This window comes from Nicotiana tabacum, chromosome 5 (genome assembly GCF_000715075.1).
Source record: "Nicotiana tabacum cultivar K326 chromosome 5, ASM71507v2, whole genome shotgun sequence".
Lineage (NCBI taxonomy): Eukaryota > Viridiplantae > Streptophyta > Magnoliopsida > Solanales > Solanaceae > Nicotiana > Nicotiana tabacum.
In genome coordinates, this window is record NC_134084.1 from 36,146,314 (window position 1) to 36,218,402 (window position 72,089).

At 38.7% G+C, this 72,089-nt stretch overlaps 1 protein-coding gene across 4 annotated transcripts; it reads left to right on the forward strand.

The window, feature by feature from the left end:
• The first annotated feature begins 24,844 nt into the window (after positions 1 to 24,844).
• On the forward strand, positions 24,845 to 38,760 carry LOC107782929 (protein LONG AFTER FAR-RED 3). Of its 4 annotated transcripts, none has more exons than XM_016603875.2 (15): positions 24,849 to 25,045; positions 25,142 to 25,287; positions 26,645 to 26,746; positions 27,564 to 27,636; positions 28,899 to 29,005; positions 29,090 to 29,213; positions 32,894 to 33,088; positions 34,499 to 34,584; positions 35,440 to 35,547; positions 35,670 to 35,765; positions 35,852 to 35,950; positions 36,081 to 36,155; positions 37,158 to 37,289; positions 37,386 to 37,501; positions 38,361 to 38,760. In XM_016603875.2, the coding sequence occupies exons 1-15, from the start codon at positions 24,946 to 24,948 to the stop codon at positions 38,557 to 38,559; spliced, it is 1,758 nt and encodes a 585-aa protein (XP_016459361.1). In that variant the 5' UTR covers positions 24,849 to 24,945; the 3' UTR covers positions 38,560 to 38,760. The 4 variants fall into 4 exon arrangements, with proteins under 4 accessions (XP_075109582.1, XP_075109581.1, XP_016459361.1 ...); XM_016603874.2 differs by having other exon boundaries at positions 24,851 to 25,045; positions 25,136 to 25,287; XM_075253481.1 differs by having other exon boundaries at positions 24,845 to 25,045; positions 37,158 to 37,501.
• The last annotated feature ends 33,329 nt before the right edge of the window (positions 38,761 to 72,089 follow it).

Here is a 72,089-nt window from a genome sequence, read left to right on the forward strand (position 1 = left end):
GCATCTAAAACAAGCTAAAAATCTAAGCAATTTGTATCAAATGTGCCGAAATTCTCCGGCACATCAACACCCCCAACTTAAACTCTTGCTTGTCCTCAAGCAACTAAGACAACACTATCATATTCTAGACTCCATATAAAAGATATGAAATAATAGTGACCATGGACAGTGTTTGTTGTTAGTACTACAAGCATGCATTTCTTATTGTCTTGCTCTTCCTGAACCATCAATATATACAAGGAAACTAATCGACTTGTGAAACTTTGAGCCTCAAATAATGTGACAAAATGTTACCTTCAGCTGAGTGCACTTGCATTTGACTTAAAAAAAACTTAACTTTTGTCCAACCTCACAATTCATATGCCCTCACTAGAAAGAAAGTCCCAAAATCACAATATTTACAATGACAACAAAAGGGACGAATTCACAAATACACTCACCCTCAAAAAGAAAGTTTCAAGTGTTACAACATATCATACCATAGGCTTGCCCTTATTTTAATTCATTTCCTATTCAAGAATGTTCGGTTGGAGGTCCCATAAGGACTTTTTAAGCTTGTAATGTAGGTTTAGGGAAGGGTCGGATACGCATTTGGATACAAGTGACTTCATCCTCCTTGAACACTACTCACATTTGTCTTTCTTCTTGCACTTTGTTTCTTTTCAAACCACATAGCCTCATTGGCATCTAGTTACCAACATAGAACCATCTTACATACCTCTCTAATTTTCTTCAAGGCTCCATATTTATATACATACACATATTTCTCTCTTTTTTTTATACACATTTTTCTTTTGGAGCTTGAATAATTTAATATGAACACTTTGAGGTGCATGTTCCTACACTCAATGTACAACCTTACCAATTTCCACTTTGACGCTACACCCCCAACTTAGGTTTTTAGCCTCATTCTCAATGTTCAAGGAGGGACGGGTTCAAAAGAGGGAATTATTTTACAAAAGGGGGAAAGGTTTGTAATGAGGTGGCCAAAGAAAAGGTTAAAGGCTCAAATAGGGTACTAGTGATATCATTTATGCAATGGTAGGCTTGAAAGGCTAAAGAGGTTTTGCAAATAACACAAAGAATGCCTAAGATCATCCCTCCAACCAAACATACTATCATTAGTTTTGAAAGACCAACCGGGCAAGTTCTAGATGATAGAAGTAAACATAAGATTTATTTGTACAAACACTAACACTCATGGCACATGAACTGTTTGGCTTACATAGTTTGAAGCCCTCGAGTCAACACTTGGCAACTCAAAGCTTTCATCATATATACATGTATAACTCTAGGTAGACATAGAGTCACAGAGCGAGCCTCAAGTTCACACAGTTGATATCTTTTTTTAATGGAGGGGTATATGCTATATACAGTCACACATGCTTGAACCTACACAAGTACACCAAACCAGTCAACATGCTTCATTCTACTATCCTGGTTCTACTATTACACCCTTGGAAACGAAACCGGCGAAGAAAAACCAAGGGGAATTCATTGCTAATTACTAAAGATGGACAACTTGTTGTTATACACAAAGATAACAACACTTATGTACGGGGATCACAAAACACCAATATATATAGAATTACGAAACACAAATGAGTACATAAGTTTGCTTGCAGCACAAAAGCATAAACATGTACAACAGTTTCCAATGTCACAAAATATATACCAAGGCTACCACCCCCAACTAAAAAGCAAGCATTGTCCCCAATGCATAAGAACATAGAATAGAGTTCAGGGGCTCCATGAGGCACACTAAGCGCTATGGGAGTGATCATAGGCTAAAACCTCATGTTTTAGTCGTTGTAACAATACTTTAATTATTGCATTTTACAAAGGTATGAGCTTAAATGATAATGAATTGTACAAAATTCATGTTTTATGCCTTGTAGGAAGCCAATCCGACTTAAGAAATAAATTTGGGATGAATTTGATTGATTTGGGGCTTTGAAGTCTAAGTAAAAGCTAAATAAATCAAGTCAGGATCGTGTTCGGGGGTCGCAAAGCAAGCCCGGATCGCAAAACAAATGAAAAAACGAAGCAGCACAGAAATTTGCACTGTTGTGCCACGGGGGGCGCCGCGGCAGTGCAATTCCAGTGAAAAATTGTTTTGTTCCGTTAAAATGTATTCTGCCTCTGTCCAATCCATGTACGCGGCACATGGGGCATCGCGCGGGGCGACGTGGATGTGTAAAAATCGTAGAACTACCCTATTTCGGTCTAAAAAGGGCATAATTATCAAAACCCCTTCCTATACGATTAAAAAGGGTAAAGCATCCATTATTGACGGGCAGACTGGTTTTGAGAGAGAAAAAGAAGAGGAGATCCATCTTGGACGATCAAAATCAAGAGAAGACAACACTTTGGAGCAAGGATTAAAAGAGTTTATCTAAACCTTCTTCTAGTATCTATTTATTTTATGTTTAAGACTTATATTGTTGATGTTTGTATGATTATGAGTGGCTAAAAACCCAAATATTCTAGGGTTATGGGTGTTAGATGATTATGTTGTTTGAAGCTTAAATTGATGATCTTGAATTTATCGTTAAGGGTTGTTTATTTGATTCTGATGTTAATTATTTTACTGCGTAGCTAATAGTGAAATACTATTTACGAATCTTGAGTTAAACTTGAAAAAGGAAATTCTTGATTGCATATAGAATCAAATAGAGCAAGATCTGGATCCTGGGCATCGGGTGAATGATTCGCGATTAAGATAGAACTATACTTAATTGCCTTGTTTGGTTGAGAAATAGGATTTGTAAATGCATTTAAGTTAATATTAATACCATAGGAATATAGGTATTAATTTAACTTGAATAGGTGCATAAAAAATCGACAGATTCTTATGGGTATTATTAACCCTATAATCAATAACCTAGATAATTCAATAAATTATTTTTAAGCTAAAAACGTAGCATGATATCTAGCAAGCCCATGACCCCAGAATATCTCTTTTATTAATTGTTAAAAGAAAAATTCATAAGTGGCGTAGTAACTTTGTGTTGTATTATTGTTTGTCTACTAGTTAAATTGTAAATTGGTTATTTATGTATTTTGTGATGAATTAGCTTGAACCGATAATTGTTTGAGTTTGCATCAGTCTATAAGTTGATCACAAGTCCTCGTGGAAATGATACTTTACTTATTACTATATTACTTGAAGATCGCGTACACTTGCGTGAGTGTTTTGGTCGCAACAAGTTTTTGGTGCCACCGCCGGGGACTTAGAAATTAATTGTTTTTCTAGATCAAACTTTTATTCTTATCTTTACAAGTTGTTTTTTTTTTGTAAATATTTTATTTTAATTTTATAACTATTTTATTTTTCTCTTAGTATGTTTCTAGTTCTCTCAGGATGACATATGGGGATGAAATATACGGAGGTAAGGTTAATGATGAAGATGCTTGGTTGACGGAAGATTTTTATGGCCCGTATTTTTGGGCTAGTCATGGCCTCACCTCTTGGAGATTTGAATTTGAATATGGGAGTAAGGGTTGGTATTGGGACGGATATTCTCGATTAGGGGAATCTGCGGAACGATGTTGTTTACAAACAACGTTGATGAAAGATTGGTCTAAGGAGAGAGATGAGCTTGCACAAAAAATTGATAATTTTAGCTTGGTTGTGCATAACTTGGATTCAGATTTGAGTGCAAAGGTTGATGCGTGTAACGCCCAACAATTTAATGATAAAGTTGTATGAAGCTGGAAAAAATCTTCTAGACCAAATTGAAGAGCTAAAACAAGAATACCAATCATTAGATCATGTTTTTCTTGAGGATGCCAATGTTGAGAAGAGTGCTCTAGAGTCATGTGAGGGAGTAGATAACATTACTTTAGGAAAATTGAGTGTGTGTATAAATGGGGATGTAAATTGTAGTAAAATTCATGAGTTTGGGAGCATTAAACCTCATTCCAATCATTTTTCCACATTGTGTTTAGATAGTAAGATAGTAATCGAGCCATCTGATCCTATGGGGGAGTCAAAGAGTGAGGGTGAAAGTGCCTATATTCTTGAATTTGTTGTGCCAAAAAGCAAAAATTACATTCCTCATCTAAAGGCCGAGAACTGCCGAGTGAAAAATTTATTACTTGGCCTGGTTATCTTTGTAGCCCCACCAAATGAGCATAGCCACCGACTGGATATCCTGTTAGGGGTACAATTCATAAGTTCAAGGTGGAAGCAAAAAGTGGTTCACGTCGTGCCGCGACATTAGATCAAGAGCTTGTTGGGAGGCAACCCAATGACTAACATCACTAACTTTTAATTGTAGTTTAGAAATATTATATTTTAGAAGTTATGATGTCTTTAGTCAGGTACAAGCATAAATTTGCGCATTGAATATTATTGTGAAGATGTGGTGATGTTATAGTTGTGATGTGAGACATATTTGTATTATTGATATGGTGATTATGCCTCTTCTGAAGTTGAAATTTTAAGAATACAAGACATGCTTACAATGTGTTTGTTAAAATGTCTAAGTGACATGAAATTGAGTAATGTTGCAAATTGAGAAACAAATTGCATTGTAAGATGTTATTAGTGGTAACGACTATAACATTAGGCTAAACCATGATGTTTCGCTTGCTTTATGTAAAAATAAGATGTAAGATTCATGCTAATGTGCCTATGTAGTATATTTTGTATAATAATTTTGAATTTTGTAAAATAGACTAATTTCTTTTTATGTTTATGTTTAATATTAATCTAGCTTGTAAAATCTAGCTTAGTTTTTGGTTTTTATTTTTATTTTTAATTGTTGCAAGTCTCTTTAATGATTGGGTAGGCCGATAAACATTATATCATTCTAATTGAAGAACAGGGTAGTCTGAATCCCTGTTATACATGCTAAGTGTCAACATGATAATAACATAAGTGTGGGGGATTTACTCCACTTGCATTTAAAATGACTTTTGTGTGTTTTTAGCTAATATATCATGTTGTGTAGGTATAATGTCTCGGCGCCCAAGCAAAAGATCAAACACTGGCCTATCCGAGGTTGCATCTACTAGCCGACGGGGAGGCAGAAGGGCACCCCCTCCAGCACCTTTGAGGATGACGATGCTTAGGCCAATGGCCTCAGGGAGTCTTTTCTGATCTATTTTTGATTTTTTTTGCATTAGGGACACTGCAACAATTTTTAGTGTGGGGTTATTTGCCCCTATTGTAATGTACTTACTTTAGTATTTTTCGTATTTTTGGTTGTTTGATTTTGTATAGGCTGTTAAACTTTTTGGTTTGGTAGACTATAACGTTTGTAGGTAGTAGTGGTACTAATTTCGATTTTTTTCCCTACGATGGATTTTCTTGAGGGAAATAAAGTTGAAACTCGAAAAAAAAGTGTTTGTTTTTTTCCAGTTTAATGTATGCTAGTTTTGGTTTAATTTAAAAAAAATCCTTAGTTTTTCTTTATGCCATGGTTCTTTTCAAAGGGTGTATTTGAACCGGGTATAGTGTAATTTTTTTATTTCAATTGAATAAAAAGTTCCTAACTTACAGAGTTAATCTCCTCAAATGCACATGCTTTAGAAGTGGTATGCACCTTATTTGTGATGCTCAATCTCAGTTCTTGATTCTAAAGTAAGTGCCTTAAATTGTGTATTTATAACTATGCTTAACTACTTTGACTAGAGAGTCGAGAAAGATCCAAGCTTGAATGAGTCGTGTGCCAATGTGTGAGTGATATTGTTGAAATATTCTGTGCATAACAGTTGATATCTAGAACTTACCCTCAAGTGTTTGCAAAGTGAAATAATAGCATTATTCAGTTTAGGAGATGATATAGGCATTTCTTTATTAAACCAGTTTTATAATTGTTCCCACCTAGTTGTATATATCTTAGTCAAATCTTTTGAGTCGTTAATCCTATTTCTTTGGCATCCGCATTATAAACCTTACCAATTTATGTAAATATTTCAGTTATTTGAACCTCTATCTCTCATGAGCATTTAGTATTTTTTTAATGTTGTTAAAGTTGAGAAGAGATTTGTTGGTTTATTAAAAAAAATACATATATATAGGGGATGGATTTTCATTAGTAACATTCCCTAGCTTATGGTGCTTAAAGAGAATGGGATTTGTTGTTAATATGTAAAACCTCAAAAAGGTTGGAGATGGTTTAACATAAGAGTAATGCTGAAAAATTATGAAATGAAATGGTGTATGTATGAAGTGCTCAAAGAGATGTAGCTACTACATTCTATATTTATCACACCCTTCCTCATCCTGCATTACAACCAATTAAAGTCCTATTTGATCTTTGATTGAATAAGCTCAATTAGTAGAGTATTACACTAGGAGAAAGCATATGGTATGTCATCTATTGCACATGAATTTCAATTCTGAGAGTGAGTCAATTCTTCTTATTTTGAGTTCCTAAATATTCGTGAATACTATATTGAGAGGAACTAGTCTATATTAGTTGTGGGAGGGCACATGATTTATAAAAGCAAGGAAACGTTTTGACCTTTGTGTTAGAGTAGGTGAGCAAGTTATGAAAATGGGTGGTACTTGTGAGTCATGTTTTGAGGTTGAACTATTATGAATTGGTATTTAAGTGTCGGCATGTGTTGTTAGAGAAACTGTTTGATAAAAAGGTCGTCCTTATGTGAAATGTATGTCAATTGCTCGAGGACGAGCAATGGTTTAAGTGTGGGGTGTTGATCATAGGCTAAAAACTCGTGTTTTAGTCGTTGTAACAACACTTTAATTATTGCATTTTACAAAGGTTTGAGCTTAAATGATAATGAATTATACTAAATTCATGCTTTATGCCTTGCAGGAAGCTAATCCGACTTAAGAAATAAATTTGGGATGAATTGGATTGATTTGGGGCTTTGAAGTTGTCACGACCCAAAATCCCAACCCGGTCGTGATGGCGCCTCTCGTGAGGACAAGGCCAGCCAACAACAAAACAATACATCTCTTTATAATTACTTAGCAGGAATAAGTCTAATTCGCAGATAATATAATCACAAGTGCGAAGTAAACATGATAGAATAATGGAAACCATCAAGACTCAGCCCGAAATCGGGGTGTCACAAGCCACGAGCATCTAAAGATCTAAATACTAATACAAGACCAGCAATATACAGAATGGAATTTAGAATCAATGAAGAAATACGGTGCCGTGAACGCTGACGGTCACCTTGCTCAGCTACAATAGTATACCTTCAGTCCGCTAATAACTCGCTACCGGGTGAACAGTACCTGCAACTGCACGCGAGGTGCAGGGAGTAAAGTGAGTACTTCCAACTCAGTGGTAATAAGAGTAAATAATAACTGAGCGATAAGAAATCACGTAAGAACACTTCATCATGCTATCTAAGACGGTACAACCCTTTTTGAAAACAGTAATTCCATGAAAATCCTTTATAAAATATCTGACTCAGTTTTAAACCTCTTTTGAAAATAATCTTTTTAACAGTTGCAAAATAATTCCAGCCATCGGTGTCACTATGCACAGAAACCCGCCCCTCGGGCAATATCTTCGTTCCTGGTCAGCCACTCGGGCCCCAACACTCAAGGATCAGATAGCACCAGCAAAAGCAGATAAATATCTCCAGAAATATCACAACGACAATTAATGAACAAATGCATGAATGCAATGCAATGCATATGATGGTACATTCCAGTACCCACTGCGGCGTGCAGCCCGAGCCATCCATATAAATTTATCGTCGACGGCGCTCACTGGGAGTGTGTACAGACTCCGGAGGGGCTCCTACAGCCCAAGCGCAATATCTTGGTCAGTCATTGTTACCTGACCGGTCAGCCATTGTTACCTGACCAATTTATGTCATACAGTGCCATTGTTACCACTGTTCAAGTATATCATCCAGTGTCATTGTTACCACTATTTCAAGTATATCACACAGTGTCATTGTTACCACTATTTCAAGTATATCACACAGTGTCATTGTTACCACTGTTTCAAGTATATCACACAGGGTCATTGTTACCACTGTTTCAAATATATCACACAGTGTCATTGTTACCACTGTTTCAAGTATATCACACAGTGTCATTATTACCACTGTTTCAAGTCACTTTATAATCAGTCCAGAAAATAATATAATAAGCCCCTTGGGCATTTACAAAACAGAAGTTCCCAGCCCGGAATACATTTAAAAATATCATTTAAGTTTTCAACACTTAGAATTATGGCTGAGTTTGCAAGACAACATTTAAAACCTTGGACTGAAATTAAATGATATGCAAATCATGCTAAGCAGTAATATCAATCCTCTAAGGATTTTACAAATCGGCACAAGGCCCTAAACATGGCATCAAGCCCAGTAATATCAATGAAGTATGTGTATCAATCACCAGTATAGTATAAACATCACACGGGATGGATCAAGTCACAATCCCCAATAGTATCCGACCCCGCACTCGCCATGGAGTGCGTGTCACGCCTCAATATAGCGTTACGATCTGAAAGTTCGGGGTTTCAAACCCTCAGAACAGCATTTACATCTATTACTCACCTCTAACCGGCCGTAGACTAGTCCGCAATGTCCTTTCCTCTTGAATCGACCTCTTCGCGCGTCGAATCTAGTCAAAACCACAACAAATATGTTACAATAGGCTAAGGGAATATAACCCAATCGAAAAGACTCGGAAAATGTCGAAAATCCCAAAATTAGCAAAACCCGAGCCCCGGGCCCACGTCTCAAAATTCAGAAATTTTTACATCAATACGACCCTTATCTCGCCACGAGTCTATACATACCAAATTCACAAAAATCGGAGTTCATTTGACCCCTCAAATTACCATTTAATTCTCTTAAGTTTCAAGCCCTAAACCACCATTTTTGTCCATAATTTACTTGAGTTTTCAGCTCTAATCCATGTATTTAACTTGGAAATAAGTATAAACAACTCACCTTTGATGCTTGATGAAATCCCCCTTGAAATTCTCTCCAAAATAACCCAACCCAAATGAAAGAAATGAAAGAAATAAGCCAAATCCGTGTTTAAAAGAATCTGTCCATGCTTCGTCGAGTTGTACCTTGCACTTGTGCTACACAAGTTGTACATCCTATTAAAAAATTTCCTTGTCGGACACCTTCTGTTTAAACACCCATAACGTCTTGTATAAGTATCCAAATGACAAACGGATTGAAGATATAGAAACTAGACGCGAAGATCTTTAATTTGATAGGTTGTACACCATATAACTCTTTATATATCCCGAGATATGAGCTTCTAAAGTAGGCTCCCCGAATCAAAAAATTGCAGCAGAAATTTCTGCAGTTTTTTCTTTTCTTTTTGGTCCGAATTTCATTCCGTTAACCTTCCGAAATCCACCCGAGGCCCTCGGGACCTTAACCAATTATATCAACATGTCCCACAATATCATTCAAACTTGTCCCAACCTTCGAAACACCCAAAATAACATCAAAACATCAAATCATCATCGAATTCAAGCCTAAGTTTCCAAAAACTTCCGAAAATACACTTTCGATCAAAAACCCGACCAAACGATGTCCGAATGACCTGAAATTTTGCACACACATCACAAATGACATAACAAAGCTACAGCAATTCTCATAATTCCATTCCGACTTCCGGATCAAAATCTCACCTATCAACCGGAAGTCACCAAAATACTAACTTCGCCAATTCAAGCTTAATTCTACACCGGTCATCACAAAAATATTCCGGACACACTCCTAAGTCCCAAATCACCTAATAAAGCTATCCGAACCATAAAATTCACATTTCGAGCCCTCTAACACATAAGTCAATATCCGGTTGACTTTTCCAACTTAAGCTTCCTTAAAAGAGACTAAGTGTCTCAAACCTTACCAAAACTAGTCCGAATGACTTCAAATTTTGCACACAAGTCATATTCGACATTACAGACTTGCACCAACTTTCGGAATCGCATTCCGACCCCGATATCAAAATTTCCACTTCCGGTCGAATTTTCTCAAAAACCTTCAAATTTCTATATTTAGCCAAATGACACCGAATTCACTTCTGATCGCGCTCCCAACTCCAGAATCACCATACGGAGCTATTCCCAGACTCGGAATCCCAAACACACATCTATAACTTTGAAATGCCTTCCAACCCAAATTTATGAAATTCTTCTAAAATACTAACTTCCACAATATACGCCGAAATGCTCACGGGTTATCCAAAACCAAATCCGGACAAACGCCCAAGTCCGAAATCATCATACGAACATGCTGGAACTTTCAGATCTCAATTCTGAGGTCGTTTACTCAAAATTCTAATCCTAGTTCATTTCTTCAATTTTAAGCTTTCAAAATGAGAATTTCCATTTAGATTTGACTCCAAACTTCCTGAATTTTAATTCTGATCGTACACACAAGTCAATATACCTGAGATGAAGCCACTCATGGCCTCAAACTACTGAATGACGCGTCGGAGCTCAAAACGACCGGTGGGTCGTTACAATCTCCCCCACTTAAACATACGATCGTCCTCGAACGTGCTGAGAACTACACTGAAGTAGTCCAAAATCACTTGTTTAACACATCATGCACCTTCCCATGCTACCACTACTCCGTTGAGCACATTAGCTCGATAATTCTGTAGATATACTTATTTATTCAAGCAAATAAGTCATTAGGCCCAATTCCAACATCCTGAATTTCCCTGCCAAGCCTGTTTCCATCATACGACCACCATATCAATCTCCACACGTTGTACCCAAACATGACTGCATAACTTTGCTGAATTCACACTTTGCATCACTTACTCATAGAACCACAATAACATTCTTTAAACATAATGGTCGAAATTCCACGAATCTGATGCTCTCATTGCATCTCATGATCTACACAGGTCTTGCTCTAGTTTTTTTTTCAACACCGATTTATATTTTTTTTAACACCGATACGACTGAAGAGATGTGCCGAAATTCACAACCAACTGCTGAATCAACAATTCATTGGATCTACACTCCTGACAAGTTCAATTACCTTGTCGCAAACCAAAGAATGATCTTTGCTCTATAATATACTTCATATAATCAGTTTGCACTGACCCCAAATCTAGTAACCTCGTCTCACCCAGTACGAACTGCTCAGGCAATAAGCCACCTCAGACATAATAAAAAATCCCACAAGACGCCACAATGTGCCAGTATGCTATCAATTCGAACGCGATACAAAAGGAAGGCGAACTCTAGAAGGAACTACTCAACTCGCACACTAACATAGACTTCCTCAGAAAACAGGGAAACAGAACACACAAAAGCAAATATGGGCACTGAACTGAACATCACACTGTTGCGGCGTGCAACCCGATCCAAACAACATACCCATGGCGGTGTGTCACCCGATCCACATATAGAACTCACATAAGGAGATATATGTCGAGTTGAATAGCTCATCACATCAAAATACCGAATATCGGTCATAAACACACTAAGGTGCATAATATCATTCCCAAGGAAACATATAGCGCTATAGGCTACAAACTCAAGCACAACTGAGGTGCGATACATGATCTAAGTCTCATCCTGCTCATATAACATCACCGTTGAGCGGAACCTCAACACATAAGGAATTTACCAAGCCGTCTCACAACTCATATGGTGCAATATATCTTTACATGAATTAACTAACCACGAAATAAGACCGCGACTATCCTTCCATAAAGAGCGCATTGCTGAAATAAACACAACTGGCCTGACGTAAGGCTCACTTCCACATTTAAACCTATCAACCGACCTCAAGTCGATCCTGATCGTGCCAATAATCTTTCACAGGTCCATAACCCAATAAACAAAGTGCCCTCCAGGCATAAATTCTCAAATGGATGATATTACCAAAATCCTCATACTTGGTTTAAATTTCTAATTAATCAAGTGACTACATGTCACACTTATACAATATTCCTGTGGGACAAGCTCCCACCATCTTCCGAAATAATTAACGGGTCTGCACATCCAAACCACCAGCTGCACTAACGCTGAAAAGCGATCAAGAATCCCTAACCAGGATGCAAAGCCTTTCTCACAGAACACCGACCTCAGGTGATACTGACGTCAATACCCATCTTACTCAAAACACTGAAACTCATATACTGCTCATCTGAGATCGTGACATCACAGTCATTGACCAAACTGCAACCTTGGTCCTTACTTCAAATTCCATACCACTCATTGCACCTCACGTGCCAATATACAATAGACGCGATTTCCATCACAACTATGGAACCGCCGATAGGCTAATACTTCATCACATAAGACTTTCCATTTAACTCACTTCAGGAGAACTATAGCAGCATACAGGCGAATCCTCATAATCGTCGAATATGCCAATCTCTAAGTAGTTATCCAAGCCACCATAACACTTTCTGGGATCCGCCTACTCATAATAGGCCCTAACAAAAGAATGCTTCAGAATATCATCAATCACTGCGGCCGACAAGCCTCACATTCATAACTCGATTACGCTAAACGAACCGATCACTGACACTAGTATACCAACTCAACTATGGCTAATCAATCTACTTCCTTCCAATTTATCCTTGATTGCCTTAGAAATAATAATATCTCCCTTTAACACCTAACTTATTTCAACCAAACTCACCCCGAGTGACCTTAAATCACGAGACCATCCTGTCTCAAATACCATGACCATTCCATGTCTCTCAAATGCTACATCGCAAGTCAAAACATCTTAGAACATTCTGTGCCTTTCTTCATAAGCTGCTTCAAAATCTTGACTCTTAACTGTACTTATAGACTCAAAATCATTAGGCACCACACTTTACCTCTTGAATTAACTAGGACCGCTATTGAGAGCCACCCAACTTTGACTTGGCCCCGAATGCAACCAACTCTACTAAATTTTATAACATATGAATACCCTCTCGATAAAGCACCTAGAGGGATCACTTCCCTCGAAGCCTGCACCTATACGAGGCATAAATCATGAATCTTCCCTCAAGTCTGAACATGAGCCAATAAGGCTAACCATAGCATGCATCCAACAATTCATTTACTCAAATTACCACTCATGGTCATTTTCCGTAGCTGCAATAACCCACCAATACGCCAATAACCAGAATTCACGCAGGTATTAAACCGTGCAATCAGCTAATCAACAGCAAGCTCCCCAACTTGGCTCGAAGCCATAGATCACAACACATATACTCTATTGCTGTCGTAATATCATGGTGAGATTAAACTCACTCCATCATAAGCTCGTGGAAACACGAATCATCTAGAATTTTAACTCTTCTGCAATTCTTGCATTTACTCACACAACAGTTAAGCCCACTCTCTAGGCGACCAATTTTTTTTTTTAAGTCATAAATTTTTCAAAAATTTCGACAGAGCCTCCTTTGTAATTGGTCCTATCCACCTGCCAGAGAATCACCAAAATCATCCTAACAACACATCCACAACTTGACAAAGTATCACAATGCATATCAATTACATAAATCTAAATTGATACATGGACATGCGTTGCACCTATTTGAATCATAACACATAGAAAATACCCTTCAACCCTCCATTATTGGGCTATTCAACCAAGTAGGAACATATTCTTCCTTTAATATTTTCGACCTTCAAGGTGGTCTCCTTGACTCAACGATTTCGTCATAATACATTTACGAAAGCGATCTCAGCTCCCAGACTTATCTAACTAGGAGACACGAAAAATATTCTTCACGCGCCCATAACTCGGGCTACTCAACAAATCACAATAAGAAACGAATCACTTAACAGTTCATCTACTATCCAGTAGGCTTCTTCGCCACTACCAAGTCGTACAAATACACCTCGCAACACTAACATACTCATCACGTGGATATCCAACCTCCATTTTGGCTAACAAGAACAATAATGAACATATGAGTTCAAAACACTTGCTCACAAAATCAGCACCTCGGTGCTCAAGCCATTGGCAAAGATTTGGCCTCAAGTCTTCCTGACTGGTCTAACTTCAAACTCACAGAGATTACACCTCGCCCCTCGATCGGGGAATCAAAAGCCATCGAGACACATCTGATACTGAGCGCCCGTTGGTGCATACGATCACGCGGAAGGAATTTCAAAAGTTTCTTTTCAAGCTGAATCGAGGACGCACGATAAGAATTCAAGAATGTGAAGTTTTCCTAAAGGTCCTGCAGCCTCCCGAGGATAAGTACAGGCGTCTCCATACCGATCCGCGAGACTCTACTAAACCGGATCATGACTCGTGAGACCAAGTAACCTAGGCTCTGATACCAACTTGTCACGACCCAAAATCCCAACCCGGTCATGATGGCGCCTCTCGTGGGGACAATGCCAGCCAACAACAAAATAATACATCTCTTTATAATTACTTAGCAGGAATAAGTCTAATTCGCAGATAATATAATCACAAGTGCGAAGTAAACATGATAGAATAATGGAAACCATCCCGACTCAGCCCGAAATTGGGGTGTCACAAGCCACGAGCATCTAAAGATCTAAATACTAATACAAGACCAGCAATATACAAAATGGAATTTAGAATCAATGAAGAAATACGATGCCGTGAACGCTGACGGTCACCTTGCTCGGCTACAATAGTATACCTTCAGTCCGCTAATAACCCGCTACTGGGTGAACAGTACCTGCAACTACACGCGAGGTGCAGGGAGTAAAGTGAGTACTTCCAACTCAGTGGTAATAAGAGTAAATAATAACTGAGTGATAAGAAATCACGTAAGAACACTTCATCATGCTATCTAAGACGGTACAACCCTTTTTGAAAATAGTAATTCCATAAAAATCCTTTATAAAATATCTGACTCAGTTTTAAACCTCTTTTGAAAATAATCTTTTTAACAGTTGCAAAATAATTCCAGCCATCGGTGTCACTATGCACAGAAACCCGCCCCTCGGGCAATATCTTCGTTCCTGGTCAGCCACTCGGGCCCCAACACTCAAGGATCAGATAGCACCAGCAAAAGCAGATAAATATCTCTAGAAATATCACAACGACAATTAATGAACAAATGCATGAATGCAATACAATGCATATGATGGTACATTCCAGTACCCACTGCGGCGTGCAGCCCGAGCCATCCATATTTATTTATCGTCGACGGCGCTCAATGGGGTTGTATACAGACTCCGGAGGGGCTCCTACAGCCCAAGCGCAATATCTTGGTCAGTCATTGTTACCTGACCGGTCAGCCATTGTTACCTGACCAATTTAGATCATACAGTGCCATTGTTACCACTGTTCAAGTATATCATCCAGTGTCATTGTTACCACTATTTCAAGTATATCACACAGTGTCACTGTTACCACTGTTTCAAATATATCACACAGTGTCATTGTTACCACTGTTTCAAGTATATCACACAGTGTCATTGTTACCACTGTTTCAAGTCACTTTATATTCAGTCCAGAAAATAATATAATAAGCCCCTTGGGCATTTACAAAATAGAAGTTCCCAGCCCGGAATACATTTAAAAATATCATTTAAGTTTTCAACACTTAGAATTATGGCTGAGTTTGCAAGACAACATTTAAAACCTTGGACTGAAATTAAATGATATGCAAATCATGCTAAGCAGTAATATCAATCCTCTAAGGATTTTACAAATCGGCACAAGGCCCTAAACATGGCATCAAGCCCAGTAATATCAATGAAGTATGTGTATCAATCACCAGTATAGTATAAACATCACACGGGATGGACCAAGTCACAATACCCAATAGTATCCGACCCCGCACTCGCCATGGAGTGCGTGTCACGCCTCAATATAGCATTACGATATGAAAGTTCGGGGTTTCAAACCCTCAGAACAGCATTTACATCTATTACTCACCTCTAACCGGCCGTAGACTAGTCCGCAATGTCCTTTCCTCTTGAATCGACCTCTTCGCGCGTCGAATCTAGTCAAAACCACAACAAATATGTTACAATAGGCTAAGGGAATATAACCCAATCGAAAAGACTCGAAAAATGTCGAAAATCCCGAAATTAGCAAAACCTTAGCCCCGGGCCCACGTCTCAAAATTCAAAATTTTTTACATCAATACAACCCTTATCTCGCCACGAGTCTATACATACCAAATTCACAAAAATTGGAGTTCATTTGACCCCTCAAATCACCATTTAATTCTCTTAAGTTTCAAGCTCTAGACCACCATTTTTGTCCATAATTTACTTGAGTTTTCGGCTCTAATCCATGTATTTAACTAGGAAATAAGTATAAACAACTCACCTTTGATGCTTGATGAAATCCCCCTTGAAATTCTCTCCAAAATAACCCAACCCAAATGAAAGAAATGAAAGAAATAAGCCAAATCCGTGTTTAAAAGATTCTGCCCGTGCTTCGTCGAGTTGTACCTTGCACTTGTGCTATACATGTTGTACATCCTATTAAAAAATTTCCTTGTCGGACACCTTCTGTTTAAACACCCATAACGTCTTGTATAAGTATCCAAATGACAAACGGATTGAAGATATAGAAACTAGACTCGAAAATCTTTAATTTGATAGGTTGTACACCATATAACTATTTATATATCCCGAGATATGAGCTTCTAAAGTAGGCTCCCCGAATCAAAAAATTGCAGCAGAAATTTCTGCAGTTTTTTCTTTTCTTTTTGGTCCGAATTTCATTCCGTTAACCTTCCGAAATCCACCCGAGGCCCTCGGGACCTTAACCAATTATATCAACATGTCCCACAATATCATTCAAACTTGTCCCTATCTTCGAAACACCCAAAATAACATCAAAACATCAAATCATCATTGAATTCAAGCCTAAGTTTCCAAAAACTTCCGAAAATACACTTTCGATCAAAAACCCGACCAAACGATGTCCGAATGACCTGAAATTTTGCACACACATCACAAATGACATAACAAAGCTACAGCAATTCTCGGAATTCCATTCCGACTCCCGGATCAAAATCTCACCTATCAACCGGAAGTCACCAAAATACTAACTTCGCCAATTCAAGCTTAATTCTACACCGGTCATCACAAAAATATTCCGGACACACTCCTAAGTCCCAAATAACCTAACGAAGCTATCCGAACCATAAAATTCACATTTCGAGCCCTCTAACACATAAGTCAATATCCGGTTGACTTTTCCAACTTAAGCTTCCTTAAAAGAGACTAAGTGTCTCAAACCTTACCAAAACTAGTCCGAATGACTTCAAATTTTGCACACAAGTCATATTCGACATTACGGACTTGCACCAACTTTCGGAATTGCAATCCGACCCCAATATCAAAATTTCCACTTCCGGTCGAATTTTCTCAAAAACCTTCAAATTTCTATATTTAGCCAAATGACTTCAAAATGACCTCCGGACATCCGAATTCACTTCCGATCGCGCTCCCAACTCCAGAATCACCATACGGAGCTATTCCCAGACTCGGAATCCCAAACACACATCTATAACTCTGAAATGCCTTCCAACCCAAATTTATGAAATTCTTCTAAAATACTAACTTCCACAATATACGCCGAAATGCTCATGGGTTATCCAAAACCAAATCCGGACACACGCCCAAGTCTGAAATCATCATACGAACATGCTGGAACTTTCAGATCTCAATTCCGAGGTCGTTTACTCAAAATTCTAATCCTAGTTCATTTCTTCAATTTTAAGCTTTCAAAATGAGAATTTCCATTTAGATTTGACTCCAAACTTCCTGAATTTTAATTCTGACCGTTCACACAAGTCAATATACCTGAGATGAAGCCGCTCATGGCCTCAAACTACTGAATGACGCATCGGAGCTCAAAACGACCGGTCGGGTCGTTACAGAAGTCTGAGTAAAAGCTAAATAAATCAAGTCGGGATCGTGTTCGGGGGTCGCAAAGCAAGCCCCGATAGCAAAACAAATGAAAAAACGAAGCAGCACAGAAATTTGCACTGCCGCGCCGCGAGAAGAGGGGGGAGGGCGTGGGGCACCGCGATAGTGCAATTCCAGTGAAAAATTATTCTGCTCCGTTAAAATGTATTCTGCCTCTGTCCAATCCATGTACGCGGTGCACAGGGCATCGCGCGGGACGTCACAGACGTGTAAAAATCACAGAACTACTCTATTTCGGTCTAAAAAGGGCATAATTGTCAAAACACCTTCCTACACAATTAAAAAGGGTAAAGCATCCATTATTGACGGGCAGACTGGTTTTGAGAGAGAAAAAGAAGAGGAGATCCATCTTGGATGATTAAAATCAAGAGGAGACAACACTTTGGAGCAAGGATTAAAAGAGTTAATCTAAACTTTCTTCTAGTATCTATTTATTTTATGTTTAAGACTTATATTATTGATGTTTGTATGATTATGAGTGGCTAAAAACCCAAATATTCTAGGGTTATGGGTGTTAGATGATTATGTTGTTTGAAGCTTAAATAGATGATCTTGAATTTATCGTTAAGGGTTGTTTATTTGATTCTGCTGTTAATTATTTTACTGCGTAGCTAACAGTGAAATACTATTTACGAATCTTGAGTTAAACTTGAAAAAGGAAATTCTTGATTGCATATAGAATCAAATAGAGCAAGATCTGGATCCTGGGCATCGGGTGAAAGATTCGCGATTAAGATAGAACTATACTTAATAGCCTTGTTTGGTTGAGAAATAGGATTTGTAAATGCATTTGAGTTAATATTAATACCATAGAAATATAGGTATTAATTTAACTTGAATAGGTGCATAAGAAATCGACAGATTCTTATGGGTATTATTAACCCTGTAATCAATAACCCGGATAATTCAATAAATCATTTTTAAGCTAAAAAACGTAGCATGATCTCTAGCAAGCCCATGACCCCGGAATATGTCTTTTATTAATTGTTAAAAGAAAAATTCATAACTGGCGTAGTAACTTTGCGTTGTATTATTGTTTGTCTACTAGTTAAATTGTAAATTGGTTATTTATGTATTTTGTGATGAATTAGTTTGAATCGATAATTGTTTGAGTTTGCATCAGTCTATAAGTTGATCACAAGTCCTCGCGGAAATGATACTTTACTTATTACTATATTACTTGAAGGTCACGTACACTTGCGTGAGTATTTTGGTCGCAACAGGGAGTCAGAAGCCGGCTGAGTGATGGTAGGGTCACCCTCTGATGCTGAAGTTGGGACCGATGAGATCTCGGCATGAGGAGTGACCTCCACTGATGGAGGATGGATCTCTGGTTGGCCCAATACTGGAGCTGGGGCCTGTGAGCTGCTAGCCTCGCCCACTGATGGTTGAGTGGTCGATGGATCTGCAGGGGCAGCCATATCTGCTAGAGAATGTTCGATCGCCATCTTAATTTCTGTTTGCTCCTCGTCCTCAACTGTAGGAGCAACAATCTACTTGCCCTTCTCCTGAGGGCCATGATCCTCCATGGACCATGAGTCCTCCTCACCCTCTCCCTCTCCCTCGTCTGCCTCCGCACCCTCGGACTCTAAAGAATTTCCGGAATCCTCCTCAAAATGAATCTCAATATGTGTAGGGGGAGCTGGGGGCTGGGAAGCCCCGACAGTCGGAGGTGCAATGTCCGTCATCAGAGTAGAGAAGTCAAGGTCCAAGCCTGGTGTTGCTGTGTCTGTACCCTGCTCACCTCCCTTGGGTAGGAAGGATGATAGATCGAACTCCAAAGTCTGCATCTTGTGGAGCTCGGTCTTCATAGTGGCAACTTCCTCCCAGAGCCTAGGCAGGTCACTAACCTCACCTCGCTCTATCTTCTCAACCCTCAACTCAAGCTGTTGCAGGTGATCCCCATAAGTTGTTTGTTGTTGTTGGAGTGCGGTCACTGAGGACCGAATAGGCGTCAAAGCTTGTTTGATGAGTGTTGGCAAATTTTTCAGAAGCTGGTCTACCTTAGTATTGGTATGCTGAGCTATGAGACCAAGCCTCAAGACGGCTGGCAGTGTAGCAGAAGGCTGAGTAGTGGTGGACTGAGAGGTGGGCTGTGAAGTAGAAGTGGACGCAACTGGAACCTGAGGGGTCATATGAGTCTGGGAGTCTGAGGGCTCTACATCAACTTGACCATCAGTCTGAACCTCTGGGGAGCAACAACATCATTAATGCGCGTGATATCAATATCCTTCAGCGCCTTCCTTGTCTTGTCAGTGTGTGGCATGGTAGGGATTTTCACAGCCTTACAGAGGGCTATGATCAAACAGGGAAATGGAAGCGATGTGGCGTGCTGCTTTGCCCGGATCCCTATCTCTTGGAATATAAGAGCTCCCACGTCAATCTGAATACCCGCCATAATACATGCAATGAGAAGAGCTTTCTCAATGGCTATGTTAGTCTCGTTCCTGGACGATATCAATCGAGAGGTAACAAAGCTGAGCCAAAATCAACCCTCTCGTGTGAGATCTTCCTTGTAAATTTTATGCACAGGGTCGATCCAAGTAGGGGTCCCCTTTGCTATCATCGAAGCAATCCAACTACGCTTATTTTCCCTATTTGCCCATTTGGCAGCATACTCAGTCGCGCCCGATCTCCAGCCAGGGAAGTACAACTCATTAATTGTCTCACTGCTGCAGAACACACTCTTCTCCCGAACCAGTACGGTGTCAATAAAAATCCTATTGCATTTGTGGTGCGCAATCCTGGAGGCTCCATATGATGCATAGAACTCACAGACAAGAGTCTCATTATATTCAACAGGCGGTTCAGTGAAGCACTCCCATTGTCTTGCTTTGATGTTCTCCCATATGTGGGGGTACTGCTCTTGTAGCCCATTCAAACTCAATTGCTTTTCGGCCAGGATTTTCCATTTGGTGAGCCCTTCTCTATACAGTTCCCTAGACCTATCGACCCCAAATCAGAGTTAGAAGTCATCTCTGTGTTTCCTTCTTGCCTCAGCTTGTAGGTCAACTGAGGGCAAGATCTCCTCCTTATCAGATTAGGAGGGAAGTGTAGTAGCAGGGTCCGGGCGCGGTCGTTTTGTTTGGTGAGTTTGACGACTGGAAGATGCCCTTTTCTGGGCAAAGGCTGGATGTTTCTTGGGACCTATATTTGCACAAAAGTGAAATGTGAGCGACATAGTAGGCAACAGTGGAAAGAAAACAGAAAACTTTAAGAAAAAGTTGAAAATGTGACAGGTTATGCGGTCGCATAACCACTATGCTGACCGCAAACTTGATAGTTCACTACTGGATCTCAGTCTGTGATGGGTTATGCGATCGCATAACCACTATGTGGATCGCATAACCAGTGTAGAACTGATTTGCTCTCAAAAACCAAATCACAAAATGCGATAGCAAATTCCACCGCAAAGTGGGAAATGCGATCGCAAAAAGCAAGGTTTTAACTGGGCATTCTGTTTCAGTCTGCGGTGACTTTGCGGTCCGCATATCAATTATGCGATCGCAAATGTCGTCATATTTGACATTTTCCTCAGCCAACTAGGGTTTAATTATACGGCATAAATGCGGACCGCATTTTGATTATGCAAACCGCAAACTCCATCGTCCCCAACGAGTTAATTCTATCCTCAACAATGGCGGTCCTAATTCTTGCTACCCAGCACCCCAATTATGTTTCCTACCCAAAAGACTATCAAAATATGGGCGGACATTTACTTATAAAACACAATCAAGACTAAAGAAAGAAAATAGAAAAGAGACACAGGGGAAACAAAGGCGAAACTAAAAATAAAAATCGGGGCAAGGAAACATACCAGTGAAGATGAATAAGCACACTAAGGAAATGAATTCTCAAGTGTTTTCGTCCTTTGTTAGATGCCACTAGCCATTTTGCCCTTGTTTCGTTCTTTGTTTGCCCTCTTTTAAAAAAAAATATTTTTTTGTTTTGTTTTGAATGTGTGAGAGCTGAAGGAATGCGAAGATATACCAGACTGATTTGCGGTGGGTAAGTCACCGCATAACACACTATGCGACCGCATAAGTGTTATGCGGTGGATTCAAGCGACTTGCTAAAAGGCCAAAAATGCGGTGCACTATGCGATCGCAAAGTGAAAATGCGGTCCGCAAAGTGCACCAACTCGTCGCATCTTTACCACCAAATTAGCCAAACACACTGTGTTAGTTTCCGCATAGTGAAAATGCGACCGCATATGTGTAGCAAACTACCCAAGGTGATTTTTCTTCCTTTTTTCATGCAATCTTACCCCGTGTCATGATCTTTTTGAATCCCCTGCACTCTAACACACACTTTAAATTGCTCAATTAAATCTATCTAACAAAGAATTAAAAACTCAAAGGCCAAAAAGGGTGTTACCACACATGGGTTGCCTCCCATGAAGCGCTTGATTTAACATCGCGACACGACGAAGTTGGCGTTTCTTTTGCTTTACTCATTTGTCGGGCATGGACCATCTTGGAGAGCCAATTGTTCCACCAAATGTTTTTCTCCATCTGTGCCCAAGTAGTGCTTGATTCGTTGGCCATTTACCTTGAAGGTCCGGAGCCCATCCTCCGATGCAAGTTCCACAGCTCCAAAAGGAGAGACATTGACCACTTTGAATGGACCAGACCATTTTGATTTAAGCTTGCCCAGAAACAATTTGAGCCTTGAGTTAAAGAGCTAAACCAAGTCACCCGACTTGAACTCTCTTTTCAAGATCTTCTTGTCGTGGACGAACTTCATCTTTTCTTTATACACAGCTGCACCTTCATAAGCATGGAAACGGAATTCCTCCATTTCATTGAGTTGTGTTAACCTCAAATTTGTAGCTTCAGCCCAATCCAAGTTCAACCTTTTCAGAGCCCACATGGCTTTGTGTTCCAGTTCTACGGGTAGATGACAAGCTTTACCGAAGACTAACCGATAAGAAAAAGTGCCAATAGGAGTTTTGTATGCCGTGCGGTATGCCCATAATGCGTCATCTAGCTTTCTTGACCAATCTGTCCTGTTTGCATTGACGGTCTTTGCTAGAATGCTCTTTATCTCCCGGTTGGAAACTTCAACTTGACCACCAGATTGGGGATGATAAGATGTGGCCACCTTATGCTTGACGCCATATTTCTCTAGTAGCCCCGTGAAAGCCTTGTTACAGAAATGAGACCCATCATCACTAAGAATGGCCATAGGTGAGCGAAACCGAGTGAATATGTTTTTCTTCAAGAATGCGGTCACACTTCTTGCCTCGTTGTTTGGTAAGGCAATTGCTTCAACCCATTTGGACACATAGTCCATCGCTACCAAGATATATTTTATCCCACAAGAGCTTATAAAGGGACCCATAAAATTAACTCCCCATACGTCGAAGATTTCTATCTCCATCACAAAGTGCATTAAACCCTACTGTCAAAATGATAAAGCGTCGCCAATTAATTAGAGATTTATATACTTATATGGATATTGGACCAACTGAAACTCCTGATATTGACACTTGTATTTCTGAGCTACACACACATTTACAAACTTTATATAATTATTATGCTAATATTGATGCTTCTTCGGTTGTAGATGCAAATATTCCTTCAACTAATCCTTCAACATCTAGAACAACTATGGATGATGATGATTGTATTCAAGATTATCAGATTTGGTCTACACTAGGAGAGCATCAACAAACCAGTAGCAGGAATATTGATGAACTACAATTCTACTTGCAAAAGTCACTAGAGCCCCTCACAAAGGATTTTCTACCACTGGGTTGGTGGAGGAGCAACTCAAATCAATTTCCTGTTCTTTCGGCCATGGCTCGAGACGTGCTAAATGTGCCGATTCCAACAGTCACATCAGAGAGCGCATTTAGCCAAGCAAGGCAGCAGCTAGGAGATACCCATCATTCATTGGGCAGCAACGCTTTAGAAATTCTAGTGTGCTTCAGAGATTGGATAAGATCAGAGTGGCGAAATCAAGGGCGTGACGAGGTAGACGAAGAGGAGGACCAAGAAATTGGAGATATAATGGTTTATGGTTCCGATTCAACCAATGCCGGAAACCAAGAACCTCATGTTGACATGGAAGAACTTACAAAAATGATGCAAAGCATGTGATGTACTATTTCTTATTTTTTATAATTATTATAAACTTTTAATTTGCAAGTTCAAAAATAAAAAAATCAAAAAAGAACTTGCAAATTAATTTGAAGTATTAAAAATATAAATGAAAGCCTTCGGAGTTTGTTCCTTATATTGCCTATTGGTTTTACACTCTTATTAAATAATTTTTTGTAGCCACTTACTTTCTAATTTCAATTTTATAATTTTAAAATACAAATTTTAAATTTAAAACTTTTAACAGCTTGTTTGGATGGTCGTTACCTATTGTATCGTATCGTATTGTTACTTTAAATACGATGTTTGTTTTAGTTGTTATTTAAATTTTATTGTATCGTATCATTAAATCCGTCATTACATAACGTCGAAATGTGCCACTTTATGTAACAACCGATTTGGTGTGGTTGCATCGTTATCTTGTCTTTTTCTCTCATCTCACCCTTCACTATTATTAAATTATTTTATTTTATCATTTATCATACCTTTTTATATAATAAATTTACCCCGTATCATAATTTATTTTTATAATATTACAAATTTATTCTTTATATTGCTAGTGCATGATATAATGAAACAAAGACAAACGATAGAATCTATCCAAACATTGTATTCATCAAACGATACAGTACAATACAATACAATACGATACGATACATTATGAAACGATGTGTAACAACCATCCAAACAAGCTGTAAACTTTAAACTTCAAAGTTTAATTCTAACCCTTAAAAGTTTGCAAATACTTAACTATCAATAACATTGAATAAAAAAAATAAAATTTAATTTTAAAAATAATAACTAGAGCTCGACCCGCCCGAACCCGCTAAGCCCGAATCCATAGAGGCCCTAAAAACCCACATTTTCCCAACCCGCTAAGAACCCGTTATCCCAGCCCGTCCGTTAAGGCCGCCCGATAAACACCCATAATAGCGCCAAAAGAAAAATAAAACCATTATCCTCCGCCCTTTTCACCATTAATTAGTAGCACTGCATTTGTGCAAGGCAAAGAAGAAAGAATGAACACTTTCTGGGTTACCCTCTCTGCTTCTGTTATCGTCGTCCTTCTTTCCATAGCCTCACTTCCTCTTCTCAACAACAACGCCAATTACTTGAAATGTACTTGCTTATAAACACTAGTGTTTCTTCATTCTTTGTACAATTTTGAACAGTCAAATGATTCCTCTTCATAAAATTTCATTTTCTTAGTTGCAGACTTGCGGAGAAGTTCAAGTGAAGTTGCAGATTTGGTAGTGACTAATGGGACTATTTACACCAGTGATGACTCTCTCCCTTTTGCTGATTCTATGGCCATTTCCAATAGCAGAATTCTCCGCGTTGGCAACTACTCTTCTATAAAGGTCTTTTTTCTTTTTTCAGTTTTACTTGATTTCATTATTCTAGGATTATCATAGGATTGACCAGAAATCCCTAAAGCCAGTGGTGCACAGTTTGAAACTCAGTGGATGTGGGCCCCGACCTGCCCCTCTACCCTTCCCTACTTGGGCAGTGTTCAAACCCGTGGGCCTAAGCGCCTGTCTCCACTTAAATACCAGATTTTTGCGACAGAATTGAGTACTTGCTCCTAACCCATACATCACAAGCTGACACTTTTACCATTAGAATAAAGCCTTGGGGGCTAGAAAACATAAAACATGTAATCCACTAATTTGCACAAATTTCCTATTAAGCCCAAATTGATAAATTCATATCCTGCTTATGCTTTCCTGAGTTGTTGATAAATTCATATCCTACAGTTGAAATGTTCCATTGTTATATTTGACTTTCTATAGTATAGAAGAACAGAATAAAATATAAAGTTGCACTTGTAGAAAAAAAGAAGGATAAAGTTGTACTGAGAGGTGAGAAGAACAAAAGTCAGTTGTTAAAGTATTTTTGTATGTTGGGAAAGTATTACAGCTTTGTGTTGAGGGTTAAAATAGACACATTTTTGGGCAATTCGACAAGGAAAGTAGGAAGAGCTAGCATTTCGTGATTGAGAGAGTAATTGTTTAAGATAAAGTAGCAGCAGTTCTCACTTTTCTCTTTAAAGTAATAAAACAGACTGCCTTTTGTTGCTAGCAAGTGTTTAAATTAACTGAAACAAAGGTCAAAGGTGTATTGTATGTTAGGTGAGATATTTAAAATGACTAAGAAGGTTTGGATGGGTAAATATATTGCAGTAATAAGTGCTACTATTCAGGCCATTTGCTCCACTTAATAGTCTACTGTCCTTGGAACCGATGCAGGTTTTGCTCCTAAATCAAGGCCTAAGCAGTCTTTGGGATTATATTGCAGCTTGAACGCAATTCCATTGTATCACTTTTGGTTTTGAAGCTAGACGTTTACTGTTTGATCATGTTCATTGCCTTTTTCAACTGACTGATTTCATGAACTTTCCTCTGGATATGTATTTGATGCCTTCACGAGATCTGGAGATCATATTAATGAGTTCCAATAATATATATCCATGCCGGTGTTTGTGACATCTTTCAATACTTCTGTACGATTAGGATCTGAAGGTCCCTTAGCTATCTTAGAGTAACTCGGGATTGAAGTGCAGTTTATATTTTTAGTTTCTTGGCGCATATTTGATTTCTAATTCATTTATCCCTTCATCTTTTCTCAAATGTTAAAGAAATGCAATATGGAGATTCAAGTAGTTGGTGAAGTATATACCATACTCAGAGCTTATGTTCAGGTTAGATGTGAATGCAGAAATTGGCAAGGACTTTGACTAAGGAGCTAAATCTACATGGAAAGATTGTGGTCCCTGGATTTATTGATTCCCATGTGCACTTCATCCCTGGGGGATTACAGGTTTGCAGCAGTCCTACCATCTCATATCTGTGTTTATTGTCAATCATATCATCTAACTAGGTTCTTGACAAAGTTTGGCTGCAGAGTTGGTAATATTACATACTTCATACTGGGGTATGCTATTGGGTGCAGGGCATAAATCCCCTGAAATACGGCAGGGGGTCATTAAAAAAGTGAAAAAAGAAACTATCAAACTGGAAAAAGGAATATCTGTCCTCAGTAGGAAGAGTGGTTTTGATTAACAGCATACTGAATTCGCTTCCCACTTATCATGACTTTGTTCCCTATCCCTGTCAAGGTAGGGTAAAGGATTGACCAGTTAAGAACAATTTTTCTTTGGAATGACAATAAGAACATCTTTACACTTGATCAAATGGGAGATTGAGTAAAGAGGGGGGAATTGGTATCAAAAATCTGAAAAGATCATAACAAAAGCCTGCAATATAAGCAGCTTTACAGATATAGAAGTGGTACAGGCTAAATGCTGGATTTGATTTCCATAAAATACCACATGAAGAGGGAAAGGTTGCTGCTTATTCATTTCTTATAAATGTTTTGCAATTGAAGACTGAATGCATCATCGTAGCCATGGAGGTTTTTCCATCTAAGCTTTATTCATATAGTAAAGCATGCATAAGTTCAAATTTCACCTTTTTATTTTTGCATATGTTGTTGGTTTGATTTTATCTAGGCTTCTCTTTGAAACCCATCAACCTGCAACTCTCTGTAGTTCAAATGCCAATAGTTGATTATAGTAGTTCCTCTACAAATTAAAGTATAATATTGTATTCCTTTAACCTGTTATTAACTTCGGCAGATGGCACGAGTGGAGCTTCGTGGAGTAAATACAAAAGATCTTTTTGTGGAAAAAATTAGAAAAGCAGTTGCAAGTAAGTTTTATGTCTGCTGAGCTGCTCATACAACTATAGCGTTTGTCACATTGGCATGCTCCGTCCTTACTTTGGCTGATACCAAGATCAACCCTTTTCTTGTCACTGGGTAAAAAGATAGTATATTCCTCCTCAGCAGCAAACATTTTCAATTACTTCCCCATTTATTACAACTTCGAAAACGGGCTAATTTCATAACAATTTTTGTGGCAATGGGATATATCATTTGTTTTATATCTGTATGCTTCAATGGCATTTACCACAATAAGAGTATTATTCAAAGCTCAATTAAGGAGCGTTTAAGACCTGAAACTTGGTGTACCATAGGTTGGGCGCTCTGCTTTGCTTAGGCCGTGCTTAAGTTCAGGCATCAAAGACGCTAAAGCTGTAAAGCATGTGTCTGATTGCTTCTGGACTCTGTTTGGAAGAGGGTGACTCTAAATAATAAAGATAGCCGGCAAATGGCATATAGATGTATATGTTTGTGACTAAGAATAGGACACTGTGAAATAAGTATAACAAAAGTACTTACTAATTTTGAATAGAAACCTAAAGTTACATATTTGCATCTGAAACATAAACTAGCTCATGCTTTCACACACTCAGTTTAGCTTGTAATGTGTTGTGACTTTGGGTAAAGTTTATCTATAAGGAGCAGATGTCACATGAAATACCCTTATCAGTTTGTTATAAATTTTAGCAATGCTATTGATTGTCTTTTTGGTTATCAAATACTCCCTCCGTTTCAATTTATGTGAATCTATTTCCTTTTTAGTCCGTGCCAAAAAGAATGACCCCTTTCCTTATTTGGAAACAGTTTACCTTTACACAATGATTTATAGCCACACAAAATATATGTGCCTCATTTTACACCACAAGATCAAAAGTCTTCTCTCTTTTCTTAAACTCCGTGTCCAGTCAAACGGGTTCACATAAATTGAAACGGAGAGAGTACAAATTAACTATCTTTATAAGGTAATAACATATTCATTCTTCTTTCTTTGAGATGATTTTCTCCCTCTACTTTTGAAAATAGCGAATTTTTTTACTTATTGAAAATGGTTAATTACAATGCCTCTGGGGTGTGGCATCTGCTAACAAAGAAAAGAATGCACTTATAATAAGAAGAGGCTCAAATTCTGAAAGTCCATTGAGGATTTTGTCTAAGGAAAATGAATGAATAATATATATAGTATTGGCTGTCTTGAATTGAAACTAAATAGTATCAATTTTATCATGTCTTTCTTTGGAAATTCTAATAGATGTGAAAGAAGGTTCTTGGTTACTGGGTGGTGGTTGGAATAATGATATTTGGGGAGGTGATTTGCCAATGGCCGCGTGGATTGATAGTGTTACTCCTCATAATCCAGTAAGATATTTTCACGAAATTACTTTATTTCGCTTTAGAAATTACATAAATCTGTTGTTTAAGATTTGGCATTTCCACATGCAGGTCTGGTTAGCAAGGATGGATGGTCATATGGGTTTGGCTAATACGTTGGCTCTAACACTTGCTGGTATTTCACGTAACAACGAGAATCCAAATGGTGGAGCTATCATTAGAAATAATGACGGGGGTAATACATTTTTCATCTTCATATATCACTTTGCTTCTTAATTATTCAGCAATGCAAAACTTGTGAAATGGCCATTGGCCACTTGCTAACAACAATTGGGTTGGTCAATGGAAATGTGATCTGATTTGAGCCTAGACTATTTCCGCTTCACCTAAAGGTTCCAGCTATAAGTGTTGTCCAGTAAGGCTCAAATTATTTTTCGAATTATACCTAACTCTTAGTCCCACTAAGATTGCTACCCGTAAATACTTTTGTTTATGAGAACTTTGGAGATTGATTACTGTTGATGAACTCTTTAAAATGGTGTATTCGTATATTGCCTTGCAAATGTTTTTTCTTTTACCCTATAATGTACACAGAAGTAAAGAATCCTACACAAAAACATGAATTTCTATGAAGAGCATTCAATCATCATGAGTGATTGGAACATCATATTTGCAGTTCACGAAAAAAGAAAAATAATCAACTAATATGTCCAAATGGTATTTTGAACTCCTTCAAAAGCTGTTTCTTCCTCTCTTATTCTCGTTTTGTGTCCACATGAAAAGAACTACTTCCCATGCTCTTATTCTCATAGTTTTTGAAATCACCAACTCAATTCCAACCATCTTGTACAGTATATAGTATAGCCAGTATGCAACGGAGCGACGAATCAATTACAAATTGACTTCCGCTTTCACTTTCTTGACATAAAACATCAGCTATTGTTAATTTTCCATCTCGAATGCTGAACTTTTAGGGTGGCTCCATGACTTTGTTAAAGTGAAGAAAGACACTTCTCTAGGTGCCTTAAGAACCCCTATTGAAGAATGAGGGGATTCCCTATGTTTCTTCTATGAATGTCATTGAAGGGGAGCCCTGCAGCGATGGTAAAGTTGTTTCCGTGTAACCTATAGGTCACGGATTCGAGCCGTGGAATCAGCCACTGATGCTTGCATCAGGGTAGGCGGCCTACATCACACCCCCTTGGTGTGCGACCTCTCCCCGAACCCTGCATGAACGTGGGATGCTTCGTGCACCGGGCTGCCTTTCTTTAACGAATATGTCTTAGATCGGCTTAAATGTGATGATCTATTCCTTCTGTTTTTCCATTTCTGTCTGTGTTTATCCATAAATAATAGTCTTTGCTGGTATAGTGATCCAAGCAAGCTGTTGAGCTCTTCCCTATCTAATCTTGCAGGTTTCTCCTAAAATCAGGTCCCATACAATTCCACCTCTGTTCACAAAACTGGGCTATTAGTGGCTTCTACTAATTGGGATAGTGAAGATGGACTGGAATGGAAGGCTTCAAATAAAGGGACATCATCGCTCCATTCCTCCGCAGCTTTTTGTTTTAGAAAGTATTCTAATTCCATGCCCTATAAAACTAGCATATCCGAAAATCCCTACACTTTTATTGTCTTCATCCAAAGAGTTACATCAAAAAAAAAAAAAAAAAAAAAGAGTTACATTGTGCTGTAGGGTGATCTGGTCAGTCCTCCTATTCCACTCAAACTCTATACTTGTCGATAAATACCGTCCTCCACAATGCATGATATTTCTTATCGAAACCTCTAAATGCATTTTACCTAAGAGCCCTGTAAGACAACCGTCGTCCTTTATTTGATTTGCACCGGGTGTCCGAGTCTCTACGAGCCCCGACTAATCCCGGGGGTGCACAGACCCTCGGTAAGGAGTTTTCCGCAAGTGCACCACGGTTAATTCAGGTTTTACCCAGTCCGATGGCCCTCAGAAATTGTTTGCATCCAATGGGTTTCGAACTTGAGACCTTGAAAGGGAGCAAACCCCAAGGCTCAAATCAATTGCCACCAGGCCAACCCCTGAGGGTTCAACCGTCGTCCTTAACCCCCTAACCTATAACTTTTGTACAGGATGTTGCTATCTAATTCACTAGATGATGAAGCACAATCAACCTCTCCACCTTATGACTTCTAACTTGGCCGATTTATATCCTACAAAAGTTTATCTACAGTATTTTTAATCTTTTTGTAACAATTCCCGATAATGATACTAAAGATGAGTAGTATGTTGTATGCTGGATCGAGTGCTCTTACTCAGTGTTGACCTACTAGTGCTCTTGATAAGTGTCTCTTTCGACTTTGTTAGATATTTTTTTCTGTAACCTTGTTAGCCTCTTCTCGACTTTCTCATCACTAGATTCATATGGTGTGTTTGAGACTCCGAAAAAGAGCCAATCTTACAACTGAGAACCTTTACCAAATGTTCAATGTTCTGTACGTCACTGTTGGAAATTTATTTTCAGGCTCAAAACTATCTAAAACCATAGCAGCTTCTTCAGGTGTTGGAGCTAATCACTAGACCATCTACCCTTTGTTTGGTAGTGTGAAATGTGAATTCCCTCAAGCAACCTCCAACAATTGTTCTATTCTATTATTTGTTTGGTGCTTAACCATAATGAACATGTTGATGTAGGATCACCTTGTTGTAGACCCTCTGAACTTTCAAAGAAACCTATGAGTTCTCCAACCAAGTCTAGGAATTAGACAATAGTCTTTGTAAAGATGATCCATTGTATCCATCTCTACTCGAACCCATGTCTTCCATTGCAAAGTCCACAAGTTCTCGTTGACATTGTCATATGGCTTTTCCAGATTCAATTTGCACAGTATCCTTTCCTTCCCTTCCCTACTTTTTATCTTGGAGTCCACTAAAATGGGTTTGCAATTAAACCTGCATTTAAAATATTGTCTTCCTCCCACCAAAGTATTTCGTGATGTCGTCATCATAGCATCTATGCCTAAAGGAAAGCTTATTTATGAAATTCTTATCCAATAGACTTGTGGGTCTAAAGAATGTTCAATTCCCCATTCTACGTCTATATAAGTGCAATAAAACATGCATTTAGGCTCCTTTCAAATTCTCTACCGAATGGAAATAATTAAATGCACTCATGACGTCCTTTAATTTGTAGCAGAATGATTTAAAATATGTTTGGAACCATGCGTACTTGGGGCTTTGTTCTCCGCACAGCATCTAATTGCCTCCAAACTTCCTACTCTGAGAACTCCCGCTCTAACCACTGACATTCTGAATCTTCACTCCCTTTTAATTCTGGCCTCCGCTTTACATCTTTCTCATCTTCCTTGTAGAGTCGTGCGTAAAATCTGTCAATAGTTTGAGGTTTTTTGTTAATTGCCAGTATCATGAAAGTGTCAAGGTTTAGTTTCAACTTTACCTAGGTTATGTTTTTCCTGTCACAGTCTAAGTTTCTTATAGTTTACTAAGCTTTGAGGACATGGGTCTATGTACTTTTGATGCTTCCGTGTTTGGTTCAAATAGCCAATGCTTTGAACTAGACGGACTGTGTTTTCTGCAACTCAACACAATGTAATGTGATTTTTGATACTTCTGAAGCATGCCTGCAATCTTTTTCAATATTCTCTTAAAGCTGTTCAGTTATGTATACATGTATGATTTTATTATGTATACATGTATGATTTTATCTTTTTGTTCATACCAAAATGTATTACTGAAAACTTGGGGGACATAATCATGATTAACAGTGCTTCTCGAATCAATATGCTTTAATGTACCCATATCAACTGCCTTACCAAAAAAAAGTACCCAGATCAACTGCGCCAGCTTCAATGAAGTTTGCTAAATTTAAATGCTCAAAGAAGTTAGAGAAGATCCTTACCTTTTGGAGTTTGTTATTGCAGAACCTACTGGCCTGTTGATTGATTCTGCTATGAAGCTTGTCCTTCCCCACATCCCAGAAGCCTCAGTTGATGAAAGGAGGGAAGCTCTGTTAAGAGCTAGCAGCCATGCATTGAAGAGGGGTGTCACAACAGTTGTGGATTTTGGCAGATATTTTCCAGGGTCTTCACCTGAGTACCCGTGGGACGACTTTTCAGGTTTCAGTTCCAACCAGAAATAAGATGGAATAAAATCACTTTACTTTCCTTATGGTTACTTTACTAGAAAGGATAATGCCTCTTTATAATTGTACTACAGGAACGTTAAACATTTCAAAGATAAATTACTTGTTCAGAGATGAGATGAGCAAATTGGACCAACTTTCTAGCTTTTCAACTAGGAGTTAGAAGTTGGTCTGTTGAACATGTAAAAAAACAAGCTTAACAACTAAATTTTGTTTTCCTTCTCTTTCACTACCCTGAGGTATCACAATGGACCAGGTTTTTTGTGTGGTTCCTCCATAAACCATGTAGGGACGGGGTATTGGGGGAATAAAGTTGATTTTATGCATCCATAGGCCTCGTCACTGAAAGTTGCCAGTAAGTGTATAATCTATAGGCAATTTTATGTGCCGTGATTGTATTGTTTTAGTTGCTTGGCAAATTGTAACTAAGATCTAAGTTGCTCGGACAGGGGTGCGGGTGTCCGACACAGGTGTGGATTGGAGGTCGGATCCTTCGAGATGTAAAATCTAAGATTCGTGGATATGGATCCTAGTACGGATACGGGTGCGGGAATCTGGCTAAAAATAATTCGAAAATATAAAAATATCTCTAAATTATGAGAAAATTTGTGGAATACTTACGTATAACTTGTAAAGTGGAGACTTCTTTTTTATTCTCAAGTTGTAGATAAGTAAAGGATTGATTTCCTAGATAAGGTATGCTATTTTCTTTAAATTTTCCCTAGTTTTGGTTCTTATTTCTTGAATCAAATTGTATCTCGTCTCGAAGTTTTCCAACCGTCGGGGTCAAAGTACCCAAAATTGTTTGACCAGATCCGGTACGGATCCCATACCCACACCCATACTAGTGTCATGTCGACACGGGTGCGGCACCTAAACTGTCGTGGCGGAGCAACTTAGACTAAGATTATGACAGAAGCGTGGGAACCAAATCAGTTATTGGAAATTTTGTGACACACTTCAAGAGAAGAAATGAAGGGAAACGAACGTGTCTGTTAATATCAGATCAGTTAAGGTCTAAGACAAAACTGCAATGACATATATTCCAGTATCACCCCCCCCCCCCCTCCAAACTCTCTGTGTCGTTTGCTTGCTCACTCTTTCGGTGGAAGTTGCATTTCGTCCAAAATTAATCAGAAACTTCATCAAATTTTTGGAGGGGAAGGAGAGTCTGAAGGGGGCTGTGGGCTGAGAACAATAGGCCATAAAGAACGGCTCTGGGCTGGGTGGTCAAATGCTAAACAGGCTCTGGGCTGGGTGGTCAAATGCTAAACACTGAAGATCTTCCTCAACTGCTTCTCTATTTGTCATGCTCATTTTGTTATTCCCTAGCTACAGGTGGAACATTTATCTAACTTAGTCAACACTTCCCTTATAATTGCAGATGTATATAGATGGGCTGATTTATCCGGAAATATGATGACCAGAATTTGCTTATTCTTTCCAATGGAGACATGGTCACGGTTAGTGGTATGTCATGACTGACATTGCTTTACTGAATTGTCAGTCTTTCTGAGTTTTCCCTTGCATATGAAGATCTGATTTTTTGGCAAACCAGCTGACATGAACTCATGTCCTACCCTTCAGAATATGTAAAATTGCTTTAAGAATATACTAGAAGCTGAAATGGGAAAGCTAATGTTGCAGATTGCTCTGCACCTTATCTTGGTCCGTGGATATAGAAAAACATGGAAAGGTGCAGATCTTCTGAGTAAAAAGATTCCGAGGTTCTAAAGTTTTGTATTGTCTTTTCTAGTTCCTCGCCCACCTCTCCTTCACACTTGTAGGATCAGTAAAGTATATCATAAGTATAACTTGAATGTTAAAAGTACGCCAGATTTGTTTCAAGATTATACATGGGATTTACATAGGACTCAAATCCTTGGCTCTGATACTATGTAAAGAATATAGAAAGAAGAAATTTTGGATTGAATTGCTTGGACTATTCCCTCAGGCATGTTGGGGTTTAAATAGTATTTACAAGTAATCCTAGAAAGGAAGGAAAGTAATTCCTACTTTTAATTACACAATAATAAGGATTCTAATCCTTATTTTCCAAAAAAAAATAAAAAATAATTCAAATCCTTTCCGGTATTTTCAAACAATGGCCTCCTTCTATATTAGCGATTTCCCAAATAACAACCAGCTTTTTTGAGTTTTTGATGAACTTTCGTTTGGGAAATGTTTTACATCTTTTTCCTAGAGTTGGCCCTTACATAAGATTCTGTGGTCATTCTTATTCTAGCTGCAGTGGGTTATGTTGCATATCTCCTTAAATGCACTTTTACTACACTTGGACTTTTTCAATCTTGTATTGGTACTCAGGATCTTATGAGCAAGTCAGGCCGCGTGCTGAGCCAATGGATTTATTTAGGCGGTGTCAAGGCTTTTGCTGATGGATCTCTAGGGTCTAACAGTGCATTCTTTCATGAGGTAAGAATAAGATGCTTTCTGGTTTCGGAGAGCCTCTTTAAACCACAAACTAGTAACAGGGGACCCGGGGGGGGGGGGGTCCATTATGTTTAGTGTTCTGATATCTGTCGTGTCTCTTGTAGCCATATGCTGATGATCTAAACAATTATGGGCTACAAGTAGTGGATCTGGATAGTCTATACAACATGACTTTTTCTTCAGATAAATCTGGCCTTCAGGTGCTTTTTCTATTTTTATCAACCATTTCGTCTCTTCTGAAGTTGCAAAAAATCACTAGTCTTATGGGCTACAATTTACATTTCAGGTTAGCATCCATGCTATAGGTGACAGAGCTAATGACTTGATATTGGATATGTATGCTTCTGTGGCCTCTGACAAACAAATTAGAGACCGACGATTTAGGGTATATCCAACTGCTCTGGAAATTAATATATTTATCAATCAATTAAAACTCTCTTTGTTGGTTGATTTTATTAGGTCAGTTATTTCTTCAAGGACAAGTAATTTCTAAATATTCAACTATTGCTTCACAGATTGAGCATGCTCAACATTTGGCCCCAGGAACAGTGGCTCGTTTTGGTGAACAATCTGTAGTTGCTTCAGTGCAGGTTATTTTTCAGATGGTTGTTGTACCTCTTTCTTTTCTATTGAGACTAATTCTGTTCATACATATAATAATTTGGAGGATTTGAGCAGTATGCTTTTAATGCACGCCAAAGATTAAACGTCTAGATACTTTGACATTCAAATCTATTTGTAAAATATATGCAAGATGCCAGGACTAATGAGTTATCTACAACTTCCTCTAAGATCATCACTATATTGCTGTTGTTATGTTTTAGAAATCTGAGGCTGCTCTAGGTTTCCAGGAAGCTCTTGATAAATCCGGCGAGCACCTTTCTTGGAACCTTTTTAATTACAAAGATATATTTTAATTAATTATAGGACTAGGATCTCATGCTAAAGCTATAACCAATAGTGGAAGAATTTTTTATATAAGCAATAAAAATTTTCGTAATCATTGGATAAGACCATACCATTAATTTAGGAAAACAAACTGGTTATGTCATTCAAATTCCCTAATCTATTTTCCCAGTAAGTTAAAGCAACGATGGGTCGGGGAGCATTGATCTCAATCAAAATTAGAGACTTCTGTCAATTCTCTAACCTATTAATGTAGTCCAATTTGACCAGCTATTTCAAAATCAGAGTACAAACATCTTTCTTCTGCAATGGAAGATTCTTGGAGGATGTAGATTGTATTGCATCGATTTCTGATCATAATCTCAAGCCATCGTTGGATCTTGTGAAATGAGAGTTCACTCGAAAAATCCATGTCTCTCTTAATGTAAAGTCTTGACTCGAACGTAAGCATCCCTCCAAATTAGTTTTGACTTTAAATTGGAAAACTATGTAGGGTGATATCTTCAATCATTTTCATTTTTGGCCTGCAGGCGATGTTTTTCCCTTGACATTTTCTTGCAATATTCTTGCCACACGCTCTTCCCACAGTTTCCATTTTTTTTCGGCATTGAGCTTGTCATATCAATTTCTAAGTTTTTCAAGATGTCTCAACATAAAATTGTATAACAAAATGCAAATCATAACAGCCAGATCACTTATTGGATGATGCTGATTCTGCATCTAAAAAACTTGGGTGTGAAAGGGCTGAAAGAGGATCTTATCTATTCAAGTCACTCTTGACTAAGAATGCACAATTGGCATTTGGCTCGGATTGGCCGGTATGTGATTTCTGGATTTCATCTCTTTATGTTTCTGTCAGTACTCGATTTCCTGTTAATTCTTTTGTCATGTGTTTCTTTTGCTGTCTTTTTCAGGTAGCAGATATTAATCCTTTGAAAAGCATTAGGACATCGATGAAGAGAGTACCTCCTGGTTGGGAAAAGGCTTGGATTCCATCAGAGTGCTTGTGTCTCAAAGATGCATTAAATGCGTAAGTCACGCTATTGTTCTGTTTGACTCATTGATTGTTTCAGTAGTCCGTTCTTATCTACTCATTATGTAGCAAATCCACGGTGTTTTCTGTGTGAACCTGGAACTCTTTCAAGTGGTAGTTGACCAGTGAGAAGCGATATTTACTGATCAACAGGGGGAAAATCAACATCATAGTAAACTATACTAATCTGCTGCTATTTGTTCAGCTCTCTAGTCCATCTGAATTCAGCTTGATGATTAAAATGATTAATTGTAACAATAAGTTACAGCTAAGGTCTCATTTCATAATAATTACATTGTGATAAGATATATATCTTCTTAGAAGATACAGTAGTCGGTTAAGCCAATGCCACATGCTCGACTAAGTCATTTGTTGAATTGTTACGTCGAAATGCAAAATGCAAAATGCAATTCATTCTTTGCACCCAAGAGTGTGACCTATTGGTCAGTATTCAATAAAATGAGTTCAAACCTTGGAGACCAAGGTTCAAATGCCAGCGGAGTCAAAAAAAAAACCAAGTGGTTTTTCCTATCGGCCTAAGCCTTGGTGAGTACAGTTACCCGATACTTGTACTGGTGGGAGGTACTAGGCACCCAGTTGAATAGTCAAGGTACATCCAAGCTTGCCAAATACCACCAGTTCATTTACCATTTCCTTCCCCAAGTTAATATTCTAATATCCTGGCACGTTTCCCAATATCTCTTATTTTGTCTTATCTTCATCTGGTGACCTAAGTCAGCGTAACAGAAATAACTTGTATCCGTCATGTGGTTTATTCTAATTCCGTGAGTTTTTTCCCCTTAAAAGTATGTCTTTAAAATTCAGTTATCTATCCTAGCTTATTTTTCTCTGGCAGGTACACCATTTCGGCTGCTCATGCTTGTTTTCTTGATAAATATGTTGGATCATTGTCTCCGGGAAAATATGCGGATTTTGTCGTTTTGTCAACTAACTCATGGGAAGACTTTGCAACTGAAGTTTTTGCTAATGTTGAGGCAACATATGTTGGTGGCTTCAAGGCTTACTCCATAAGACCTGAGGATAAAAGTGAATAGAACAGGGATATGATAATTATGCTTAAAGGAACACATAAAATGGAAGCCATTGTGCCAGCCAAGAAGCACGATATGCTATTTATTGAACTTGGCTTCGCTTTTATTACGAGTCCTAAAACTGTTAGTAGACAGGAGTGTGAATTTGATTTGTGAATATTCTGTGGCTTTTATGTAATGAAAGCGAATGTTTTTCCTTTTCAACTCTTGCGTAAGTGCTTCTGGAATCATAAGTGGTAGTGTTGCAAAATTTTCAAGAATGTTTATGATATGAACGGACGTGATAAGTATGTCGATGCCCATTGAGTGGCATTTATGTATTGTGTGCGATGAGGCTCAGAGTGCGCAATTTAAGAGCTTGTTGGGAAAGCCACTTAGGAGTTAGATTCGGATGTAATTGAGTGTAATTATACATTTTGGTATGTTTGTCTGGCCGAGTAATTACTTGGTCAACATAGAATTGTAGAGATGGCGTGGGGTAGCCACTATTTAAGGTGGTATTTATTTTTTATCCAACAATTCTAATGTTGAGTAAAAATAGCCACTACTCTATTAAAATTAATATGAAAAGATATTTTTACCCTTTCTTCCTAATTAAACAGTAAGTAAATGAGACACGGGATTTTAACGTGGAAAAATCCTAATTCAAGGGGACAAAAACCACGACCTACACTTGTAAGCTTTCAACTTCACTAACTTGTAAATACACTATTACAAGCCACTTTGTAATGACTATATTACAAAGACTTCAACTCAACTAACTTGTGATACACTTATCACTAGCCACTTTGTCACTCACTAGTTACAAAGACTTTAACTTATGACTAACTCAAGGCGCAACACAAACTCAGAAAGTTTATGATTTTGAGTTTCCTAAAACAAAGCTTCTAAGAAAGCAAGATAGGAATTACAATGAAGAACAAACAGCAAGATTACAACTCAACTACGGATACACATAGACTCATTGTGGAACTGATCCTTAGTGGAGTTGTCTTCTTGTTCTTGCAACAGTTGTGACTTCAATGCTGGATCAGATCTTTAATTGCTTGAGAGAATATCACTAAATGCTCAAGTGAATATCTTGTGCCTTGCACCATGTTGTTATACTACCAAAGACATCCCAAGGATGATGTCAAAATCTTGGTTGGTGCACGCCTCTTCCCAATGGGAAGAGACTGCTGCACTGTCGCATGTATAGTTGTAGACAGTTACTTTCTGCAGTTGCTTTCCAGATGTATAGTTGACTTGTACTTCTATCAGAGAACATCTAGGGATCAGGTCCTAGTCTTGTTCCTCTTTTCTCTTTATTTGCAGCAGTTCACATTAGCTGGAGTTCAGGCTGGACTTCGTTCTTTTGTAATGTGTACCAAGTGTGTCAGGTTCCCTATCTGGTTCTTAACAGTAAGTTTGTTAGATCATCAAAACATAAGGCAAAGACATTGAAAACCAATCAATTTCCCCTTTTTTGATGATGACAAACTTAGACATTGATAACATTTATTTAGAGCAGAAATAACCAGGTGGGATAACAGGAACTTCACAAGTTCCCCCTGACTTTTTGCTTCCCCCTTAATCAGATCCCCTGACGTCATTTCCATTCCATTATACTATACTTCCCGCTTTTGGCATCATTAAAAATACACAAGCAGGCAAACAACATAATGAAGTCTAACATAACCAACTCATGCCACATAGGTGCACACAACATGACAGAAAAGAGAAGCAAAAGGAAAACAACATTGTACAAGCAAAAAGAAGAGCTGTTTCATTGATATGAAAGTGGACTGATTAAACAGGAGCAGTAACAGTGAAATCCAACATGCCATCACAAAAAAAACAAACAAAAAGAAAAACAACAGCCACAAAACATTATAACAGAAGACAACTGGTCACTGAGAGGTTTCTAAGGGGCAGCAGAAGAGGGAGACTTGGAGAAGGAGGCAGCAAGGGTTTTGAGAACCAAGTCCATACGGGCATTTGCAGACAGCTGCTCTTCAAGCAGTTTTACGCGAAGCTCATCATTTTCCTTGACCAAGCGAGAAACTTCTTCATTGGTGGAATTAACAGAACCATGTGCCCCAACAGCTTGACTAAGCTGAGTTTCCAGTATGACATTCTGAGCCCTCAACCTCCTGATCTCTTTGGTAGCAACATTTTGAGCATTGATCAGCTGAGAAATGGTCGAGGTACTTCCACCAAACTTTTCTACACACTCACATTCTTCCAGAGTGGTTTTGGAGAAGGTTTGCTTGCGGGTGCCCACTTTGGGATTAGCCAAAGTGATAGTTTGTATGGGTCTACCAAGTGTTAGAGTACTTGGTCCTCTTCAAGTTTCTGCTGAGAGCACTTAGTAAAGCAGTAAGTAAATGAGGCAGAGGATTTTTACGTGGAAAAATCCCACACAAGGGGATCAAAAAACCATGACCTACACCTGTAGGCTTTTAACTTTACTAACTTGTAATCTTACCTATTACAAGCCACTTTACAATACTTCCAATTGCAAAGGATTTACTCAACTAACTTGTGGTACCTTTACCACAAGCCACTTTGTGACTATCCTAGTTACAAAGGCTTTTTCTAACTTGTGGTGCTATCACCCCAAGCTACTTTGCAACACTACGATTACAAAGACTTTTCTTTATGACTAAATCTAGCCACAACCTAAAATCAGTGAGTTTGAGGATTTATAAGAGGACTCCTAATCAGTATGCTTCTAAGTAAGTGATTTATGAGATATAGTAAGTACAACAACAAGGTTACAACTCAATTAGGATAACAACAATCAATCTTTTAAGAACTGGTCCATAGTAGCGTTCAACCTTATTCTTCAAGCTTGAGAGGATGATGAGTTTTCTATTTTTGCAAAAGCTTGAATGAGAAACAGAAACCTTCCAGTGATGTCTTTGTATGAAGCTTCATCGGGTACATCTTGATCACATCACTTAAGGTGATGTGAGTGCTTTGTTTGGTCAAAGAGTGAATGGGTTGACAATGTATTACAGTGCGGCAGAAATAGTGCCGTCAGTCACTTCAGTTCCAGTTGTGTCCACATGACTTTGTACTACTACATAGGAACCATAGGAGCACCAGGTCCTTGATTGGTTCCTAGCTCCTGAATCTGTAGCAGTTCATCCTTAGCTAGAATTCGTTTAAGTTTGCAGCAATCTAAGTAGGTCAGGTTCCCTATCTGGTTCTTATCAGTAAGTTTGTTAGATCATCAAAACACAAGGCAAGAGTATTTAAGATCTATCAATTTTCCCATTTTTGATGATGACAAACTTAAACAGTTATAAGATCAGAATTAAGGTAGCAGAGAGCAGTGTCAAAGAGTTCCCCCTGAGACGATGCCTTAATATTTTTTCAATCAATTTATATATAAAGAACCAGTTCCCCAATGTGATTCCCCCTGAGTCCATATTAATCTTTTTTACCCTTTTGGCATCATTAAAAAGAATAAAAGCACAAAAAAGTCCAGCCAAGCTAACTCATACCACATATGTGCACACTAGCATGAGAAAGAACAGAACGCAAAGAGAAAGTAATAGACAAAATAAAAGAGGATTTAGATTAATAATAGTTTCATATGCCCCTTCCTTTGAAAAAGAAAGAGGCAACATTTGGACTTGATCACAAGAGAAGTAGTAGTAATACATCCCAACCACAACAAAAGAAACAACAAAAAAATAGCCACCAATCATCAACAGAAAAAAAGAACATATCCAGATAACTGGTCACTGAGGGGAAACTTAGGGGCACTAGGAGGAAAAGGCTTGGAAGCAGCGACAAGTATCTAGAGAACAAGGTCTATTCGGGCATTTCCCAACTTTTGCTTATTGAGCAGTTCGGCTTTCAGGTTCTCAACTTGCGCCCTAAGGTCAACATTTTCTTGAGTTAAATGGATCACCTCATCATTCAACATGGGAACCGATCGAGATTGCTGGCCTTCTAGGATGGCATTCTTGGCCTTCAGTCGACGTATCTCCTCAACTGCACTGTTTTGGGCATTGATGAGCTGAGACACAGTTGAAGTGCTTCCTACACCCCCATACTTCTCAATACACTCGCACTCTTCCAAGGTTGTCTGTGAGAATGTTTGCTTGCGGGTCCCTACTTTACCTGTTCCCAGCGGAACCTCAAAGTATTTGAACACTTGCGTGAGCAATAATCCATAGGGAAGCCCGTGATTGCCATCCTTGAAATCAGCCACTTTCTGCATGTGCTCAATCATTATGGTAGGCAGACTCACAAGGTTGAAACCTTCCAATTGCTCCATTAAGAATAAATCAGATTTGGAAGTGATAGATCTCCTTTCTGCTCGAGGCAACATGACTTTGTTCACCAGTTCAAACAACAACTAGCAGACGGGAAGCAGTGCTTTCTTATGAACCTGCTCCCCCTTCTGATTAGAGTTATCTTTCACGAGTGCATTTCGGAAGTTGTATTGACAAACATCTCTCACACTAGACACCCCAACAGTAGGAACCTGCAGAATTTCCCCAAGTAATTTCACATCAAAGACAATATCCACCCCATTTACTAAAGCACACACATGGTCAGTATCCACTGGAAAGAGACTGGCGAAGAAGCTCTTGACCTCCTCCTCATACACTTTAGGAGCGTCAATGTAGAACAGATGCATCCATTGCAAAACTCCACCATTTCTAGAAGCTGACGCATTCCTACCATTTCAGAGATTGTTGGGTCAAACATGCGACCCAGCAAAACCTTTTGATGCCTTAGTCGCTCAGATCCAAGGCAAACGTCACTTTTGGCTTTCTTCCCAGAACTAGGTTCTTCAACTGTTTCCTATTTGGGTTTCCTATGCTTTTCTCCACTAACTTTACCTTTCCCCTTGGACTTGACAAGAATATCTTCATCACTCACTGCCTCCTTTGTCTTGGTCTTGGAAGTAGATCCTTTTTCTATGGAGACAGACTCAACCTTTATCGAGGACCTCCTAACAAGGGAACCAGGTTCCTCAGGGGTTCCTTCCTCTACCACAACGAGAGGGATAGCTTCATCACTTACAGGGACACCATTTTTTTACCAACTTTCTCCTTTTCTTTTTACTACTTTTCTTGCTCTTTTGAAGTGCAGAATCGTAGGCTGCTTTGACTTGAAGCCTGGTATTAGGCCGCTTACTTTTAGACTCAGGAGTGGTAACAACCCTGCATTGACTCAAGAATGCATCTAGGGCCACATTGTCCAGGTCTTCTTCATCACTAGTCCTCATTTCTGATGCTTGAATATTCAGGGGCGCAACATTGAAAGCAGGTACAACACTGTCCTAGGGATGAGAGTCCTGACCTGGGTCCTCCGGAGAGGGTCCAGGTTCCTCATGAGATGTCCCAGTAGTGTATACTGCTGCATCCCTTTCAACAGCCAGAATGGTCCCTTCTACCCACACGCTTTGTGACTCTTGTCTCTAAGAAATAACTTCATGCAGTATGCCATCCGCGGATACGACAAACACAACCTTTTCTTCCTCAACAGGTGCTTCCACGACCATGGAGTCGACGGTAACGATGGCGGAGCCTTTTGTGAAGTTAGTTTTTTCACCTTGTTTTCCAATTAGGGTTTTACTGGTGTGGGCATTAGATGACGTTGAGGATAGAACAGTGGTTTCAGGAGTTTCAGAGTAGGGAGGAGGTTGGGAAACTAGGGAAGGAGTGATTGTAGAAGTGGAGGTGATAGAGGGTGACACAGACTCAGTGAAGGGGAGAGGTTCCATGGATGGGTCGGAGGTTTTCTCAGCTATTGGAAGAGGAGGTGTGATAATCCTTCCTTTTTGGTGAATCTAGAATAAGGATTATGGTTAGGAAGAGCAGACGAGAGGGGTCTTTAAACGAAGAGGACAATTATGAAGTGAGAAGAATAGGTACCGGTTCTGACATGGCGGTTGGGCGTAGAGAATCGTGACGTTTTAGAGGGAGATGGAACGCTTTGAATTGAAGAGACGTGACAGCTGGATCTAAAAAGTTGATGACATGTCAGTTGTATTTTGTGCCTTTTAAGACATATATTAAAGGATGTACAGAACTACTAACCTTTAGTACAAGAACCTAGTTCTTGCGAAACATTTTCTTCAAGCCCTTCAAGCCCTCCTTCCTTTTTTTTGAAAAGAATTAATCCTTTTTTATCAGTCATGTACTACATTTACTGCTTCTATGCTCATCATGCGTGTTTACCTGCAACGGTATTGAAGTGAGTTAGGCAGGTCCAGAAAACACTTTGAACCTATTATTTCTTAATAACTCTAGCCAACTCAAAAAGGGATCAGGTTCTTAGTTTGGCCTCAACAGTCCCAACTTTACTCTGTTTCTTTCGAACTGTTCCCTACTTAGTGCCTTGGTAAAAATGTCTGCAATTTGAACTTCAGTGTTGCAGAACTTCATGTATATCAACCCTTTCTCCACATTATCTCTCAGAAAATGATGTCTCACATCAATATGTTTGGTCCTTCTATGTTGGACTGGATTCTTTGCCATGTTGAGTGCACTGGTGTTGTCACATAGGAGAGGCACACTCTCAGTGAGAATTTCAAAATCCTCCAGTTGCTGCTTGATCCACAGAAGCTGAGCACAATAGGATGCTACAGCCACATATTCAACTTCATCTGTTGAAAGAGCCACTGAATTTTGCTTCCTTGTACCCCAAGAGATAAGATATGATCCTAAGAAGTGATCCATCCCAGAAGTACTTTTTCTGTCCACAAGATAACCTGCATAGTCTGCCTCTCAGCACGAGGTAAGAGCACCTAATTGACCAGCTCAAAGAGAAGTTGATACTCAGGAAGTAGTGCCTTTTTATGCACTTGTTCCCCCTGTTGAATAGCTTGCTCTTTCATGATAGATCTCCTAAAGTTAGCATCACAAGCACCATTGACTGAGGACATCCCTTCAGATGGAATTTGGAGAACTTTCCCCAATGTTGAAGCGTCAAGCACAATGTCTACTCCATTTACTGGCACACAGATGTGGTCCCCCTCAATAGTGAAGAGAGATGCGTAGAAATTTTGTACCGCATCTTCGTACACCTTAGGCACATCCTCTTGAAACAAATGATCCCATTGCTGAAATTCCACCATCTCTAGAACTTACCTCATTCCTGCCATCTCTAAGATTGCTGGGTCAAACATACGACCCCACAAGACTTTTTGAGTTCTCAATCTCTCATGCCAAAAACCACTGTCACTAGGTATGGTCTTCATAGAACCAGGTCCCCCTACAGTTTCCTATTTTCATTTTCTAAACCTTTCAACAGACTTCCTTTTCTGACTTACAACCCCCACAGTATCTCCTTCAGACATAGTTTTCTCAACTACAACCTTCTTAGACTTATTGCTACCCTTCACAGATGTTCCACTTTGTTTTTCAATTGCTTAATCGGAAGCTCCATCACAAACTTCTGGATTTTTGTAGATCGTTTTACTAAGGAACTGGGTTCCTCTACAACATCTTCATCAACCTCAACCACTGGAATGCTTTTGTCAGTCACAAATTCCCTCTGTTTTATCAACCTCTTCTTCTTTTTCTTGACACTCATCTTACTTTTCTGCAAGGCAAACTCGAAAACTTTTTTCTGCTGCAACCTGGTAGTGGGTCACTTGGAAGAGGATTCAAGAGTCTCTGCTAGTTTGTGCATCTTAAACTGCGCGCTGAGAACCATATCATCTTCATCAACAGGGATCTCACTGGGTGGAATGGATTCCAAGGGCTTAGGATAAATAAGAGGTTCCTTGGTTTATTTAACTGGAAGAGGATCAGGTTCTCTAATAGGTTTTTCTGTGACTATTTCATGGACTGGAGACTCAAAGAGTACCAAAGTTGTTTTATCGCCTAGGAATGGAGTTTCTTCCCCCTGAGACTCAGACAAAAGGGAGGCTTCTTCATTCAAAAGACTCTCAGCAGCGATAGCCATGATACTGTGTGCTGCTTTCTTTTTTGGTGACTCCGTGAGAGCCACTAAGTCCAAAATGGAGGAGTTTAGGTACTGATCAGGATCATCCTTAGATACCTATGACACCTTAGTTGTAACACCTTATGAGTATACTTTGGCGAGATCAGAAAAAGGGGGAGACATGGGGTTTTCAACACATGGAAGGGAGACACAGTTTGATAGAGAAGGAAAAATAATAGGAGATGAAGAGGAAACAAGTGTGGGTGCAGTAGTATTGGAGATAGTGGAAGAGTGGATTTCTGGAGGTGACTTTAAGGAGGATGGGGAAGTGGAAGTGGTGTTGATGGTATGAAAAGGAAGAGAATTGTTCGTTTGCCATTGTAGGAGGATTTGGTAAAGCATTTGAGTGAGAGAGAAGTGAAGAGGGGATCACAGAGATATAGATGAGATGAAGGTTCAGGACTGCTGTGAGAAAGAGAGAGTTTTATAGGAAGAAGGACTAATAATGAGAATGGAGAGAAACGGGTTCTGAAGGGTTTTGAAACGGTGGTAGGTTTGTGGGAATACGTAACGTGCAGAGGAGGTGAAAGGATTTGAAAGATAAGACGTGACATGCAAACTCTGAAAAGTCGGATGATGTGGCAGTTGAATTAATTTTGTTAACCTTTTGAGGCAGCATGTGAAAAAACACATTACTACTAACATATGGTACATGAACCTGATTCCCGAATGGTTTTTGAAAAAGATTTTGGTAGCTCTTCTTTCGCAGTTCAGCATTGTGCCTTTAGCTTCTATAATCGTCATGCATATTTACCTGCAACGGTATCGATATGAGTTAGGCTTGGCCAGAAAACATTTTGGCTAGTTTTACATGAAGGTGATTTTCATAGCCAATTGATGAGGAATCAAGTTCTCAATTAGGCTTCAATAGCCCCAGCTTCACCCGGTTTCTTTGTACCCCATGAGATTAAGCATGATCCAGTAGAATGAGCCATTCCAAATGAGCTCTTCTTGGTAATCCAGTCAGCATCCTTCAAGGCTTTCTTGATATTCTTGGGTTCTATCTGGATAGAAATACAGAGAGAACTAGGGAATCTCTGGATTTGATCTTGTCTGAATCCAGCCTCAAGGGGATGATTATGTTATCAAGTGGATGGGAGCTTTTGTGTTTCCATTTGAGGACTGAAGTTGGATTAGTAGAGAAATTGGGTGAAATAAGTGGATTTCTCTACACTCCTTGTTTTGCTACTTGTGGAGTACCTTGCGATGCATCTCCAACTCTTCCTTCAGCTTCAATGGCAGTAATTGAAGTACCAGGTTCCTCTTGAGAAGTGGAAGAAGATATTGCATTATCTTCACCTGTCTCCTTCATTTGACTCATCATATCAGCCTTGCCATTTGTAACGTCAGATATTTCCCCAGGAACCAAAAGTGGTTCATTATCTAGAATATCAATGTTTCCTTCCTTGTTAGAGGAGGGTGTCTCGTTGAATAGTACATGAAAACTTCCTTTCACACATTGTGTCCTTTTGTTGTAGGCTTTATAGACTTTGCCTTGAGAGGAATATCTCAGAAGGATTCCTTCATCGCTTTTTTCATCAAACTTTCAAAGCTGGTCCTTACCGTTGTTGAGAACATAGCAATTGCATCCAAAGATTCTCAGATAAGTTATCTTTGGTTTTCTTCCATTGACCCGCTCATAGGGGGTTCTGTTTGGGAGGGACCTGATCATACACCTGTTCACCATGCAACAAGCAGTGTTTATTGCTTCTATAAGAGATTTTTGGTGATTCTACTGTCAATGAGCATTGTCCATGCCATGTCTTCCAGAGTTCAGATCTTTCTTTCACAACCACTATTTTGCTATGGAGTCCTTGGTACTGAGAATTTATGAGTGATTCCATTTTCATTACAAAGCTCAGCAAGTTTGGCGTTTGTCAAATTCTGTCCCGTGGTCAGATCTGATACATACTACCTTTAATTCTATATTCACGTGGATCTTCTCGACAAAGATAAAAATACCTCAAAAGTCTCACCCTATGTTCTAAGAACCAGTGACCAGGTGAATCTTGAATTTGGTAGACCACGAACCAGGTCTTTCTAAATCAATTTATTCAGAGGTGAGAAGCTTTCATGCCCCAATCTTCTAAGCCAAAATTCTGCATCATTAACAACTGCTTTCAAGCAGCTCATATCACTCACTTGTAGAGATTCAGAATCAGCAACGTAGATGTTCTTATATCTTTTGGCTACTAAGACCACTTCGCCAGTTACCAGATTGGTAACTGTGCACACTTTTAATACGAACTCTACTTTGTTCCCTTTATCACAAATTTGAGAAATACTCAAGAGACTGTACTTCAGGCCATCCACATAGTACACGTTCTCAATTGAGTGTGAAAGAGCTTTTCCAACTTTTCCAACACCGAGAATGTACCCTCCCATTTTTTTTAATTTCCAAAGGGTACATTCCCTCCCTGTAGGGCTTTTAGTGAGAGAAAGTTCATAGTTTTTCCAGTCATGTGTTACTGTCTATGATCCATTGTAGTCCGCTTCCTCTCACTGTTCCCTGCACATGTGAATTATGGGTTAGATTTAAGAACCCAAACTAGTTTAGGTCCTTTGTAATGAGAAAAATGGATGAATAAGAGCTTTTCTAGTCCATGCAGGCAAGATTCGTTTCTTGCGAGTGGTACCTGGTCCCTCATTAGTAGTCACTTTTTTAGTAAACAATTTGTTTTTTTGAACAGATTGAACCTTGGCCTGACAATTTTCTTTGAAGTGCCCATTGTTCCCACAGTGGATACAAAGCCAGTTATCAGGAACTGTGACGTACTTGCTGTGAAGGCTGTAAGGAGTTTTCTCCTTTTAAAACGCGATTCCCTGCCTGTTTCCACTATTATTGAAGTACATGGAAGTGTCAGCATCTGAGGACCAGGTCCACTTGAGAGGTTTCTCAAGATCAATTTTTACTTTCTTCAATTCAGCTTGAAGCTGCCTATTTTTCCCGAGTTCACCACATAGACTAGTTTTAACATCATTTAATTCCTTTTTCATCTTGATGTGTGACTCACTAACGACTTCTTTCCCCTTCTCAATACTTGCAAGCCTAAGTTCTGATTTGAGTCCCTCAATAGTTTCCTCTAGGTCAGTGATTATCACCAAAAAGTCATCCCTCTCTTGCTCAGTAGCTGCAATTTTCTCTTCTAGATTGTGCTTTTCATTGCTAAAGCTTTTTATGGTTTCCTTAAAATCAACAACCACTACCATCAAGTCATATCTCTCATTTTCTACACTATTTATTTTTTCATTCAAAGCTTCCTTTTCTTTTTCAAGATTAGCTATGGTCTCATTTAGATCAACTACACAGACCACCAGATCATCTCAAGATTGTTGAGCATCTCCTAGCTCTATGGTCAAGATATCCTTGTCATTAATAAGGCTATAATATGCATTAATTAGAATATTTGATAATGACAAAGAAGAGTAAGTCTTCAGATTTCTCTGAACATCCCTGAAATTTACCTCATCATTTTCATCCTCTTCATCATCGTCAGACTGAGCCGTCAGCACAAATAGTGAGTTATATTTCGTTCTTCAGTTTCCACTGCCATCATGGAGTTGTTTTCTTCATTTGGTTCCCCTTCTGATTCACTAGAGGAGTCTCCCCAAGAAGCAAGAGCTTGCTTCACAACATTGTCAGCTGCACCTTTTCGACTGAATCGTTTGTCAGGAACCGGGTTCCTTTTTGCTGCTTTGTTAGAGTTTTGTTTGTATTGCTCCTATTTCAGAAGTGGGCAGTCTTTGATGAAATGCCTTGGCTTTCCGCACTTGTGACAGAGATCATTATTCCTTGCCTTACTTGAACTACCTTTTTTTTGTATACCACCATTTCTTTGAACCATCATTTGAAACCTTTTAGTAAGATAGGCCATATCACTATCTTCTTCACTTGAGTCACTGTTTTCAGCTTTGAGCACCTAGTTCTTCCCCTTCTTAGCCTCTCTCCTTTCACTGTCTTTCTTTCTTTTCATCTCGTATGTCTTCAGATTTCCAATCAGCTCATCCATGGTTAGAGTTTGTAAATCTTTAGCTTCAGTGATGTCATTCACCTTACTCTCCTAAGAGCCAGGTAGAACACTGAGAATCTTCCATACAAGCTTGTTTTTGGGAATAACGTCTCCAAGTGAATGAAGCTCATTTATGATGGATGTGAATCTAGTGTGTATATCTTGTATAGACTCATCATCCTTCATCCTGAAGAGCTCATACTCAGTGGTGAGCATGTCAATCTTAGACTGTTTAACCTGAGTGGTTCCTTCGTGTGCGGTTTGCAATGCTTCCCATATTTCCTTGGCAGAATCACAAGTTGAGATTCTATTGTACTCATCAGGTCCTATACCATATACCAAGATTTTCTTGGCACGATAGTTCTTTTCTACGGCTTTTCTGTCAATATCACTATACTCTTTTCTGTTTTTTGGCACCATTAGTCCAGTTTCTCCAAGTTTCTTCATAAGAACATGTGGACCATCACAAATGATGTCCCACATCTCTGAGTCTTCTGCCATTATAAAATCATGCATACGAGTCTTTCACCAGCCGTAGTACTGACCATTGAATCTGGGAGGTCTGTAGGTTGATTGTCCTTCCTCAAAGTTAGGTGGAACAGCTATTGAGATCCTTTCTAGGTGTTAACCTTTTAGAAAGAACCTGCTCTGATACCAATTGTTAGGTTATATGAATCCACTAAACTATAGAGTACCTGTGCTCTATGAGTTTCCACTGAGAATACTAATTAAAACAGTAAGTAAATGAGACACGGGATTTTTACGTGGAAAATCCCAACTCAAGGGGACAAAAACCACGACCTACACTTGTAGGATTTCAACTTCACTAACTTGTAAACACACTATTACAAGCCACTTTGTAATGACTCTATTACAAATACTTCAACTCAACTAACTTGTGATACACTTATCACTAGCTACTTTGTCACTCACTAGTTACAAAGACTTTAACTTATGACTAACTCAAGTCACAACACAAACTCAGAAGGTTTATGATTTTGAGTTTCCTAAAACAAAGCTTCTAAGAAAGCAAGATAGGAGTTACAATGAAGAATAAACAACAATATTACAACTCAACTACGGATACACATAGACTTATTGTGGAACTGATCCTTAGTGGAGTTGTCTTCTTGTTCTTGATACACTTGTGACTTCAATGCTGGATCAGATCTTTAAGTGATTGAGAGAATATAACTAAATGCTCAAGTGAATATCTTATGCCTTGAACTATGTTGTTATACTACCAAAGACATCCCAAGGATGATGTCAATTCTTGGTTGGTACACGCCTCTTCCCAATGGGAAGTGACTGCTGCACTGTCTGCTGCACTGTCGCGTGCACAGTTGAAGGCAGTTACTTTCTGCAGTTGCTTTCTAGCTGTATGGTTGACTTGTACTTCTGTTAGAGAACATCCAGGGATCAGGTCCCTGTCTTGTTCCTCTTTTATCTTTATTTGCAGCAGTTCACATTAGCTGGAGTTCAGGCTGGACTTCGTTCATTTGTAATGTGTACCAAGTGTGTCAGATTCCCTATCTGGTTCTTGACAGTAAGCTTGTTAGATCATCAAAACATAAGGCAAAGACATTGAAAACCCATCAAATTCTAATGTTGAGCAAAAATAACTGCTACTCTATTAAAATTAATATAAAAAGATATTTTTACCCTTTCTTCCATTGCTTTTCTTCCCAAACCCTCGCTTCTCTCTCAAGTTCGATACCCACTCGTTTTTCATTTTCTTCCAGGAGATATCCTAGTTTCAATTTTGTTTTCTTTCCACCAGACATTTTTACCCTTTTTTTTAATTATGCTTTGCTTTCTATCATAATGTCATTTTTATTGACATTTAAAGAAAAGGCAAATGTGCAAGGTCACAACAGAATGTGTTAGACCATTTGAACGAGAATTCACCAATTTGAGTTTTCACTTTTTTGACTCTATTTACAGATATCTAAGTCTTTACGTGTTAACCAAAGATCTCGGAATTATTGGCATGGAAGCTAAGATTTCAAAAGTTAAGGACACTTGGTCCAGAACTTAGACTAACAAGCTCAAAAGTTAAGGACAATAGGTCCTGAACTTACAGTTACAAGTTCAAAAGTTAAGGAAAATAGGTCCTGAACTTACGCTAAGAAGCCCAAAGGTTAAGGACAATAGGTCATGAACTTAGACTAACAAGCTCAAATGTTAAGGACTATAGGTCCTGAAGTCCTGAACTTAGACTAATAAGCTCAAAAGTTAAGGACAATAGGTCTTGAACTTAAGATAAGAAGCACAAAAGTTAATGACAATAGGTCCTGAACTTACACTTACAGTTACAAGTTCAAAAGTTAAGGACATGTAGTCCTGAAGTTAAGTTCAAAAGTTAAGGACATGTAGTCCTGAAGTCCTGAACTTAGAGTTCCAAGTTCAAAAGTTAAGGACATGTAGTCCTGAAGTCCTGAACTTAGAGTTACAAGTTCAAAAGTTAAGGACATGTAGTCCTGAAGTTAAGTTCAAAAGTAAAGGACATGAGTAGAAGGGTATTTTCGTCCGGGTAGTTAAAATTTATTAAAGCAGTGGCTAAAGACTAAAGACATTTTAAACGATGGCTTAAAAGTAAATACATGTGTTATTACTTGATCAGCATGGAATTGAAGGTAATTGGAGGGGTGTAATTACACTCCCCAATTCTCAAAGGAGAGGTGAGAATTGGTGGTAATTACACTGTGTAATTACAAGTTTTTTAATTTCTTTCCTTTTTGTTTTTATTTTAATTTATTTTCTTTATAACTTTTTATTTATATTATTTTTAATTTTCTTCTCCAATCTCCAATCTCCGATCTCCAATCTTCCAATGTGTTGCTTATGGTGTGCTTCCATATAAACAAGATCCTCCTTCTCCAATCTTCAATCTTCAATGTGTTGCTTATGGTGTGCTTCTATATAATTTTGCAATTTTTTATTTTGCTTCTTTTTTAATTGTTCTTTAGTTTTTTTACTTGTTAAACACAATTTCGTAGTTTACTAGCTTAGTCATTAGTATAAAATATAGAATAGTCTAATGATCCACCTGAGCATGAATAGTCCAGGGTACTAAAATAAACATTCGCCCCTATGAATATACAATGAAAATAGCACGGGCTAGCCAGTTTTCGGATTGGTAATTGAAAAATAGCCGACGTTTGCAAAGTCATTGAAAAATATTCACTATTTTGCTGCAACACAGAGAGTTTCAGCATAATATACTGGAGATCGGTGCACATGTGTATGAACTTCCAGCATATTATGCTGGAACTCCAACAATGGAAAGTTTCAGCATAATATACTAGAGATCGAAGCACTTGTGTATGAACTTCCAGCATATAATGCTGGACCAGTATATTATGCTGGAAGTCCAGTATATTATACTGGAACTCCAGTATATTATGCTGGAACTCCAGTATATTATGCTGGAATATTTTCTAGATTTTGAACAGTATTTTCGTTCAGATTTATCTTTACATGAAAAGTAGCTAAATTTCGATTACTTTTGAAACTATGGCTATTTTTCAATTTCCACTTGTAAATCTAGCTATTTTTGAATTTCACCCGAATATACAACACATTCAAAATATAGCATATAGTCAAATAAGGTTGATTTCCTAAGGTAGATTCCCTCAAGCCAAGCTAGGCAAGATACTTACCTTATAAAAGCCCAACCAATATTTCAAAGTCGTCTTTCCTTTAGAAATCACCTCCAACCGGCTCGAATCCCAATGAAGTAGATGGAAACCCCTATATAAATCACCTCAATCCTAGCTCTCTAGCTCCTAAAATGATAAAAAATGAAGTCCAAGTACTAAATAAAGTTAAATATACAAGTGCAGTTTATCAGAAATAACATCATTGCCCCGCCTTCACTAAAACAATCATGATGTTTTGTACAGATGTCGTAATAATGAAGGATTTGAATTTGTGAAAACCAGATTCAAAGGGCTACAACTTTCATCAAGGAATCTTCACCCAATTCCTTATAGAGTTTGAACAGATTTCTTGCGAAGTCAGGTTAAGTGCAGAAAATTACAAGTTCAGCATTTCACGTCTTTCAAAACTTGCTTCAAACGCGCCGAAACTCACCCGAACTCCTCGTGATTCCATCCAATCATTCATACAAGTCTAAATACTCTATTTAGACTTGTTCAAAGGCTCAAAAAACCTATGGAAATATCACAACAAAGAATCGAGGCTTAAACCGAATAGCATTCTCTTAAGTTGCTAAATCTTCATTCTTTTAAAAGAGTGCCCGAATCACACTTGGACACTTCGAATTAATTCCAAACTTTGCACACAAGTTCAATTCAACTAGATAGACCTACTCAAAGTCTCGAAACGCTAATCGAAATCCAATAACATTAAAGTCAACTCTTTGTCAAACTTATGAACTCTTTAAGTTTTTCAAATTGCCAACTTTTAACTTATGGTATCCAATCCTTCTAGGAACATCCAAAATCTTATACGAATATATGCACAAATCTAAAATTATCATACAAATTTATTGCAACATTTAAATCAACAATCCATGGTTGTTTACCCAAAAGTCAAGTATTGGTCAACTCTTACAGCTTAATGCTTCCAAAATAAAATTAACTGTTCCAATTCACTCCAGAATCTTTTTAAAATCAGACCAACTATCCCCACAAGTCATAAGATATCTAATAAGCATACGCTAAGCATCAAATAGGGAACAAGATCTAATACATCGGTCAGATCGTTACATAAATACATTACGAAGATAGCAAATACAAACGACTATCAATTCAATTGGTAATATCAAGCGTTAAAATAACCAACCTCGAGAGTGAAAATGATAAGATTATTTAATCAATTAATGACGAGACAACTGTACACAAATATATATTAATCAGCAATTCATAGAGCATGGTCTAAATTTCACATTTGCTATGCTCCAATTGATGTAATTGTGATGTTATTAGAAGGAATTACCAAAAGTCAAATGTTTTTATACATAGTCTACATATAACAGTATCTATTAGCAATGGATATGTAACTTGATATGACGTATATTTTAATCACGGATATACATATTTGTTCTTACAATTAAATATCACAATTGATATAAGTGTGAACTTGCTATATAAAATATAGAAATGACAAATGTTGTTTCCAGAATGCACATGTACACGCTTGTCCATGTATTATTAATAAAATTTTATTATTGAATCATGTTCGACGTACTATAAAGACTTATAAGATTAACAACTTTGGATAACACAAAGATGGAAAATTATTTTGCATTCATGTAAGATATGTATTTGAAACGTACATTTATGAGCAGAAGTAATAAATTTTATTAGTAAATAATATGTACAATAATTTAAATGACTAAATGCATATAGCATTAATAATGGCGGATAACACACAAATTAAAAATGACATCACATATATGCAATACATGCATTGAAAACGTAAACTTATGATATGAGTACTTAATTACATGGAATTTATGTAAATACTAGTCTCAAGGAATGCGCGATGCGCGTGTATTCTATCTCAATGAGTACTAATTTATTTAAATTTTGTATTTAAATAATAAAATAAAAGTATAAGTTCCTGAAGATGATCAGATAAGTCAATAATTTAACTAAAAATTTATTTCAGTTTAATAATATTATAACTTTAATTTCACAAGTTATCATGCTTCCTTTTCAGTTTCAGCAAGAAAGTCCTTAAAAATCTAATTAGTGCTAAAGTAGAACTTAAAATATATAATCATGCACCTAATAATCTACAACTTTTATATGATCACAAAGTCAAATTAAATGGCAATGAAAATTTAAAAAAACATTTAAAAGGATACTAAAGCAAGCTTGTGAGAGAATTTATAATTGAAAGAAGACTCATCCATGGCATATTTACTCTAGAAATGACTTAGAATTAGAACTAAAAAAGGGACAGCACGGTGCACAAAGCATCTTGCGTAAATGCATGATCTATATAAAGTATAATTTTAATATTTAAAGTTCTAAATATTAGGACTTTCAGTCCAAATAATAAAAAAAATTAATAAATAAAAGTTCTATTAATTTTAAACTTCTAAAAATTATAAAAATTATTCAATGAAATATTTTTATAATAACTATCATTAACTTGGAGGGACTTTAGATTTTCTTTTTTGTTTATAAAGATCAAGTTTGAAATGGAAAAAACCGTTAGTTTTATATTTTAGTCTTTTATTGTAGGTATCTTATAATAAAAGGGATGGGAAAACAAACATGGTAAAAGTATTTTTGTGATTTTTTCTTTCTTTTAAGTTTTTATGATTCTTTGAGGTAAAATTTCAGTAATTGATTTTGACGTCCTATAAATAAGGATTCATACCTATTTTAAATAAGGAAGTATTTAATATACAAAATATAATTAATTTTGAAGCCCTAAATTTTAGGAAAATAACTTAAATTACTATTTTATCTAATATATAATATATTTTTAAAGGGTAAAAAATGCGCACGACTGCTAAATGCCTTCGTGCTTTTAGTATAGTATAGATAGATAAGAAAATAATGAAAGTCTAAAACAAATATAATATGCTAGAAATATTAATACAGTTGCTTATAACCGAGCAAAAGTAAGTCAGTCTCGCAATTCTCAAGGGGGCCTGGGCAGATCGCATTTGCGACTTCTCCCTTGTTGGTCAGGCATCGCGTTTGCGACAACTGCAGCTGACCATATAGATGGGATTTCGGGACTTAGACTCATTATTTCATATTTTGAGATTAGAAGCTCGGTTTGAGGCTATTTTTGAGGCTATTTTCACCCACTTGGATTGGGTAAATATTTTCTTTTTTACTCAGATTTGATTATTTTTCCTTGTCATCTTTGATTTTGCATTTAATGGATAAAATCTATGAGTGAAAATTGGGGATTTTAGCAATACTTTTCTAAAAATAAAATTTGGAGATTTGAGAGTCAATTTGAACTGGGGTTTGAAATCTAATCACATCGTTGGACTCATGCGATAATGGATAGTCGGGATGTTTCATTTGAATTGGATTTTGACCGGGTGGGCTCAGAGTTGACTTTTATTGGACTTTTTTGGAAGTGGGTAAAGATTTTAGCTTTATTAATCGAAATTAATTTCTTTTGCATTGTTTGATGTTATCAAGTCGTTTTGGCTAGATTTGAGCCTAGCGGAGGTGATTTCTAAGGGATAGGCTATTTTTGAGGGTTGGATTGAGATTATTTGAGGTAAGTATCTTGCCTAACTTTGTGTGGAAAAATAACCCATACGATAAGATTTTAATTGCTTGACTCTATGAAATTGATGCAACGCATATATGAAGTGACGAGTATATATGCAGGTGCAATGTATGAAGTGACTGGACTTGACCCGAGGTAGATTTTATCGCATAGTTTTGATTGTGAGATATCTGTAATACATGTGTTCGTCTTGGATGGCTACATGAGTTTATTTTTTCATGCTAGAGATCATGTTATCGTATCATTATTTCTAAATTATCCAAGTTGGGCATTTGTGTGATTGTTGCTATAATATGTTAGTTGTATTCACGTCTACATATTGAACACCCATCTATATTCCCTATTGTTATGTCCTTGTGCATTGTTTGGGTCATTTATTTGTTTATGCCTTGATGACAATTGCGGGCATTTTGTATTGCTGTGATTATGGCACATATGGATGTATTGGGCAGATTATTGGGTATTGGCACGAGGTTTCTGATATGCATTTGTAATTGATATTGTTGTTGTGATTGAATATTATTAAATCAAAGAGACAAGGCGAGATATTATTATTTTGCCAGGCGGGAATGACAAGGCAGGATATTATTAAACAGGAGCGACAATGCGAGATATTATTATTTTGTCAGATGGGAGCGACACGGTGGAATATTGTTATTGTCAGGGCGGAGCGATACAATGGCTATGTTATTGTGATAGAATTGTGGGCACGAGGTGCCATATGTTTGTGTTTCTGTTTGATGACTTGTTGTCAAGCTGAACTTTTACTTGTTTGATTTGTTATCACATGTTCGGAAGAGGTTGTTGATATTGTCTTCGTTATATATTATGTTGTCAATTTTCTTTTGATATATATATATTGCACAAGTTATTTGACTAGTGAGTATCACATGACTTGAACCTCTTCCCTACTTTACCTAGGTTAGACTTGATACTTACTGGGTACCGATTATGATATACTTATACTATGTTTCTGCACCTTTTATGCGGATTCAGGTGCTTCTGATTGGGCGGATCGATAGAGAGACGTGTTTTTGCTTATTGGAGACTTCAAGGTACCCCTGGTTTCCATTTGCAGGCCTTAGAGTCACCCTCTTCACTTTATTTCTACTGTTCATGTAGTTCAAACAGTATTTTACTCTTCGAGACTTGGTATGTATATTCCATTTACAGCTTATGACTCAGTACAACCGGATTTTAGAAAGTTGATATTGTATCCATATTTGGCAGTATTATCGTATTTTGTACTTTGTGTTAATTTGAAGTTGTTATATTTTGATTGAAATCATTATGTAATTAGCTTACCTAGTCTTAGAGACTAGGTGCCATCACGACCTCTGCGATGAGAGTTTGGATCGTGACAAGTTAGTATTAGAGCCCTAGGTTTATAGTTTCTACGAGCAAGTTTCGTAGAGTCTTGCGGATCGTTACAGAAACATCTATACTTATCTTCGAGAGGCTACGAAACTATTTGGAAAATTTTGCTTCTTTTATTCCTTATTATGCGGATTTATTGATTCTGGATTTCGGCCTTTGTCTCTCTGTTATCTCATAGATGGTGATGACACGAGCTTCAGTTGCTGATGATGCTGCCCCCAGGATGGTGTTGCTAGAGGCCGTGTTAGAGGCAAAGGCAGAGGTGGAGCACGTGCCGTGGCGAAGGGTCGTTCTAGGGCCGCTAATAAGGAGCCACTAGTAGCTCCGATTGGGGAGTAACCACCTGAGGGGCCTATTGCTACCCCTGGGCTTCAAGAGACATTGGCACACTTTCTAAGCATGATTGGGCTTTGGCACTGGTAGAGTTGATTCCGATTGCACCAGCTACTTCACAGCTTGGGGGAGGAACCCATACTCCCACTACACATACTCTAGAGTAGCGGGCTCATGTTGATCAGGCAGTGGGTGTTGTGCCAGTACAACCAATAGTTGCAATTTAGCCCGAGGTGGGGACAATTGGCTTGGCTGAGGGGTAGAGAAGTTTTTAGAGGTTTCAGAAGTTTCATCCTCCCTAGTTTAGTGGAGGGGATTCGGAAGATGCACAGGATTTCTTGGATCAGTGTCATCGCATTCTGCATACTTATGAGTTTGGTGGAGTCGAGCGGGGTCGATCTTACTACTTTTGAGTTGACGAGATCAGCATATAGATGGTTGCAGACATATGAGGCGAGTAAACCAGCTGGCGCAACACCACTTGGTCCCAATTCCTGTAATTTTCTCTTGAGGGTATTTATTCCATAAACCTGCAAGGACGAGTTGTGCAGCGAGTTTGGGCAGTTGCACCAGGGGAGTATGACTGCGTTCGAGTATGCCATGAGGTTTACAGAGTTATCTCGTCATGCACCTACCTTGGTTTCCACTGATAGAGAAAGAGTTTGTAGTTTTATTGAGGGACTCTTCTATAGCCTCAGATATGGGATGGCATGGGAGTTGAAGATTGAGACTCCATTTGATCAGGTTGTGGAGATTGCTAAGAGGTTGGAGCATATCCATGGCCTGGAGAGGGAGGATAGGGCTAAGAAGCCTCGTGGTTCTGGAGGATTTACTGGTTTCTATTCTATGGCCAAGACCCGCCATGGTAGAGATCTTGTCAGTCGACCAGTTCAGTCCGCACTTCTGGTCTCGCATGATGCTCTAACTAGCCATGGATTACTGAGCACTCGTACCGAGAAGCCATCCTTCAGTGCACCTTCTACACGAGGTTCTTATAGTGGTTACTCTAGTCGTTCCAGGCAGACTCAAACCTAGTAGGCACGTTAGCAAAGAGGTTGTTTTGAGTGTGAGGATACTAGGCACCTGGTGAGAGATTTTCCTAGACTCCGAATGGGGGTACCTCAACAGATACTCAGGCCATGATCACTGCTCCAGTTGCCACTCCACCCGCTAAGCCAGCTAAATGTGGGGGATATGCGGGTATATGTCATCCTAGATGGGGAGGCCAGACTCGTTGTTATGCTTTCCCTAGTAGGACTGAGGCAGTCATATTAGATGTTGTCATTATAGGTATTGTACCGGTCTGTCTTAGAGATAAATCACTTTTATTTAATTTGGGTTCTAATTATTCATATGTGTCATCCTATTTTGCTTCATATTTGTATATATCGCACGATTCTCTGGATATCCCTGTTTATGTATCTACATCTGTTGAGAATTCTATTATGGTGGACTGTGTCTATCTTTCTTGTTTGGTTACTATTGGGACTATAAGACTAGGGGTGATCTTATGTTGTTGGTGGATTTTGATGTGATCTTGGGCATGAATTGGTTATCTCTTCATGCTATTCTTGATTGTCACACTAAGACCATGATGTTGGCTATTCCGGGATTGCCAAGGTTGTCATGGAGAGGTTTCTTGGGTCATGTTTCTTGTAGAATGGTGTCTTTTATGAAGGCGCAATTGATGGTTAAAAGGGGTGCTTGGAATACCTAGCTTTTGTTAGAGATATGAGTATTGATACCCCACGGTTGATTCAGTTCCCATGGTGAGGGAGTTTTTAAATATTTTTCTTGCAACCCTACTGAGCATCCCACCCGATAGGGATATGATTTTGGTATTGATTTGGTGTCGGGCACTACTATCATATCTATTCCACAGTTTACATGGCTTCAGAAAAGTTGAAGAGATTAAAAAAACAATTGCAGGAATTACTAGGTAAAGGTTTCATCAGGCCGAGTGTTTCACCTTGGGGTACTCCGATTCTATTGGTATAGAAGAAAGACGGTTCTATGAGAATGTTCATTGACTACAGGCAGATGAACAAGGTTACTATCAAGAACAAGTATCCAGTGCCGCATATTGATAATTTATTTGATCAACTTTAGGGTGCTAGGATATTCTCAAAGATTGACTATTGGGGTACCATCAATTAAAGATCAAGGCTTCATATATTCCTAAAATGGCTTTCAGGACTCGTTATGGGAATTATGTATTTTTGATGATGTCTTTTGGGCTGACCAATGCCCAACAACTTTCATACACTTGATGAACAACGTGTTTCAGCCTTATCTGGATTCCTTTGTCATTGTGTTTATTGATGATATGTTGGTGTATTTCTTGCAAATGGGAGGAGCATATGCAGAATTTGAGGATCGTGTTCAAGACTTTGAGGGAGAAGAAGCTATATGCTAAGTTCTCCAAGTGTGAGTTTTTGTTAGACTAGGTGGCATTCTTAGGTCACGTGGTGTTCAGTGAGGGGATTAAGGTGGATCCGGTGAAGATTGGGGCAGTTCAGAGTTGGCCCAGACCTTCTACTGCTATTGAAATTAGGAGTTTCCTAGGTTTGGCTGGGTATTATCGTCGCTTTGTGGAGGGATTTGTATTTATCGCAGCCTTATTGACTAATTTGAATCAAAAGTGTGCCACATTCAAGTGGTTTGACGAGTGTGAGGAGAGATTTCAGAAGCTCAAGATTGCTTTGACTACAACTCCAATTCTGGTTTTACCTTCGACATCGGGTTCTTATACAATCTACTATGATGCTTTAAGGGTTGACATTGGGTGTGTGTTGATGCAGGATGGTAGGATGATTGTGTATGCTTCACTTCTATTGAATCCCTGTGAGAAGAACTACTCGGTACATGATTTGGAGTTAGTAGCTATTGTATACGCATTCAAGATTTGGAGGCATTATCTTTATAGCATGTCATGTGAGGTGTACATGGATCACCGGAGTCTTCAACACCTATTCAAGCAAAATTATTTGAACTTGAGGTAACGGAGGTGGTTGGAGCTACTGAAAGACTATCATATTACTATTCTTTATGATTCTGGGAAGGCCAATGTGGTGGCCGACGCCTTGAGTAAGAATGCAGAGAGTATGACAGTCTTGCTTTTATTCTAGCTGGGGAGAGACCGCTAGCTTTAGATGTTCAGGCTTTGGCCAGCAGGTTCGTGCGATTAGATATTTCAGAGCCTAACAAGGCTCTTGCTTGTGTTGTATCACAGTCATCCTTGTTTGAGCGCATCAAGGAATGTCAGTATGATAATCCCCACTTGCTTGTCCTTGGGTACACAATGTAAAACAGTGATGCTAAGGAGGTGACTATTGGTGATGTTGAGGTATTAAGGTTTCAAGGCCATATTTGTGTGCCTAATGTGGATGAGTTGCAAGAATTGATTTTTGAAGAGGCCCATAGTTCGCGGTATTCCATTCATTCAGGTGTCGCGAAGATGTACCATGATCTGAAGCAACATTACTGGTGGAGAAGGATGAAGAAAGATAATGTTGAGTATGTTGTGCGTTGGTTTGCTCCAGAGGCTAGATATATCAGAGTGGAAGTGGGAGCATATCACTATGGATTTTGTGGTTGGCCTGCCATGAACCTTGAGGAGATTTGATATTGTGTGGGTCATTATGGATAGATTGACCAAGTCTGCACACTTCGTTCCAGTCATGACTACCTACACTTTAGAGCAACTAGCTCCGTTTTTTCTTAGAGAAGATTATTTGCCTCCATGTTGTGCCTGTGTCTATTATCTCAGATCGAGGCACTCAGTTTACATCTCATTTTGAAGAGTCGTGCAACGTGAGTTGGGCACGTAGGTCGAGCTAAGTACAAAATTTTATCCCTAGATGGACGGGGAGTCCGATTGTACCAAATAATTGGCACAAAGCCCAAGTATGGCAATCAACCCCAGCAGGATCAGTTTCTACCATTAGCAGAATTCGCCTACATTAATAGCTACCAGTCGAGCATCTAGATGGCTCCGTGTGCGGCCTTATATGGAAGGAGATGTCATCCTTAGTTGATTGGTTTAAGTCTGGGGAGTCTAGGATGTTGGACACTGACTTGGTTCATGATGCTTTAAAGAAGGTGAAATCGATTTAGGAGCAGCTTCGTATAATGCAGTCCAGGCAAAAGAATTATATTGATTGTAAGGCTCGTGATGTGGCATTCATGGTGGATGAGAGGGTTCTACTCCATGTTTCTCCCATGAAGGGTGTGATGAGCTTCGTTAAGAAGGGCAAGTTGAGCCCTCGGTATGTTGGTCCTTTTGAGGTTCTAGAGAGAGTTGGTGAGGTGGCGTACAGACTTGTTTTGCCACCTAGCTTATTGGGAATTCATCTGGTATTCCATGTTTCTATGCTCTGGAAGTACTATAAGGATCCATCACATGTGTTAGATTTCAGCTCTGTGCAGAATGACAATGGTTTGACTTATGTTGAGGAGCTAGTAGCCTTTTTGGACAGGTAGGTTTGAAAGCTCAGGTGGAAGAACATTGCATCAGGTTAAGTGGAGGGGGCAACCGGTTGAGGAGGCTAGTTGGGATACCGAGCATGCTATGCGGAGAAAATACCCTCATCTTTTTGTTACCCCAGGTATGATTCTAAACTCATTTGAGGACAAACATTTAATTAAGAGGAGGAGAATGTAATGACCTGGCCTGTCATTTTGTGTATTTGAGCCCCATTTCTTCCTTTTATTCTTTGTGTAGGTGTGATTGTTACTTTATGGTTTTCGGGGATGGTTGGTTCGGGTTCGAGGAGGTTTTGGATTGATTTGAAACACCTAACTCCATTTTTGGAAGCTTAAGTTGGAAGAGTTGACCAATGTTTGACTTTTATGTAAATGGTCTTGGATTCGTGTTTTGTTTTTTCCAATAGGTTCATATGATGAATTTGCACTTGGAGTCCCCAAGGTTGGCTCTTTTTGATGAAAGTTGGCAATTTAAAGGATTAAAAATTTCATAAATTTGATCGAGAGATGACTTTGCAGCTATCGGGTTTGGATTTTTGTTGCAGGACTTGGAATTGGTCTGTTTTCTCAGTTAGAACTTATATGCAAAGTTTAGTCTCATTTCGAGTTGGTTTGATAGGAAATGAACGTTTGGTTGTGATTTTAGAAGTTCTTGTGTTTCATTGTGATTTTGATGCGTTTTGGTGTTCGATTCGTGGTTTCGGATGTTATTTTAGTGTTTTGAGCTCGCGAGCGAGTTCATATGAGGTTTCTAGACTACTGTGGATGTTTTATCTGAGCCACGGGGGCTCGAGTGAGTTTGGACATGTTTCAAATTATTTTTGAGTTGAGATCCATTTTTGTTGCAACTGTAAATCTCGCAAATGCAAGAACAAGTTCGCATTTGCGAGGTCCTGGTCGTAATTGCAAAATGGTCAGGGGTGGCAGGCTTTGCATTTGCGAAGCCAATCTCACTATTGCGAAGGGGGCCTGGGCAGGTCGCATTTGCGATCATCTTGTCGCATTTGCGACTTTGTATTGTGGAAAGGGGGCTTCGCATTTGCGAAGCTATTGGTCGCATCTGTGACTTCTCCCTTGTTGTTCAAGCATCGCACTTGTGATCCATGAGTCACAATTGCGGAGTTCACAATGGCAAACCCCTTTCGCAAGGGGTTCGCAATTGCGACCATTGCAGTTGGCCATATAGCTGACGAGCTTAAACTCATTATTTCATATTTTGTGATTGGGAGCTCGATTTGAGGTGATGTTTTAGGCGATTTTCACCCACTTCAATTGGATATGTGTTATTACTCGGATTTGATTATTTTTCCTTGATTTTATCATTGATTTAGCATTTAATTGATGAATATTTGAGTGAAAAACGGGATTTTTGCAAAACTTTTCTAAAAATAAAATTTGGAGATTTGAGAGTCGCTTTTTGACTCGGGTTTGAAATCTAATCACATATTTGGACTCATGGGATTATGGGTAGTTGGGATCTACCATTTTACTCGGGTTTTGACTGGGTAATCTTGGGGTTGACTTTTGTTGACTTTTAGGAATTGGGTAAAGATTTCAATTTTATTAATCTAAATTGATTTCGTTTGCATTATTTGACGTTATCAAGTCCTTTTGGCTAGATTTGAGCAGGCGGAGGTGATTTCTAAGGGAAAGGCCATTTTTTAGGGTTGCATTAGGACTATTTGAGGTAAGTATCTTGCTTAACTTTGTGTGGGGGAATAACCCCTAGGACAGGACTTTAATTGCTTGATTATGATTAAACTCATGCAACACATATGTGAGATGACGAGTACATATGCGGGTGCAACATATGAATTGCCTGGACTTGGCCCGAGGTTGCTTTTATCGCATAGTTTTGATTTCGAGATCTCTGTGATACATGCGTTTGTGTTGGATGGCTACTTGAGTTATTTTTTCATGCTAGAGATCATGTTTTAGGATTATTATTTCCTAAATTAGCCAAGTTGGATATCTGTGGAGTTGTTGCTAAATTGAGTTAGTTGTATTCACGTCTATATGTTGGACATCCATCTGCATTCCCTATTGTTATGTCCTTGTGCATTATGTGGGACATTTATGAGTTTATGTCTTGATGAAAACTGTGGGCATATTGTATTATTGTGATTATGGCACATGTGGACGTGTTGGGAGAATTACTGGGTGTTGGCACGAGGTTTCTGTCGTGTGTTTATGATTGATGTTGTGATGAGAATATTATTAAACTCAAGCGACAAGGTGGGATATTGTTATTTTTTCAGATAGGAGCGACAAATCGGGAAATTATTATTATCAGGGAAGAGCGACTCGGGTGACTCTTATTATTGTGATAGAATTGTGGGCACGAGGTGCCATATGTTTGTGTTTCTATTTGATGACTTGTTGTCAAGTTGAATTTTAACTTGTTTGAGTTCTTATCACATGTTCGGAAGAGGTTGTTGATATTGTCTCCCTTATATATTCTGTTGTCAGTTTACTTTTGATATATATTGCATAGGTTTCGTTGAGCCGAGCGTCTATCGAAAATAGCCTCTCTTCCTTGATAAGGTAGGGGTAAGGTCTACGAATACATTACCCTCCCCAGACCCCACTTATGGGATTACATTGAGTTTGTTGTTGTTGTCGTTTATATATTGCACAGGTTATTTGACTAGTGAGTATCACATGACTGAACCTCGTCACTGCTACACCTAGGTTAGTGTAACAACCCGGCCTGTCGTTTCATGAGTTATAGCCCCGTTTTCCCCATTTTTGCTTCTTTATGTGTTGTTTAGCTGTATTGTATGGTATCGGGTTGGTTGGTTCGGGTTTGGAATGGTTTTGGAGAGGAATGAGACACTTAGTCTCCTATTTTGAAGTTGAGTTGGAAAACATCAACCGGATGTTGACTTATGAGTAGATGATCTCGGATGTGAATTCTGACATTTGGTTAGCTCATTAGGTGAATTTTTACATAGGAGCGTGTTCGGAATGTAATTTGGAGGTTTATGGTAGATTTAGGCTTGAATTGGCAAAATTAAAATTTTGGCGTTTCTCGGTCGGCAGTGGAATTTTGATATCGGGGTCGGAATAAAATTCTGGAAATTGGTGTAGGTCCGTAGTGTCATTTGTGACGTGTGTGAAAAGTTTCAGGTCATTCGAATGAGGTTTGATAGGTTTCGGCATCATTTGCAAAATTCGGAAGTTTAGAAGTTCTTAGGCTTGGATCCGAGGGTGATTTTGTGTTTTGATGTTGTTTGGAGTGTTTTGAAGGTTTGAATAAGTTTGACTAGTGGTATATGACTTGTTAGTGCTTTTGGTTGAGGTTCCGAGGGCCTCGAGATGAATTTCGATGGTTGCCGGAAGAGTTGGAATTGAGTTGGTACAGCTGAAATTTGTTGCTTCTGTTATTTTCGCACCTGCAGATTGGGGGCTGCAGGTGTGAGGTCGCAGATGCATGAGGAAGGTCGGAGATGCGGTTTTGGACCAGTTGGAGCTTGATCGCAGGTGCCGGTGATTTATTGCACCAGCGAGGCCGCATGTGCGATTGTATAGCCATAGATGCGGAAGTTTGAGGGTAAGTGGAATCAGTAGGTGAGCTTGATTGATTGCAGATGCAGTAGCGCAAGTGTGCTCATTTGGACCGCAGGTGCGAGTCTCCTGGGCAGAAACTATAAAAGCCACCCTTCGCGAATTTTTGCCCATTCTTCACCATTTTTGGATGCGTTTGGAGCTTAAGGCAATTATTTCAAGAGGGAATCGAGGGGTATCAGTGAGGTATGTTACTTGGGCTTTATTATTTGTGTTTGTGATGATTTTCCACTATTTAATCATGAAATTAGTGGGGGATTTGGGGTGAAGTTTAAGGGTTAGGGCTTGAGTTTTGGAGAGTTTTGATTGAGGATTTGAGGTCGAATTTTGATGATTTTGGTATGTATAAACTCACGAGTGAAAGGAGTTTCTAGTTTTACGATTTTTGTTGGATTCCAAGAAGTGGGCGCGGATGATAGGTGGGTGAATTTCGAGATTTTAGTTTGAATTGATAGTTTTTTGTTTGAATTTATTCCTTGGCCTATATTCATCGTGTTGCACTGCTTTTGGTTAGATTTGGGACGTTTGGAGGCCGATTTCTGAGGCAAAGGCATAGCGGAGTAGGATTTGGTTTGAGGTAAGTAACACTTCCAAACTTGGTTCTGAGGGTTCGAAACCCCGAACGTTGTGCTTTATGATTTGTATTGAGGTGATGCAAATGCCAAGTGACAGGCATGCGTGCGTGCACCGTGAGAATTGTAGCCTGGTTCATTCCATGTCACCGCTTAATGACTCTCTTGCTGATATCTGTGTCATGATTATGTGATTAAGTAAAAGAATTGTAAATTATGCTAATTATCATGTTAGGGCTTCACAACAAAATTATTGAGACCCGAATGGTCGTTTCTTACTATCATCTCATTAGTTTCATTGATATCCTGTACTTAGTCTTGTTCATGCATATTATATTATGTCTCAGTCTCGGTTGTTATCATTTGGCACATCATATCATTGTTTTGAGCTAGTATTATGGCATTGCGAGCCCGTATGTGCGAGACTAGAAAGTGATGACTGAGTGAGGCCGAGAACCTAATTATGAGTGACCGTTATAGGATCGGGCCACATGCTGCAGCAGATTATTGATTATGCCTTCGTTGGCTTGTTATAGCGCTTGGGCTGAAAGGAGCCCCTCCAGAGTCTACACACCCCCAGTGAGCGCAATTGATATTATTGAGGGATGGATCTTCCCTGGACATGGATCTTGTCCGAAGTACTTATACATGGAGATGGATCTTCTCCAAAGGGTTGGAATGGCCTTCCTCGTTACTGAGTGACTATTGTCAGTGATGTGTATATATTCCAGGATGGATCTTCCCTAAGCCGGATGGCCATATACAGTACCGAGTGGTTGAGCACTTGAGAGTGGAGGTACATAGTACATTTCATTTTTTGTACATTGGTACGTAGAGATATGCTGAGCTTTATACTTCACATTGTTCAGATTTGTATTACTTACTGTTGAGCTGAATACTTGAACTACAAGCATGCCTACTTTACTGTACAGTTTAAATGTGTTACCTATTGAGGTTTAGTTCTTCACTACCTGTCAGTCTATAGTTTGGACTTGTTACTTACTGAGTTAGTGTAATCACGTTACCCCCTGCACTTTGTGTGCATATCCAGGTATCTATGGCCAGGGTAGCGGCTGTTGGCTATTCCAGACGCAGATTTCATCGAAGATAGCGAGGTAGCTGCCTGACGTTTGCAGTCCCGCCTTTCTCCTTCTTTATCTTCCTTCTAGTTTATATTTTTCTACTTCCAGACTATTTTGTCCTTGTTATGTTTTAGAACAATTGTATTATTGATCATGACTTAGTGATACCCAAGGTCGAGCTTTTATTTTCCGCATTTTGATTTTCGATTTTATATCTTATATGGAATTACAGTTGAAAGAGGTTGTTATTAAGTTTTTAATGAAATGTTGAACTGTTTTGGAAATGTGTCTGTTGGCCTAGTTCCACGATAGGCTGCGTCACAACCGGGTTGGTTTTGGGGTCGTGACAGTTTGGTATCAGAGCCTATGTTACATAGGTCTCACGAGTCATGAGCGGGTTTAGTAGAGTCTTGCGGACCGATACAGAGATGTCTTTACTTATCTTTGAGAGGCTACAGAACCTTTAGGAAAAACTTCACATTCTTGAATTCTTATCGTGCGAATCTGCTGATTCTAGTACTAAACTTTTGTTATTCTATTCTTTCACAGATGGTGAGGACACGTGCTACCGGTCAGGACAGACGACCACCAGTACCACTAGTTGGGGCCACTAGAGGCCGGGGTCGCAGTCGAGGCCGTGGTAGGGGTGTAGCCCGCACAATAGCTAGGGAAGCACCTGCAGATCCATTAGCCGCCCTAGTTCATGATCAGGTCCCAGTTGTGGACGCTCTAGCAGGACCAGCTCAGGCACCGACTGTACCTATTGTTATCCCATATCTTCGGGAGACCTTAGCTCAGATCTTGACCGTGTGCACCAGCCTTGCTCAAGCGGTCGTTGTTTTTACTAAAGCAGCTACTTCTCAAGCTGGGGGATGCACTCAGACTCCCGCCGCTCGTACACCCGAGCAAGTTGCTCAGGGACTTCAGACGCCTGGGGCACTACTAGCCCAGCTGGTTGCACCTGCTTAGGATTTTGTGGTACCAGTCATGCCTGATGACAAGCAGCGTCGATTGGAGAGATTTGGTAGACTTCAGCCTCCGACTTTCAGTGGTGCAGAAAGCGAGGATGCCTAGGGTTTCTTGGATAAGTGTTAGAGGATTCTACGTACAACGGGTATTCTGCAGACCAGTGGGGTCTTATTTACTACCTTTAAGTTTTCTGGAGCTGCCTTTATGTCACGACCCAAACCGATGGGCTACGACGGGCACCCGGTACATTACTCAACCGAGTACAAACATAACGTATCTTTCATATCATTCTATCATAGGTAAATGAACCGGAGTAAAGCATGAGGAAATACAAATTTATACATATAAAGTACGAGCCTATAAGGTCGGCATGATTCTTTATATACTCGAAACATAGGCCGACAAGGCCATACAAGTATTCGTATACATAACATCTGTCTACAAGCCTCTAAGAATACATAATATCATAAAGGTCGGGAAAGGGTCCCGCCATACCAATCAATACATGTACTAATCATATTGACCAAAGAAGCAACTCCAGAGTAAATAGAGCGCACCAACAACTTTCGTTGAGCTGATAGCCTACTTGGAGGACTCTCGACCTGTCAATCAGGACATGCGGGCATGAGATGCATCGTCCCTAGGCAAAGGGACTTCAGTACAAATAATGTACCGAGTATGTAAGGAATGGAAATCAGTAAGTAGTAGACATGAGAGAAACATGAAGTAAAAGACTCAACATGTATATCTGAATAACTCTGTGAATTATTTAATATTATAATATCGTGCATATGTGTATAAATGTCATAACATGCATGGGTATATGCGTTCATAACATCATCAAGCCTCTGATGGCATCCCATCATATCATATCGGCCACTGTGGGCAAATCATCAACGTATACCAGCTGATCAGGTAGTGATGCATATATAACGCCATAACCTTTTTCCATATACATATATATATATATATATATATATATATATACACACACACACACACACACACACACACACATATATATATATATATATATATATATATATATATATACACATATATACGCATATATGATGCCATCTAGTCATGGGTCAATGTACATGAATACAATGCATGAAAAGTACGTCAATAAAATCACTTGGAATGTCATAAGACCATTATGCCTTTGAGTAATATCATAAAGTAAATCAGGACCTGGAGCCTACTTGGAGGACTCTCGACCTGTCAATCAGGACCTGCGGGCATGAGACACAGCGTCCCTAGGCAAAGGGACTTCAGTATAAATAATGTACCGAGTATGTAAGGAATGAAAATCAGTAAGTAGTAGACATGAGAGAAACATAGAGTAAAAGACTCAACATGTATATCTGAATAACTCTGTGAAATCATTTAATATTATAATGTCATGCATATGCGTATAAATGTCATATCATGCATGGGTATATGCGTTCATAACATCATCAAGCCTCTGAGGGCATCCCATCATATCATCTCGGCCACTGTGGGCAAATCATCAACGTATACCAGCTGATCAGGTAGTGGTGCGTATATAACGCCATAACCTTTTTCCATATCCCATATACATATATATACATACATATACGAGTATATCGCACCATCTGGTCATGGGTCAATTTACATGTATAAATGAATGCAATGCATGAGAAGTACGTCAATAAATATGTCAATAAAATCACTTGGAATGTCATAAGACCATTATGCCTTCGAGTAATATCATGAAGTAAACTTTTTTTTTCAACTTACATATTTTTATGAGACCCATGAACAGATGATAGAATAATATGACACATGGAAATTCAAGAACATAGGCACCTCTAATACTTCTATGAGTAGAGTCATTTTATGGAAGTTGTGCATTTTCTCGTTTCATTTATGTCGTATAGATCATGCCAAAAGAAAGAAGGAATAGCCTTAACATACCT

Bases quoted from the DNA above. Each gene is read 5' to 3' on its own strand.
- LOC107782929 (XM_075253480.1), top strand. From the start codon at position 24,946: ATGAACACTTTCTGGGTTACCCTCTCTGCTTCTGTTATCGTCGTCCTT. The intron at 34,585-35,439 runs GTATGTCATGAC...ATTGGTACTCAG, and splicing joins AGACATGGTCACGGTTAGTG to GATCTTATGAGCAAGTCAGG. The intron at 35,766-35,851 runs GTGCTTTTTCTA...TTTACATTTCAG, and splicing joins CAGATAAATCTGGCCTTCAG to GTTAGCATCCATGCTATAGG.